Raw genomic sequence first — 60,948 nt, forward strand, 5'->3', positions numbered from 1 at the left:
TCTTTATATGTGATGAATCCTTCTCTCTTCCTAGTTTAAAAGATTATGTTTTTGGTTTTTGACATTTTGATTATGATATAACTAGATATGGATCTCTTTAAGTTTACCCTGTCTGAGGTTCATTAAACTTCTAAATGTGTAGAATAAATGCTTTTAATCAAATTTGGGAAGTTTCTGACCATTATTTTTTCAAATATTATTCTACTTCTTTCTCTCTGATACTTCTAGGATTCTCATTAAGTGAATATTGGTAAACTTGTGCTATTCCTATAGATTCCTGAGGCTCTGTTCATTTTTCTATACTCTTTTTTTTTAATGTTTTTATTTTTATTTTATTTTATTTTTTTTTCCATTTTTCTGAAGCTGGAAACAGGGAGAGACAGTCAGACAGACTCCCGCATGCGCCCGACCGGGATCCACCCGGCACGCCCACCATGGGGCGATGCTCTGCCCACCAGGGGGCGATGCTCTGCCCATCCTGGGCGTCGCCATGTTGCGACCAGAGCCACTCTAGCGCCTGAGGCAGAGGCCACAGAGCCATCCCCAGCGCCCGGGCCATCTTTGCTCCAATGGAGCCTTGGCTGCGGGAGGGGAAGAGAGAGACAGAGAGGAAAGTGCAGCGTAGGGGTGGAGAAGCAAATGTGCGCTTCTCCTGTGTGCCCTGGCCGGGAATCGAACCCGGGTCCTCCACACGCTAGGCCGACACTCTACCGCTGAGCCAACTGGCCAGGGCCATTTTTCTATACTCTTTTTCCTTTCTGTTCCCCAGACTGTGTAATCTCAGTTGTCCTGTCTTCAAGTTTGCTTATTGGTTGTTCAGTCTGCTCAAATATGCTATTGAACTCCTCCAGTGAATTTTTTATTTCAGTTTTTGTACTTTTAAACTTCAGAATTTCTATTTGGTTCTTTTCATAACTTCTGTACATTGATATTTTTAAGTTTGGTGATACTTTTTTTTTTTTACACATTAGTTACTTTAGCATGGTTTCTCTTAGTTCTTTAAACATATTCAAAATAGTTGATTTAAAATCCTTCTTTAATGAACTCAAGATCTAGGCCTCCTCATGAGACAGTTTCTATTGATATCTTTTTTTCTATGTATGGGCCACACTTTGTTTTCATGTCATATTTTTCTTTGTTGAAAACTGGACATAATATAATGTGGCAACTCTAAAAACAAGATTCTCTTTGCTCCCAAGGATTTATTATTGTTTGTTTTGTTACTTTTATGAGCTAATTCTGTAAAGTCTGTGTTCTTTATCTCGTGTCATGGGCTACTGACATCTCTGCTTAGTTAGCTTAGTAGCCAGACAATTATTAGATAAAGAATTTCTTAAACTTTTGGAACCAAAACATTTCCCTATCTTTGCTGAGAGACTCTGTGTGTATGTGGAGCATGCCTTCAACTCTTCAGGCAGTTGACTACTCTGCCTTAGCTCTTACTTCTTGATTATTCCTCAAGGTCAGTCTAAGGTGAGCACTTAGGACCTTTTCAGGTCTTTTCTGAGCATGCACACAGTCCTATATGTGCACCAGAGTTTTTCAAACTCTCAATAGACATCTCATTCCCCAGTTTTTTCTTTTAAGCTTTTGGGCAGTCTTATTGCTCATCTCAATTGTTATCCATGATTTCAGGAAGCTGTGAAGTTCATCCATTGCTTTTCATTGTTTTCAACATATATTCCTGGAGAAAAGGCTTTTTGTACAGGGCAAGGTCCATGTCAGGTCAAATAAAGATAGCTATGAAAGTGGGGTCTTCCAGGGAAATAACAGAAAGGTCAAGTGATGACAGTTATCTCTGCAATACTTTGATGTTAACACTACAGATTAAATATATAGCCTTAGTTAAGTCAACTCAGTGCATACATTCATAGTTTCTCCATTTATCTCTTAATTGGCCAAAGTTCATACTTCCATTATTTTTTCAGTAAAGAATCATAAAAACTATATTTCCTGAATTCTTGCATGTAAGAAGGTTTGTTACCCATGTATGAGAAAAAAAATTGGCTATATATATACAATATTCTTGGGTTACACTTTTTTATTCCCATTTGAGAACTTTGGGTAAAGATTGTTCCATTGTCCTCTGCCTTTGCCATTAAATAATGTTGTGAAAAGCCTCAGGTCATCAGGTCAGTCTGATATTTTTCCTTTATAGGAGATTTTATTTATCATTGAAGTAAAATATGCTTATTAGTATCTGTTTCTTTGTTGATCTTCTATATCAATTTTAACTAGCATATCATGTTGTGTTATCTTTCAATTTGTAGATTCATAGCTTATTATTATTTTTTTTGTATTTTTCTGAAGCTGGAAACGGGGAGGCAGTCAGACTCCTGCATGCATCTGACCGGGATCTACCCGGCACGCCCACCAGGGGGCAATGCTCTGCCCATCTGGGGTGTCGCTCTGTTGCGACCACAGCCACTCTAGCGCCTGGGGCAGAGGCCATAGAGCCATCCCCAGCGCCCCGGCCCTCTTTTGCTCCAATGGAGCCTCTGCTGTGGGAGGGGAAGAGAGAGACAGAGAAGAAGGAGAGGGGGTGGGGTGGAGAAGCAGATGGGTGCCTCTCCTATGTGCCCTGGCCAGGAATCGAACCCGGGACTTCCGCACGCCAGGCCGACGCTCTACCACTGAGCCAACCGGCCAGGGCCCATAGCTTATTTTTTTTAAAAAACTTTGTTTGCATTATATATTTAACTTTAAAAATTATTTATTGATTTTAGAAAGAGAGGAAGGGAGAGATAGAGACAGAGACATCAACTTGTTGTTCCACTTATTTATGCATTCATTGGTGGATTCTTGTATGTGCCCTGACTGGGGATCAAACCCACAACCTTGGCATATCAGGATGATGCTCTAACCAACTGAGCCACCAGGCCAGGGCACTTGCATATTTAGTTTTGATTTCTGTACATATATTCAATTTAGTTTTCAAAGACAGAAATTGATTGCATGTGTTGGTTTTTATTTGTTACACTTTATCATTTTTCTATAATCCTTTCAAAGTCTTTGCTAATTTTCATTTCAATTACTTAATTTTCTTATTCTGACTTCCTCGTCCCTAGATGTGGTTTTAGTAAAGTTTGGTCTACTTTTGCTGTATGCAATGTGGCCTCATTTCTATGGTCATTTTATTTTTATTTTTCACTTTTTTGAAGAGTTGTGCCAGCTTGTATCTGATTATTTTTATTATTATTATTATTGACTTTACAGAGAGAGGAGAGAAGGGTCAGGTGAAGCAAAAAGATATCAATTCATAGTTGCTTCATTTCAGTTGTTCATTGCTTGCTTGTCCAATGTGCCTTGAGCAGGCAAGCCCAGGGTTTCAAACCAGCGACTTCAGCGTTTCAGGTCAATGCCTTTTCCACTGTGCTACCACAGGTGAGTCTGTATCTGATTTTTTGATGCTGTCACATCATGTATTTAATGAACTCTTGAATCTCTTTTTGAGCTCTTTAGTTGTTTCATTAGGCACTTTGAATTTAATGACCATTAAATGCTACATTCAAACTATGGTGACTACACATTTTGTGTGACATGTATAAATCCCTTGAGAGTAGGAGCTATATCTTGTTTTTTTGATCTTCAGATAGTAGACAATTCAGTAAGGCTAATAAGAGAAACATCTTTAAAGCCAATATTCATTCATTCATAAATACAAATGTTGCCTCTCAGATAGGATGAGACTGTTCCAAATAACATGTGATGAAATGAGGACAAACCTGGGACTCTGACCCTTCCGGCGGTCTCTTTCCATGCTAGAATGCCACAGGAAAAGCAGGCCCATTTTCCAATATGTAGGTAGGTGGCTATATCAGAACTCACATTCTATAGTTCTGGTTTTATCAACCTCAGTATTATTGACATTGTGGGCTGGGAAATTCATTACTGGGGGGATGTGCTGTGCATTGTTGGATATTTCACAACATTTCTGGCTTTTACTGAGTATATGCCAGTAGTATCTCCAAATCCTCTACACATTGTGACAACCCAGTTTGGTGTTAGCCCTTTCTGATATCATTATTTTTAGGATCTCTTACCCAGTTCCTCCCACGCACCAACCATCAAAGTGATATTTCAGAAAAGTGAATCAGTTTATTTCCCTGTATTAATTGATCTAAGAACTCCACATTGCTCAGGGTAGAGAAATAGACCCTTACTCGTGGTTTAAGAGCCTTTATGAAACCTATGCCTGCTTTTCTCTTCGACTTCTCTCCTAATTCCAGCTCAGATGTACACTCTCAGATCAATCCACCAAAGTGGATTCTGTTCCCCAAACATGCTGTGCACTTTGACATTACCCAAAATTTGCCTGTGTCTAAGATTCTCATTCCTTTCCATGTGGAATATTTTATCATATGCTGAAAGCCTAATGTCAATGTCATTCCCTTGGGCAAACTTAGCTGCTACTTCTTCAGAGCTCTTGCATTTGGTGCAAACTTCATTAAATGCCCTAAAGATACTGGTTTGTGAGTGCTTATTTATGGGGAAAAATATTCCTTCTTGGTTCTAAATATTTTTTTTTTCCTCCAGCACAAGACCTGGCTGAGGGGAGAGGTGTGAAATAAATGTTGGAAGATAGAGAGTGGAGGTGCCCGAGGGAGCTGGTGTATGTTCAGACACAGACACCATGCAGTTGCATTAGGCTGGAGACTGAATCTGAACCCCTCCCAGGGATGAGCTTCATGGGGCCCTCACAGGTCACCCGGAAACCCCAAGAGCAGTGATGGAGAGTAAGGGTAGCAGAAGACAGAGAGGGTCAGTATTTGTGTCTGCTTTCTTTCTTTTTTTTTTTTTGTATTTTTCTGAAGCTGGAAACGGGGAGAGACAGTCAGACAGACTCCCGCATGTGCCCGACCGGGATCCACCCGGCACGCCCACCAGGGGGCGACGCTCTGCCCACCAGGGGGCGATGCTCTGCCCCTCCAGGGCGTCGCTCTGTTGCGACCAGAGCCACTCCAGCGCCTGGGGCAGAGGCCAAGGAGCCATCCCCAGTGCCCGGGCCATCTTTGCTCCAATGGAGCCTCGCTGTGGGAGGGGAAGAGAGAGACAGAGAGGAAGGAGAGGGGGAGGGGTGGAGAAGCAGATGGGCGCCTCTCCTGTGTGCCCTGGCCGGGAATCGAACCCGGGACTTCTGCACACCAGGCCGACGCTCTACCACTGAGCCAACCGGCCAGGGCCTGTGTCTTTCTTGAGGACAGTGAACTTGAAATTTGGGAGAGACTTGAAGACAGGAGGAAAGAGGATCTTCAGGTGGGGAGCATAGAAGGTGTAAAATTGGAAAGTTAATAACTTGACAGATAATTTACTATAAACCAGGCACAGTCCTACAAGATTTATACTTACTAACTCATTTTATCTTTACCAAGACCCTATTAAGCGGGCTTTATTTTACTCTCAAAACGCCTAGAGGCCCAGACAAGTGTTTGGGCCTGAGTCACACAGTTGGTAACGGTGTGAAACCAGCAGTCCAACCCGTGCAGTCTGACACGAATCCAGAGGAAACACGGAGTGTGGGAGGGCATGGACAAGCAGAGGACGGGCCTGACCTGAGCAAGGAGGGCCTTGGGGAGTGGCTGAGGCTCAGGCCGGAGGCTCAGGGGCTGGCTGCACACGGTCTTTAGTACTAGGTGTTGACGTTCAGGCCTGATGTTCAGACCTTAGGGAATTCTGAGGCACAGGGATTCCATTAGGAAGTCATCAGGTCTGTCGTCCTGGGCGGCAGGGCCCGCAGGCACAAAGCTTTAAAGGAGAGCTCTCCAAGCTCCTGGCCCATCCCTCACACAGAGCCCAGCAGCAGGTAGAGTGGCAGGGATGGAGGCAGGGGCCCTCTGCTGCCCTAGCTCTCTCGACTGTCCACAGATCCTCACAGCTGTCTGTCTGTCCCTTCATGCCTGCGCTCCTTGCTCTTTTCCTTCAATGCTCTGTTCTCTTCTTCCCTGTTTCTCTGACTTGCTTTTCTGTTTGCTTATTTCTGTCCAAATGCTCTTATTTTCCTCTCCGTCTTTATCTGACCTAGTATGCACATGTTCCTCAAGGCATCGGCCTCCAGTTCCCAGTGAAGACACCAAAGGAGGAGGGACTGTCACTGGAGAGACTGAGGCAGGTGGGCTCTCCCGTGTCTCCTTCCTAGTCAGTGGGACCCTTGGCAGTAGGCAAGACAGGGGTTGGCAGATGGAAGGTGGGGAAGGTTGATAGGACAGCATTAGGATATTAGGAGAGAGGGTTTCCAAGGAGACCTCAGGGAAAGCCGGGATTTGGGGAACCATCTTGAAACTGGGAGTTGCTCTAAGGATCTATTATTGAGGAGGGGGGAACAAGGCAGATGCACCCACCAAGATACCTGCAGTCCAGTGACGCTCCCTGTGCTCACCAGGGACGGTGGTGCTGAGTGTGCTTTTGGAGCCTGCTCACCTGTGCCTTGTTCCCACTCCCTCTGCTTCTTCCCCTGGAAGCACATATGTTCCCTCTTTGCCACATATGCTCTGCACCATGTTATGTCAACTTGAATAGACAGAGATTACAGTGAAAATGCTATCTTATGAGACTACTCCTAGCAAATGCTGTAGGACTGAGTGAGTGGTTAGGACTGGAGGATGGCAGTCACAGGTGAGAGGCATTAACATTGGGAACAAGTGAAGTTAGATAATAAAGAGGACAGAGGAGATTTAAAAAGTCCAGACTCTTCCAGGGGGAAAGGCCCCCAGCAGTTCTCCTGCTTTACCTCTCTCTAAGTCCAGCTGATCCCAGTGCATCCCTGACATACATGGTCAGCTAGATTCAGCCTAAAACTCATTGCATTGAAGCCCACAGCTTCTCAGCAGAGTCCTTTCTGTTTATGAACGTCTCTGAGTGCCAGGACATTTTCTCTAGTCAGTCTGAAGCTTATCACCCTGGTAATATTTACACTTAATTCTATATTTGAGGCTATATGGAGCAATTTTTACACATCTTCTTTTTTTTCTTTTAGTTTTTTTTTAAAGATTTTATTCATTTTAGAGAGAGAAGAGAGGGAAGTAGAGAGAGAGAGAGAGAGAGAGATAAAGATAAAGAGTGAGTGAGGAGCAGGAAGCGCCAAATCTCATATATGCCTTGACCTGGCAAGTCAGAGGTTTCAAACTGGCGACCTCAGCGTTCCAGGTCAAAGTTTTATCCACTGCGCCACCACAGGTCAGGTTACCCGCCTTCTTTAACACAACTCATTGGATATTTCTGTAGACAGATCTCAGCATCCTCTCTAGCTTAAATTTCTGGAGATAAAACATCACCAGTAGCTTAGATTTATTTCTTTACCATGTTGCTGTATGTCTTCCTGCACGCCAAAACTTGTCTATATACCCCTCTCTGAAAAAGATCACAGGTGAAAATTCTACATTATCACATTCTCTCGGGCTGATCTCGTCCCTTCTGATGGCTTCAGTTCCTACAGAAGTGGTGATGACACTCTGAATCTTATCTGTAGGGCTTGTTCTGCTGCTCTTGATCCACCAGCAGATACTAGGAATCCCACAAGCTCCCTGAGTCCAAAACTGGCCTCATCATCTGTCCTTACCTCCTTTCCCAAACTTCCCACTCCCACATTCCCCAGCTCAGTGAAGAGCACCATCGCCCATCCATTTGCTCAAAGCTGGAATTCATCCTTGACTTCTCTTTCTTTCTCACCATTCTCTAATGACTTACCTTGATCCATAGATCCCACCTCCTAAAAACTTCTCTCTAATACTTACCTTTCATATCAGTAATCACTGCTTTACTTCCCACCTTCATCCTTTCCTTCCTGAAGAGTTGCAGTAGTTGTCATCCTCCTCCTCCTCCAACTTGGTCTCCACACTACAGCCAGAGGGATCGTTTCCAGTTGTACATCTGCTGTCATGCCTATTTAATGGATCCCTATCTTCCTCTCCCAAAGCCCACACTCTTCAGCCTGTTTTGCAGGGCACAGTAGGTCCTCCAGGGTCTGTCACGCACCTCTCCAGATCCATCTCCTGTCACTCTCTGGCTTGGCTCATGCTTTGTGACTTCCCAACATGATGCTCCCTCTGCCGGCCATGTCCCTTTCCTGCACTTCCCCTGCAGTTGGCACCCACCCACTCTGCAAAGACCAGCTTGACTCTTACCCCCTGCAGAGGCCTTCTGTAACTCTTTAGATTGAGTTAGGTTTGCTATAGCTAGCTGCCTGCAGCAAAAAGGGGGAGGCATGATAGGTTTCTTTTTTTTTTTTAATAAAAATTATTTTTCTTTATTAATATTAATTTGTATACTAATAACAAAGGAAAATAGGCCCTGGCCGATTGGCTCAGCGGTAGAGCGTCGGCCTGGTGTGCGGGGGACTCAGGTTCGATTCCCGGCCAGGGCACATAGGAGAAGCGCCCATTTGCTTCTCCACCCCCACCCCCCTCCTTCCTCTCTGTCTCTCTCTTCCCCTCCCGCAGCAAAGGCTCCATTGGAGCAAAGATGGCCCGGGCGCTGGGGATGGCTCCTTGGCCTCTGCCCCAGGCGCTGGAGTGGCTCTGGTCCGGCAGAGCGACGCCCCGGAGGGGCAGAGCATCGCCCCCTGGTGGGCGTGCCGGGTGGATCCCGGTCGGGCGCATGCGGGAGTCTGTCTGACTGTCTCTCCCTGTTTCCAGCTTCAGAAAAATACAAAAAAAAAAAAAAAAAAAAAAAAAAAATAACAAAGGAAAATAAACATGCCCATGCAATTCCTGATTTAGAGTTTATCTAATTATTTTACAAAAGAAAAATGTAAATCAAGAAGATTCTTTTGTCATAAAAGTGACGTGTTTTATGTTTCTTCGTCCCTTAGTTTGTCATGTCCTCATCCCAGTTCCGAGCGGCTTCAGTCACTGCCAGGCCTGTGGTAAGAGAGAGATAAGGTTAGGGGGCAAGAAAGGCTACGTTGACTGGAAATTGTGCTTTCTGTTCTTCTCTGGTGTTTGAAGATGATTTCTTTGAGTGTGGAGTTCTCCCATTTTTACAAAGTTTTAAAAAATTCAGTCAGATAATCTTTGTCTTTCAATTGGCTTGCTTAGTACATTTACATGTAATGTAGTTACTGTTGTAATTAGGTCTGAGTCTGTTTTCTGTTTGTCCCAAGTGCTCTTTGTTTCTTTATTCTATTTTTCCTGCCTTTTGTTTGTTTATTTGTTTTCTGGATTATCTGAAACCTCTAATGATTTCCTTTACATTCTGTCTTGTATTTTGAGCTTTACTTTTTTTTTTTTAATTCCTTTGATATTCCAGAACAGGTATTGGTAAACCCTACATGGTCTAAAGCAGGGATAGTCAACCTTTTTATACCTACCGTCCACTTTTGTATCTCTGTTAGTAGTAAAATTTCTAACCGCCCACCGGTTCCACAGTAATAGTGATTTATAAAGTAGGAAAGTAACTTTATTTTATAAAATATATAAAGCAGAGTTACAGCAAGTTAAAGCATATAATAGTAATTACTTACCAAGTACTTTATGTCAGATTTTCGCTAAGTTTGGCAGAATAAATCTTTATAAAATAACTTCCTATAGTTAAATCTATCTTTTTATTTATACTTTGGTTGCTCTGCTACCACCCACCATGAAAGCTGGAACACCCACTAGTGAGCAGTAGGGACCAGGTTGACTACCACTGGTCTAAAGGTTTAAAAAAACAAATAAAGCCTGACCAGGCTGTGTCGCAATGAATAGAACATCGGACTGGGATGCGAAAGGACCCAGGTTCGAGACAACCCAAGGTTGCCAGCTTGAGTGTGGGCTCATCTGGTTTGAGCAAAGCTCACCAGCTTGGACCCAAGGTCACTGACTCGAGCAGGGGGTTACTCAGTCTGCTGAAGGCCCGCGGTCAAGGCACATATGAGAAAGCAATCAATGAACAACTAAGGAGCTGCAAAGAAGAATTGATGCTTCTCATCTCTCTCCCTTCCTGTCTGTCTGTTCCTATCTATCCCTCTATCTGACTCTCTCTCTGCCCCTGTAAAAAAAATTAAATAAAAAAACAAATAAAAATATGCTACAGTGATTGTATATTGCCTGCAAAGCTTTAAATATTTATTCTCTGACCCCTTACAGAAAAATGTGCTAACCCCTGATCTAGAGACTAAAATATGCATCTTTGACTTACTGTAGTCTCCCCTGTGTTACCATTCCCCAAACAACGCAAAAATCTCCCAATAGTTTAATTCCACTTCCTCCTCCTGCTCTTTGGGCTGTTTTTTGTCACTTATCCTACTTCAGTTTAAAGCTCCACATAAACATTGTTATTTTTGTTGCTTTAAACAAACAATAATTTCTCATATTTTCTCCCACATTTATTATTTCTGGTGTTCATTCTTTCTTTCAATTGCACACTTCCATCAGACATTGCTTACCTTCAGCCTAAGAGGGTTCTTTAATATTTTTTTACTGTGAGTCTTTTGAGTATTAATTATCTGTTCTTTATTTTCTTTTGAGAGCAAACAACTTTCATTTCTTAAGAACACATGTATCCATTGATCATAGTATCCTAGATGGTAGTTTTCTTCCTTCATTTCTTCCTCCCTCCCTCCTTTTTTCCCTCCCTCCATCTTTCCCTCCCTCCCCCTCCTTCCCCCTCTCTCTTTTCCTTCCCTTCCTTCCTTCCTTGCTTCCTTCCCTCCTTCTCCTACTTTTCACTTCATATATCCCACTCTCTGTCTCTCTTCATCTCTCCCTCTCTGTGGTGTATCACCCACCTCTGGTCTTAGTAATGACTTTGACTCTTTATATACTTTGTATTATATGACATATAAGTTATTACCAAATAATAGTTGTTTCCTGGCTTGAGTCAGATATGTAATAACTGTGTCTCTGCACTTCCAGAGTACTCAGCAAGCTATTCATGTGGTCTTACTGAAACCCTTTTTGGAAGAACTTCAAAGGGGGAGGGCAGACATCCCCATTTGTTATGAAACTCACAACAAATACTATATCTTCCCAATTCTTCCCTTGACCTTTTTGAAATCTTTTATAAGCATCATGAACTATTCATGAAGCACAAGACACAGTTTTTGGACCCTTCTTTTGCAAGTCCTACATTTTGAAATTTGGAATTTATTATCTGTGGTCTCAAAATAAACTTGTGTTAAACAGTATTAATATCACCATGCTGTTTCATAGTAAATAAAAGTTATTTTTAAAAATTTGGTCCTTGGCTTTGTGGGGTCCTCATATGCAGTTACTTTGCTACTAGTATCTGGCACTCCTAATAGATGAGTAGTGACAGGATTTGAATCTGCAGATTTCTCCTGATAGATGATGGCTCTGTCCTTTCTCTGCACCAGGAGAGGGGTGCAGGACTTCCTCTGGGGAAGCCACAGCTCTGTTACTGAGTGCATTCTTTATTCACTGAACACAAGAGATAAATGTTATTCTATTCGTGTCTTCCTCTTCTTCTACTTTATCACCCTTCTGGGCATTGGGCTTACTATCATCCTGATACGCATGAAGTCTCACTTCCACACACACATGTATTTTTTCCTCATTCCTATCCATTCTGAAAATGGGCTCTGTCACCAATACAGTGTTCCAGATGCTGGTACATCTGGTTTCCAAGAAGACCATCACCGACACTGGATGTGTGGTACAGACGTACATCTTCCTGATGCTGGGGATCACCGAGTCTTGACTTTTTGCAGTCATGGCTGAGGACAGACATGTGGGCACTTGCCATCCCCTGAGGTATAAAGTCATCATGAGCCTTTTGCCGTGTGGGAGAATGATGGCCTTCTGTGGATTCTAGGATATCACCTATGCCCTGATATATAATGTCTCTGTTATGATTCTTCTCTCTGTGGTTCCAATGAGATCACTCACTTTGTCTGTGAAGTACCTGCAGTCTTGAAGTTAGCCTGTGCACACACATCCCTCAGTGACTGGGTGAACTTCATCCTGAGCTTCATCCTTCTGTTGGCCCCACTTTCCTCATCATCATTGTATCTCATCAATATCTTTTCTGCCATCCTGATGATCTGCTCTGCCCAAGGGTGACTTTTCATCTGTTCCTCCCACATCACCATGGTCACTATGTTCTCTAGTCCGTGTATGACTATGTAACTAAGACCTGGATCTGAGACCTCCGCAGAAGAGGACAAGAAGTTGGCTGTATTCTACAGTGTCATCTCTGCCTTCCTCAACCTCATCACCTTTAGTATTAGGAACTGAGATGTGAAGAGGGCTTTCCTCAAAGTGACAGGCTGGGGGAAAGCACTAGAATGAAGTAACAGAAACATGGGTACTAGCACCAAATCTGAGACACAGCTTATATGACTTCTCTGTTCAAATTCTTTCCAACATCAGTGAACACACGTGACAAAATAATGGGTTCGATTCAGTGAGATTATGTATGTGAACCCCGGGAGCCTATGGCAAATCTCACATTTGATTCACTCTTTTTTTTTTTTCATTTTTCTGAAGCTGGAAATAGGGAGAGACAGTCAGACAGACTCCCGCATGCGCCCGACCGGGATCCACCCAGCACGCCCACCATGGGGCGACGCTCTGCCCACCAGGGGGCGATGCTCTGCCCATCCTGGGCGTCACCATGTTGCGACCAGAGCCACTCTAGCGCCTGAGGCAGAGGCCACAGAGCCATCCCCAGCGCCCGGGCCATATTTGCTCCAATGGAGCCTTGGCTGCGGGAGGGGAAGAGAGAGACAGAGGAAAGCGCGGCGGAGGGGTGGAGAAGCAAATGGGCGCTTCTCCTGTGTGCCCTGGCCGGGAATCGAACCCGGGTCCTCCGCACGCTAGGCCGATGCTCTACCGCTGTGATTCACTCTTGTATTATCAGTTTATAAGACCTGGCAAAGAATAGGCAGAATAATCATCTTTTCCATTACTACGTGAATATGAGGCTGAGTGATTGAGCTCTGGACTCATAAAATAAATTCAAAGTGATGAGCATAAGATGACTCCTACATCAGTGATCCCACTATCGTCCAATTTAAGAAAAACTTAAGAACAATTTAAGAAAAATCAAAAGTAGTCATATAAAACAGAGTTCAGGGAAGTGTAATACAGGTCAGTTCTCAACCAGTACAATCAGGAGAGTATGAATTTAAGGCACATAAGCCCTCATATCACTAAAAAAAAAAAAAGGAGCTTTGCTTTAGTGAAGTGATATTTGTACAAGGAAGTAAAAATTCCTGGTAATTGGGTGAAAATCTCCTTCCATCCAGATACTTTCATAATGCATTTTCAACTTTATTGACACCAACATACAATGAACAGTAGATATTGACTATATACAATTTGATGAGTTCTAAAATATATATACCAGTAAAACCATCACCATAATCAAGGTCATTATCATGGTCTTCCCCAAAAGTTTCCTTATGACTGTTTGCAATTCCTCTGTATTATTTATTTATTTATTTATTTATTTATTTATTGCTGAGTAACAAATTAACCCCCAAATTTGTGGCTTAAAACAACTATTTTTTTTTGCAGTTTCTGTGGATCAAGAATATGAGTGGTTAGCTGGGTCTTCTGGATTAGGGGCTCTCACAAGACTGCAATGAAGGTACCAGCCGGAGCTGCTGATATCTTAAGGCTCAACTGAAAAAGGCTCATTTCCAAGCATACTTGGTTGTTGCTAAGATTCAGTTCCTGGCAGGCTGTTGGATTTAGGGTCTCATTTCTTTCTTGACTATTGTAGAGCATCCATCAGTTCCTTCTATGTGAGCCTCTCCTTAGAGCAGCGACCACATGGCAGTTGGCTTCATGAGAGCAAGCAAGAGAGCAAGGAGGAGGTTGGGAGCAGTGCAGAACCAGGGTCTCTTGTAACCTAATATTGCAAGTTATTGCCCTTCACTTTTAGGGTATTGTGATTATGAGAAATGAAATACTAGATCTGGTCCAAACTCTAGGAAAAGTGGTTACACAAGGGTGTGAATACCAGGATGCCAGTGTCATTGGTTCACGCAGTTTCTCCCTTGTGACTTAAATTCCTGCTAATCAAGCAGTGGTCTGTAGATTACCATCAGCAGCATTATCTATCTGAGTTGTTAAGAAATACAGTCTTGGCTCTCGCTGGTTTACTCAGTGGTAGAGTGTCGGCCAGTGTGTGGAAGTCTTGGGTTTGATTCCTGGTCAAGGCACACAGGAGAAGTGACTGTCAGCTTTTTCACCCCTCCCCCTCCAACTTTTCTTTCTCTCTCTTTCCCTCCTGCAACCATGGCTCAGCTGGTTTGAGCACATTGGGCACTGAGGTTGGCTCCAAGAGCCTCCACCTCTGGTACTAAAAATAGCTTGTTGGTGAGCATGGCCCCAGATGGTCAAAGAGCATCGGCCCCAGACAGTATTGCCAGGTGGATCCGGTCAGAGCACATGGGGAGTCTATCTCACTATCTCTCCTCTTCTCACTTAAACCCCCTCCCCACACACACACAGTCTTAGCACCCTCCATTTATGGAATCAGAACTTGAATTTGAAGAGATTCTACAGGTACTCTTAAGTTGGAGAAGAATAATTTAGCCAAAACTGCAAGGACAATATCATACTCCTTGTTTCAGTAGACCTGTAGCATATTCTGTAGCCTTTTTCATTTAAATATATTAAATATTCAATATACAGGATGGACAAAAATAAGTTTACAGTTGTTAGTATGCAAACACTTTTTATATTATTATCTATTAATTACTGTATGATTTATTTGTATACAACTATAAGCCTACTTTTGCTCACCCTGTATTATGTATTTAAGTAATATATTTAAGTCATTCACTATTAAGGAAGTGTTTTTAACTGGTTCCAATTTTCCCATATCTTTAGTAACACAGTGAAAATCGTTGTATTGTTTTTCCTACACTTCTGTTGTCTATTCCCTAAAATGTCCTAAAACTGAAAGTATTAAGCCAAAATATTCAAGGTTATTGATACATAAAGCCAGATTCTCTTGCAAAAAGATCAGTTTATACTCCTCCCACCATGTGTGAAAGTCCCTGTTTCATTGTCTTCTGGTCACCCTTGATTTCATTGTTTAAAAACTCTTAGCCAGTTTTGAAGGTGAAGAAGTGGCATCTCATTGGTATTTTAATTTGCATTTCTTTGCTTACTGATGATTTGGATTTCTTTTATGAACTGTTCACATCTGTTCTAGTCTTCCGGGGTGTTTGTGTTTTCTTAACAATTAGTAAGAGCTGCCTCTGTGTTTATGACATTATTCGGATGTCTGTAAGCACATTGCAGTTATGAACCCTGTTTTGTTATTTGCCTTTTACTCTGCTTCATTATTTACACAGCACTACCGCTCCCGAACAGTAAGGTAGGGTAATATCTTTGAGAACATCGTGAATGTGTAGCCTTGGCCTCTCATGGAGCACAGACATTCGTGTTAAATGGTTCTGGCCAGCACAGCTTGCTTATTAGTTCATTAACTAATTAATTAATTTATTTATTGCAAGGAGTTTCATAGACACGTGCATCCCAGAAAGGGGTGGGGAAAGAAGAACCCAAGGGGGCTGCATGTTAGCGTGTGGGAGATGTTCCTAGAACATGGGGATTGCTTTGCTGGATGCTGGAGTTCCTGCGACAGCAACCAAAGGCAGAAGCCAGTAAATACGGGTGATGCCAGTAACATGACCCTGCAGATTGGTGAAGTTTAGGGTTAAACAGTTTACGTTTGTAAAGATTCTATGAGGAATCGGCAGAGTTTCGAGAAAGTTCCCTGCAAACAAGAGGAAACAGGGCAAACGACTCCCCATTGAGTTTTTAACCTCTCTTTGGATGACCTAAATTTTGCATTTGGGGACACTATAGGCCCACTCTCCCCTCTATAATTTTCCTCATCCTTAAGTGGACAAAGCCCTTTTTTCTTAAGAACACCTAAGACGGGAAGTAGTTTTCCAAAATGTATTTTATTAGAGACAAGAAGAAAAGGACAGCCTGACCAGGTGGTGGCGCAGTGGACAGAACATCGGACTGAGATGCGGAGGACCCAGGTTCAAGACCCCGAGGTCGCCAGCTTGAGTGTGAGCTCATCTGGTTTGAGCAAAGTTCACCAGCTTGGACCCAAGGTCGCTGGCTTGAGCAAGGGGTTACTTGCTCTGCTGTAGCCTCACGGTCAAGGCACATATGAGAGAGCAATCAATGAACAACTAAGGTGTTGCAATGAAAAACTAATGATTGATGCTTCTCATCTCTCTCTGTTCCTGTCTGTCTGTCCCTATCTATCCCTCTTTCTGACTCTCTCTCTCTGTCTCTGTAAAGAAAAAAGAAGAAGAAGAAGAAAAGGACAATCAAAAGGTATAAAAACATGGGGATGTATTTCTCCTTTTGGAACAGTGCTATGATGTTCTTAGGGTATATTCCTAAAAGTGGGATAGCAGGGTTAAAAGGCAGTCTGATTTTTAATTTTTTGAGGAATCTCCATACTGTTTTCCACAGTGGCTGCACCAGTCTGCATTCCCACCAGCAGTGCAGGAGGGTTCCCTTTTCTCCACATCCTCGCCAGCACTTATTCTGTGTTGTTTTGTTGATGAGCGCCATTCTGACTGGTGTGAGGTGATATCTCATTGTGGTTTTAATTTGCATTTCTCTAATGATTAGTGATGTTGAGCATTTTTTCATATGCCTATTGGCCATCTGAATGTCCTCTTTGGAGAAATGTCTATTCATTTCTTTTTCCCATTTTTTGATTGGATTGTTTGTCTTCCTGGTGTTGAGATTTACAAGTTCTTTATAAATGTTTATGGCAGCATTATTCATAATAGTAAAGATCTGGAAACAGTCCAAGTGTCTGTCAGTGGATGAGTGGATTAAAAAGCTTTGGTACATATATACTATGGAATACTACTCAGCCATAAGAAATGATGACATCGGATCATTTACAATAACACAGATGGACCTTGATATTATACGGAGTGAAATAAGTAAATCAGAAGAAACTGAGAACTATATGAATCCATACATAGATGGGACATAAAAATGAGACAGAGACATGGACAAGAATGTGATGGTAACAGGGGGTGGGTGGGGTGGGGGTGGGGAGGGGGAGAGGAAGAAGAGAGAGAGGGTGGGGGGAGGGGAGGGGCACAAAGAAAACCAGATAGAAGGTGACAGAAGACAATTTGACTTTGGGTGAGAAGTATGCAACATAATCAAATGTCAAAATAATCTGGAGATGTTTTCTCTGAACATATCAAAAACCCTGATTTATCAATATCACTGCATTAAAATTAATTTTTAAAAATGTAAAAAAAGGTATAAAAATACAAATAAAAAGAAACAAGTGCTCATAAAAGTACTTTCCCCCTTTCTAAGATAATTTCAGTTGACCTCAGAGGCTCTAACTGGCACAGTTTGTCAATGGGTAGGTATCGGTTCATTTCCTTCTTCTCAAGTCTCTTTCTCATCCTAAAATTCTCTAGTTTTCAGTTTTTAAGTTTTTACTTCCCCTCCCTCCCTCCCTTTTAAATTTACTCTCTAGGGTTCTTGTCACTTCCATAGCTCAGGAAGATCATAGCCTATTATAGGTTGATAGTTCATCCCCGAGTAATAAATTTTTAAAATTAAAACAAACATTTGTGGATAGATTATTATATGTGCCAGGCTCTGCACTGAGCACTCTTTTTTAGATTTTATTTATTCATTTTTAGAGAGACCGGAGAAAGAGAGAGACAGAGAGAGAGAGAGAGAGAGAGAAGGGGGAAGAGCAGGAAGCATCAACTCCCATATGTGCCTTGACCAGGCAAGCCCAGGGTTTCAAACCTGCGACCTCAGCATTCCAGGTCGAAGCTTTATCCTCTGCGCCACCACAGGTCAGGCTGAGCACTTTTTTTTTTAAATTTATTTTTCTGAAGCTGGAAACAGGGAGAGACAGTCAGACAGACTCCCACATGCGCCCCACCGGGATCCACCCGGCCCGCCCACCAGGGGGCGACGCTCTGCCCACCAGGGGGTGACGCTCTGCCCACCAGGGGGCGTCGCTCTGTTGTGACCAGAGCCACTCTAGCACCTGGGGTAGAGGCCAAGGAGCCATCGCCAGCGCCTGGGCCATCTTTGCTCCAATGGAGCCTCGGCTGCGGGAGGGGAAGAGAGAGACAAAGAGGAAGGAGAGGGGGAGGGGTGGAGAAGCAGATGGGTGCTTCTCCTGTGTGCCCTGGCCGGGAATTGAACCTGGGACTTCTGCACACCAGGCCGACACTCTACCACTGAGCAAACCGGCCAGGGCCCAGGCTGAGCACTTTTTGTATATTATTGAATCATTTTAAGTTTCCTGTGAGGAAGAGGTACAAACCTTAGAGTAATTAAATGACTTGCAAAAATCCACACATTTATTGTAGTAATTGGTAAAACCAAGTGTCTCATCCTGATCTATCTGGCACCAAACAAAGTCCAAGGCTCTTGACCACTGTGCTCCATCTACACAATCATCTCTGCCTCAGACTACATCACCATAGATACTGCCCATGTCTGAGCACCCTGCTCCCTCCCAGTGGTTCAGGGTGAAGAGTTAGCTTTACAGAGTCCAGCTCTTCCAGGTCTCACGGAAGAGTCGTCATGGTGAACATGGTCCTGCTTTGTTCAGCTCCCAGGTCTTCAGCTTTAAAGATTCACTCTGGGGCCCTGCTCTGTCCCATCAGTTTGAGAAAAGCCTTTTTCATGTCCTTGTTCCTTAGACTATAGATGACAGGGTTGAGAAAGGTGGTGGTAATGTTATAGAAAAGGTTTTTTGCCACTGTTGGACAAGGAGTCAGAGCCAGGGCTCACGTACATGATGATGCATGGAATGGCAAACATGGTGACCACAGTGATGTGGGCGCCGCAGGTCGAGAAGGCCTTGATCTGCCCTTGAGCTGAGCAGGTCTTCATGATGGTGGCAAAGATGTTGGCATAGACAATGACGACTAGGGAGAGTGGGACCACAATGACATTGAAGCCGGTGATGAAGTCCACCAGGTCATTGAGGGATGTGTCTGCACAGGCCAGCTTCAGAACGGCAGGAACTTTGCAGAAGTAGTGGTCAATTTCATTGGGGCCACAGTATGGCAGGTGCATGGTGAAGAAGGTATAGTACCGACCACCCACCACACCATAGGCCGCACAGATGCCCACCATGAGGAGACACACCCAGTAGCTCATTATGACCTTGTACCGGAGAGGGTGGCAGATGGCCATGTACCTGTCCATGGACATAATGGAAAAAAGCCAGGACCCAGTGACCCCAAAGAAGAGGAAGATGTACATCTGGGCCACACATCTGGCAAAGGAGATGGCCCTCTTCTTGCTGAGCATGTGCACGAGCATCTGGGGCACAGTCGTAGTGGTGTAGCACATGTCTAGTGGGGTGAGGACACTGATGAAAAAGTACATGGGTGTGTGGAGACCCGGGTCCTGGTGAGTGAGGGTGATGAGGAGGCTGTTGCTCACAAGGATCAACGGGTAGAAGAGTAGGAAGAAGGTGGAGAGTAGAGGACTGATGCTGGTGTGGGGAGCAAAGCCAACAGAATGAACTCAGTCATGGTGGACTGGCTGACTTTCTGCATCATGATCTGCCTGTGCGTTATGAGGATGATTCACTCCCAGGTGGGATCACAGCAGCTTGCAGAGGAAAAGAGTGTGATCACAAATATAAGAGAGAGAGAGGCTTGCATCAGGGCGGGGTGGATGACAAAGATGAGAGACAACGGCAGCACAGGGAAAAAACCATGCAACCTCACATTGCAAAATAGCATTGGAGTCATGTGCAGTTCATGTTTACAGTACCCTTTTGATTTTACCGACCCCTGCTTGGAAAGTGAAGGCCTTGATTGGAGAGCAGGAGAGGTTTGTGAGGGACCTTCAAAATCCTGATTTAGGGTGGAAAAAGATGGCAGTGGAGTAGGCAGATGCACAGATGCCCAGCTCTCACCACCAAACTGGAATACAAATCAATTTAGGAAAAATCAGCATGAAAAACCAACTCTGAACTACAAGAACAGCTCTCAAAAACCAAGGAGCAAAGAAGAAGCCACAAAAAACCTGGTAGGGAGCATCTGAATCTCCCCTGCTTACAGGAATGGAGGGGGTGGGGTGGGGGTGAGGCTGAGAGCCCAGAGGGGATCTCACACAAGGGAAAAGGGCAGGAACTACTGCTTACAGCCACTTGCCTGGCAACCAGAGAGCAAGGTGTGTTGAAAAGACCACCTTATCTCCCAAGTGGAAAGGACAGGGAGAGGGACAGACTGTGAGGGGCTAGGAATGCAGGAGACGAACTAAAAAAGCTGACTCATCCGTGCTGGAGGCGGCCATAGCTGGGGGAGGGACTGAACCTTTCACAAAATAGAGTTGAATTGCTTCTGGATCAGAGATCTCGGGACATCTATCCAGCTCCAATCAGCGCAACAAGACACAGCTGAAAACAAGAAGTGGGGAGGAGGGGCAGTAACTCAGGTCTCCATGGAGATCTGAGATACACCTCCCCCTACTGAAGCTGAGAAAACACCCTGCCCCCAGAGAGATTAATTGGCTATAGAGGCCTTCAGAGTCTCAGGTTACACCCACCGCATTCCTGGATACAGTTTCAAAGAAGCCCCCTGCTGAGATCAGTAAAAAGACTATCACCTGTTAAGAAAACAAACAAATCAAGACTTCAAAGCTGCCCAAATCCGAAAGTGGATTACAGATAACAGCTGATACCAACCCAAGAAGACCTAGAAATAACTGAAAACTGGAGGCAGACAACACCAAGCCTAGACTCAACCAACTCTACAAATAAAAAACCCAAAAACAGACAATGAGAAAACAAAGAAGTGCAATCCAAATGAAACCACAAGAGACACCTTCAAGAGATGAACTGAGTGATATGGAAATAATCAAACTTCCAGATGCGGAGTTCAAAATAATGATTGTAAGGATGCTTAGGGATCTTAGAACAACAGTGGATGGTCATTATAAACACCTAAATAAAGAAATAGCAAGTATAAAAAAGAATCAGTCAGAGATGACAAATACAATATCAGAAATAAAGACCACAATAGAAGGAATTAAAAACAGGATAGATAGAGCTGAGAATCGAATCAGCGAGTTAGAGGACAACTGGAATGAAGGCATGAAAACAGAGAAGAAAAGAGACTCAAAAAGTCAGAGGAAACCCTTAGAGAGCTCTGTGACAACATGAAGAGAAATAACATCCGCATCATAGGGGTTCCTGAAGAAGAAAAAGAACAAGGGATAGAGACTTTGTTCAATCATATCATAGCTGAAAACTTCCCTAAATTAATGCAAGAGAAACTCTCACAAGTCCAAGAAGCACAGAGGACTCCATTAAAGAGAAACCCAAAGAAACCTACACCAAGACACATCATAATTAAAATACCAAAGCTAAGCGATAAAGAGAAAATATTAAAAGCTGCAAGAGAAAAAAAAGTTATCACCTACAAAGGAGCCCCCATAAGGATGACATCCGACTTCTCAATAGAAACACTTGAGGCCAGAAGGGAATGGCAAGAAATATTCAAAGTAATGCAGAACAAGAACCTACAACCAAGACTACTTTATCCAGCAAAGCTATTGTTTAAAATCGAAGGAGAAATAAAAAGCTTCACAGACAAAAAACAACTCAAGGAATTCATTACAACCAAACCAATGCTGCAGGAAATGTTAAGGGGCCTGTTGTAAACAGATCAAAGTGGGAAAAGAATATAGCAAAAAAGGAATACACCTTTAAAGAAGAAAATGGCAATAAACAACTTCATATCAATAATAACCTTAAACATAAATGGATTAAATGATCCAATCAAAAGACATAGAGTAGCTGCGTGGATAAGAAAACAGGACCCATACATATGCTGTCTACAAGAGACACACCTTAGAACAAAATATACATATAGATTGAAGGTAAAAGGATGGAAAAAAACCATTTCATGCAAATGCAAATGAAAAAAAAGCTGGGGTAGCAATACTTATATCAGACAAATTGGACTTTAAAACAAAGAATATAGTAAGAGATAAAGAAGGCCACTACATAATGATAAAGGGAGTAATCCAACAGGAAGATATAATTATTATAAGTATCTATGCACCTAATATAGGAGCCCCCAAATATATAAAGCAGACTTTGATGGATTTAAAGGGCGAGATCAACAGCAATACTATAATAGTAGGGGATTTCAATACCCCACTAACATCACTAGATAGATCCTCAAGAAAGAAAATTAACAAAGAAACAGCAGACTTATTGGAAACACTAGATCAACTCGATTTAATAGATAGCTTCAGAACCTTTCACCCTAAAGCAGCAGAATATATATTCTTTTCAAGTGCTCATGGTACATTCTCTAGGATAGACCACATGTTAGGGCACAAAAGTGCTCTAACAAATTTAAGAAGACTGAAATCATATCAAGCACTTTCTCCGATCACAATGGCATGAAACTAGAAATGAACCACAACAGAAAAACTCAAAAATTCTCAAACACATGGAAACTAAATAGCAGGTTGTTAAATAATAAATGGATTAAGAATGAGATCAAAGAAGAAATAAAAAAATTCCTAGAAACAAATGACAATGAGCATACAACAACTCAAAATTTATGGGGCACAGCAAAAGCAGTACTGAGAGGGAAGTTTATAGCACTACAGGCACACTTTCAGAAGCTAGAAAAAGCTCAAATAAACAACTTAACCCTGCATCTAAAAGAATTAGAAAAAGAACAGCAAGTAAAGCCCACATGTAGTAGAAGGAAGGAAATAATAAAGGTCAGAGCAGAAATAAATGACATAGAGGCTAAAGAAACAATACAGAGGATCAATGAAACTAGGAGCTGGTTCTTTGAAAAGGTAAACAAGATTGATGAACCTTTAACTAGACTCACCAAGAAAAAGAGAGAGAGGACTCAAATAAATAAAATTAGAAATGAGAGAGGAGAAATAACAACTGACACAACAGAAATACAAAATATTGTAAGAAAATACTATGAAGAACTGTATGCCAAAAAACTAGACAACCTAGATGAAATGGACAAATTCCTTGAAACATACAATCTTCCAAAAATTAATCTGGAAGAATCATAAAACCTAAACAGACCGATTACAACAAATGAGATCGAAACAGTTATCAAAAAACTCCCAACAAAGAAAAGTCCGGGGCCCGATGGCTTCACAACGGAATTCTACCAAATATTCAAAGAAGAACTAACTCCTATCCTTCTCAAACTATTTCAAAAAATTCAAGAGGAAGGAAGACTTCCAAGCTCCTTTTATGAGGCGAGCATAATTCTGATTCCAAAACCAGGCAAAGACAACACAAAGAAAGAAAATTATAGGCCAATATCTCTGATGAATATAGATGCTAAAATCCTCAACAAAATATTAGCAAACCGGATCCAACAATATATGGAAAAAAATCATACACCATGATCAAGTGGGATTTATTCTGGGGAGGCAAGGATGGTACAATATTTATAAATCAATCAATGTGATTCATCACATAAACAAAAAGAAGAAGAAAAACCATATGATAATTTCAATAGATGCAGAAAAAGCATTTGATAAAATCCAGCACCCATTCATGATCAAAACTCTTAGCAAAGTGGGAATACAGGGAACATACCTCAACATGATAAAAGCCATCTATGAGAAACCCACAGCCAACATCATACTCAATGGGCAAAAATTAAAAGCAATACCCTTAAGATCAGGAACAAGGCAGAGGTGCCCCCTTTCACCACTCTTATTTAACATAGTCCTGGAAGTCCTAGCCACAGCAATCAGACAAGAAGAAGAAATACAAGGCATTCAAGTTGGAAAAGAAGAAGTAAAACTATCATTATTTGCAGATGATATGATATTGTATATAGAAAACCCTAAAGTCTCAGTCAAAAAGCTACTAGACCTGATAAATGAATTCAGCAAAGTGGCAGGATATAAAATCAATACTCAGAAATCAGAGGCATTTTTATACACCAACAATGAACAGCCAGAAAGAGAAATTAAGGAAACAATCCCCTTCACAATTACAACCAAAAAAAATAAAGTACCTAGGAGTAAACTTAACCAAGGAGACTAAAGACTTGTACTCGGAAAATTACAAAGTATTGATAAAAGAAATCAAGGAAGATACAAACAAGTGGAAGCATATACCGTGCTCATGGTTAGGAAGAATAAAAATCATTAAAATGTCTATTTTACCCAAAGCAATTTATAAATTCAATGCAATACCAATTAAAATACCAATGACATACTTCAAAGATATAGACCACATATTCCAAAAATTTATATGGAACCAAAAGAGAACACGAATAGCCTCAGCAATCTTAAAAAAGAAGAATAAAGAGGGAGGTATCACACTTCCTGATATCAAGTTATACTACAAGGCCATTGTATTCAAAACAGCCTGGTACTGGCATAAGAACAGGCATATAGATCAATGGAACAGAACAGAGAACCCAGAAATAAACCCACAGTTCTATGGACAACTGATATTTGACAAAGGAGGTAAGGAAATACAATGGAGTAAAGACAGCCTCTTTAACAAATAGCGTTGGGAAAATTGGACAGCTACCTGCAAAAAAATGAAACTAGATCACCAGCTTACACCACTCACAAAAATAAACTCAAAATGGATAAAAGACTTAAATGTAGGCCGTGAAACCATAAGCATCTTAGAAGAAAACATAGGCAGTAAGCTATCCGACATCTCTCGGAGCAATATATTTGCTGATTTATCTCCACAGGGAAGTGAAATAAAAAGACAGGATAAACAAATGGGACTATATCAAACTAAAAAGCTTTTGCACAGCTAAAGACAACAAGAACAGAATAAAAAGACAAACTACACAATGGGAGAACATATTTGACAGTACGTCTGATAAGGGGTTAATAACCAAAATTTATAAAGAACTTGTAAATCTCAACACCAGGAAGACAAACAATCCAATCCAAAAATGGGCAAAAGAGATGAATAGACACTTCTCCAAAGAGGACATACAGATGACCAATAGGCATATGAAAAAATGCTCAACATCACTAATTATTAGAGAAATGCAAATTAAAACCACAATAAGATATCACCTCACACCAGCCAGAATGGCGCTCATCAACAAAACAACACAGAATAAGTGCTGGCAAGGATGTAGAGAAAAGGGAACCCTCCTGCACTGCTGGTGGGAATGCAGACTGGTGCAGCCACTGTGGAAAACAGTATGGAGATTTCTCAAAAAACTGAAAATCGAACTGCCTTTTGACCCAGCTATCCCACTTTTAGGAATATACCTCAAGGACACCATAGAACGGCTCCAAAAGGAGAAATGCATTCCCATGTTTGTGGCAGCATTGTTCACAATAGCGAAGATCGGGAAACAGCCCAAGTGTCCGTCAGAGGACGAGTGGATTAAAAGCTTTGGTACATATATACTATGGAATACTACTCAGCCATAAGAAATGATGACATCGAATCATTTACAATAACATGGATGGACCTTCATAACATTATACGGAGTGAAATAAGTAAATCAGAAAAAAACTAAGAACTATATGAATCCATACATAGAAAGGACATAAAAATGAGACTCAGAGACATGAACAAGAATGGGATGACAACAGGGGTGGGGGGTGGGGGAGGGGGGATGGGGCGAAGAAGGAGATAGGGGTTGGGGGAGGGGAGGGGCACAAGAAAACCAGATAGAAGGTGACAGAAGACAATTTAACTTTGGGGGAGGGGTACACAGCACAATCAAATGTCAAAATAATCTAGAGATGTTTTCTTTCAACATATGTACCCTGATTTATCAATGTCACTGCATTAAATTTAATAAATAAATTAAAAAAAAAACAAATATAAGAGAGAGAAAAAATAAAGACAAAAAGAAGTGAACTTAGATTCTAGATTCCAGAGGCCAGTAGACCTCTGGGGCTGGCAAACCAAAGCCATCATAGCATCAGGCAGCATGAGAGGCAGAGAGGCCTGAATGTCGAGTCAAGCATATACGAGCTCCAGGAGCAGTGTTGCGGCTCTTGCTGGGTAACCTGTGCAAATTGCTTCAGCTCTCTGAAGTTTAGTGCATCTCCGGGCCCGGCCGTAGGAACTCTACAGGGTGGTTGCAGGGGGTGGGGTGGGGTGGGGGTTGGATGAAGATAGTCTTGAGTGTATGCCAGAGGACAAAGTAGGTGGTAAATAAACGCCAAAGCACAGGAGGAACAGTTGGTATCTCTGCCTGAGCCAGCACAGGTGGGAACATAAAGTGCAGGCACTTTGCTGCCTCTTAAACCCCTAGGAGAACCCAAGAAATACTGGGGCCAGTAGGGAGGAAGCCGATCAGTGGGAAGGGGGAGCCCAGGCAGAGAAGGGCCCAGGCCTGCTCTGAGCTCTGGCTGCTCACTTCTGGCTCTGGCCCCAGGATGTGCACACAGGCCCCCTCACAAGAGACTGCCCATATGGACAGAGGAACAGAATGAGACTGCCCACCAGAGGCGGATTAAGGTCGGCTGAGGCCCTGGGCACAGAAGAAAATATTGAGCCCCTTAAAAAAAGGAGAGAGACAGGGAAAATAAAAATACACGTTAACCATATTTTTAAATAAATAAAAACTATTATGTACTATTAATGTTCAAATTGCACATATGAAACCAAACTTGGTGTCATTATAAAAAAGTGTCAAGTTGGGGTTTTGCGGGACCCTTCAGAAGTCGGGGTTCAGGGCATGTGCCCAGTGCGCCCACCATTAAATCCGCCTCTGCTGCCCACGACTCCCACTTTTATCCCTGCCTGCCATCCAGCGAGGGCAAAAGGTCAGTCATGAAAGGGCAAAAGGTCAGTCATGATCATTAATTATAAAAGATCAGAATTCCGAACGTGCCCACGAGGCATTCACTTACTGGCCGTTCCCTGTGCGTGCTGTCAGAGCTGGGCTCTGGTGCTCACTGGAGCACGTTTGCTGTGTGACCTTGGGAACATCACCTGACCTCCGGGACTCTTGTGCTCTCATCTCTGAAAGGAGTGTGGTTGATCATCTGGAGCTGATCCTCTGGGACAAATACCCAACCCAACCCCTGTCTATTTATGCCTAGATTTGGAGGCAACGGGGAGGGGGGGGCAGGAGGTGGGGCTATAGCCCAGGGCAGCAGGGACCCACAATCCCACCCCTTCGCCAGGTACCTAGGTGAGACTGTGGTTAAATGTCCTCCAAGGAGGACTTTCAAGGCTGAACTTGGAGAGGAGGCATGTATGACTGAGGGGGTGCCATCCCCTAGACTGCTCTGAAAACAGGACTGGAAATGTTGGACTGCATGGGTTTTGGGAGCAGAACTTGGGAGTCTTCTAATTTTGGAGTTATACATTTTCAGGTTTTTAAAAATCCTTGAACCTTTCTGTCGAAGGCAGACTTCTGCAGGATCTCGGGACTGCTTCCTTCACACCCTCCGCACCCAGACCCACATGGCTCCCTGTGGCTCCGCTAAGTGAAGCCTCCTTGAAATTCACTTTGATAACCACTAGTACAATTCTCTCATTTTAGCAAAGCACAGAGAGGAAAGGCAACTGGTCTAAGGTCGCCCAGTAAGAAGAGTCTCTGAAGTAAAATGAGCTCCCAAATGGCTTGAGCCCCTGGCCCAGGCTCCTGCGCCACCTAGGGCTGCTCTCAAAGATGAGCTGTGAGCCAGAAAATGGGACTTAGGGACAGAGAGAACCTGAGGCTGCAAACTGCACTCTGCCCAGCTCCTGAGAGCCTGAAACAAGGGCGTGGTGATGAGAGGCTACCAGTCCTTCCCGCCAGCTCATGCCAGCCGGCTGAGGGCAGGGGCAGCAGAGAAGATGTGAGGGACAGGTATCTGGCACAGGACTTCTTGTCCTTCAATGAGTTTGTGACTTTGTCCAAAGCAGAGTCTGGGGACTGGTTTCCACTCCCACTTTCCTTGGCTGGCTTGCTGAGTGTCTTAGGGTCAGTTGCTTGGCCTCTCTGAGCCTTAGGTTTCAACTCTGTCACAGCCAGGCTTGTGGATGACCTGTTACCAATGAGAAGACACAAATGGACTGTGTGAACCCAAGGTCCCCTGGGTCCAGCTTTCTGTGGTGCGGGGTGAGCCCCTAGTCCTGAAGTTGGCCCTGCTGGGGCTGTGGGAGTCAGCCTTGGTCCCTTGTCGGTATGTAATGTAAGTCAGAGAAAAATCATTTGCTTTTTCATTACATTTTTCCCTTACATTTATCTTTTCCTCTCATTTCCACTCTTCTGCAGGCTGGGAGATGAAAGACTTAAGACAGTTTTGAATTTTCACTTTTATCTTCTACTGCCATGACCCTGGAAGAACATTGTTTCTTTTTTTGTAAAAAAATAAAGGAGGTTGCTTGCAATAATATTTGATTGTCGGGTTCTGAAAATATATGCTTTCTCCTCCCTTCCCATTTCTCCAGCCCTTTTCTTCTCTCTCTCTCTCTCTTTCTCTCTCTCTCTTCCTCTCTCTATTTCTTTTACACAACCCTCTCCCAGTGTCAGCACAGACCTGCAAGGGCTAAGAATGACTCAGAGAAACAGGTAAAATGAGAAAGCAACAAAAGCAGACAGTATGGTGAAACAAGACAGGCCCTAGAATGGAGAGACATACACAAACACAAGCCACACGGAGGCGGAGCGAGGCACCGAGAATCAGGATCTGAGGGGCACAGACAAGAGAGAAAGACAGATTCTAGAGCTCATTAAAAGACATTGAGGGAGAAGGGTGGGGAGTCAGAATGAGGAAGGTGAAATGACGTTTATTCCTTTCTTCATGGAAGAACAGGAAAGACACATGGAGCCGTGGAGACCCAATGGGAGAGAGCTAGGACAAAACAAGACAAAATCACAAAAGGAAAAAGAGGCCAGAGACAAAGAAGAAGGCAGGAAAGAATGTCTGAGGTGCTGGGAAGGTGGGGTGTGAGCCAGGGTCATGGGAAAGTGATACGGGGGCGGAGGGGGTGGGATGTGAAGGGTGATGGGACCAGCAAAGAGCCGGCAGAGACCAGATAGAGAAAGAGAGACAGAGGCCATAGGACAGGGAGTGTGGAGGTAGGTCAGGCAAGTGTAGTCTCCTGGAGAGAAAGAACAGGAAGAGAGGCCAAGAGCAACAGGACTGGTGATGGCAGACAGGTAGAGTGGACAGGGAGGTCTGGTGGAGGCTGAGGGGTGGGAGGGCGAGGAGGGGTGGGCAGAGAACAGGGCTCAAGGAAAGCCCCAGAGAAAGACAGCCGAGGGAAAGGCTGGGGAACCAGGCTGAGGAGGGGAGGAGAGAGTCTGGGGTGGATAGAGAGGGAGCCGCACAGATGAAGCCAGAGGCAGGACAAGCTACGAACTGTGGGAAAGGAAGGCGAAGAGCGAGCAAAGACCCAGTCAGACACAGAGGAGGGAAAGATGGGACAAACACTTTGGAGGTAGAGAAATGGAAGCCAAAAAAGACAGAAATGGAAGCCGAAAAAGCTAGGATACTCGGCACACCCAGGCCTACCTGTCCCGCCTTCCTTCATGGAAGCCCTCCAGGATGCTCCTCTGTTTCTCCCTGTGTGTGCCATGGTTCCACGAACTGGCTGATTGATTTGGCAAACGCTCAAAGGTGCCAATGGTGTATCAGTCATTATTACTCACTGGAGACAAAAAAGTGAACAACAGTTGGTCCTGCCGCTGCCCTTGCTGGCCGAGGCCTAGGAGGGGTGGAGATGGATGCAGGTGTGGTTAGTGCCTGGGGAAGGCTATACACACAGTTATATGGTGACACAGAGAAGGGTCCCCCTGACTCTTTCTCTGAGGGATGTGGAAAAGAGTTCGCAGAAGAGGCAGTATTTGAGGGCCTCTTGGAAGATGAATAGGGGTTTGACAGATGGAGAAAGCAGAGAATGGCCTTTAAGATAATATAAGAACTTCAAGATATTTTCCCATTTATCCCACTCCCAATACAAATGTTACTGTTCTAAAATTTTTAATTTACATTAAAAGATGGAGATGAATGGAAAGCAAGGCAAAGAAAGACAGAGAGACGACAGGCCCAGGGAAAGAGAAAGGAATGGATGGACACAGAGAAAGAGAGGCAGAGCCAGGCAGCCATGATCACATGCACACAGACACGGGGAAGGAGACAGAGGCAGAGAGGGACACAGGTGGCCGGGAGCGGGACTGCGGACCAGTCGGACCAGTCGGGGCTCCTACCCGGAACTCCTGCAAGACTGGACATGGAGGCAGCTGGTAGCCTCACTTTGTCCCCAGAATGGGGCACTGCTGTTCTGAGCTTATAACCCTGCAGGGAAGGGGGTTGTGGGCAGGGCTCCCTCACACTCAGGGGGCCACTCTCAGAGCCCTAGCCAGGACAGTTCCTGAAGCCACTTCTGGCCCTGGGGGGAAATACCAGGCTCCCACTGTGGCACCTCACTTCCCAAGGACGCTCAGGCCACGCCCTTCCAGAGGCCCAGCCTGAGCTGGGGTGTGGAAGGCTCAGCTCTGGAGGAGTGTGGATGCTTGACTGGGTGTTTGCTGGGGCTCCCACCAGACCCTGAGGGCAGGTCTTTTCTCAGCTGCTCCTCCTTCTCCAAAAAAAAAAAAAAAATGAAGTGTCCTAGGAGGTCTAGAGCAGTGGTCCCCAACCTTTTTTGGGCCACGGACCGGTTTAATGTCAGAAAATATTTTCACGGACCAGCCTTTAGGGTGGGATGGATAAATGTATCATGTGACCGAGACAAGCGTCAAGAGTGAGTCTTAGGCGGATGTAACAGAGGGAATCTGGTCATTTTTTAAAAATAAAACATCGTTCAGACTTAAATATAAATAAAACGGAAATAATGTAAGTTATTTATTCTTTCTCTGCGGACCGGTACCAAATGGCCCACGGACCGGTACTGGTCCGCGGCCCGGGGGTTGGGGACCGCTGGTCTAGAGCTATGAAGGCCATGCAATTGTCCTCTCCCCTGCCAGGTGGTGTCCCCAGGCAGTTTCATCCGTTAAGTACTCTAGACAAAGTGTCTAAGATCCTTGAGTTTCCGTGGTCCACAGACTTGTTGGAGGCCAGAAAGAAAAGATTATTGGTTCAAAAATAGAGATCCCACAAAAGAAAAATTAGGCAGTGTTTAAATGACTACTAATATAACATTTTATTCGTTAATGACAACTTATTACACTCATATATATAAGCTACAAAATTATAAATTATATTCAAGATTATATAATTATATAACCTACTATATAGTTACCGTATTTCCCTATGTATAAGACACTCCCATGTATAAGACGCACCTTAATTTTGGGGCCCAAAATTTGAAAAAAAAAAGTATTACATAAAGTTATTGAACTCAACTTTTATTCATCATAAAATTCATACAACTCCTGCCTAACCAGGCGGTGGCGCAGTGGATAGAATGTCTAACTGGGATGCGGAAAACCCAAGTTTGAAACCTCAAGTTCCCCTGCTTGAGCTCGGGCTCATCTGGTTTGAGCAAAGCTCACCAGCTTGAGCCCAAGGTCACTGGCTTGAGTAAAGGGTCATTAGCTCTGCTGTAGCCCCCCCGGTCAAGGCACATATGAGAAAGCAATCAATGAACAACTAAGGAGCTGCAACGAAGAATTGATGCTTCTCATCTCTCTCCCTTCCTGTCTACCTGTCCCTATTTGTCCCTCTCTCTGTCTCTCTCTGTCTGTCACACACACAAAAAATTCACACGACTCCTCATCACTGTCAAAACTCCCGTCGAGTTTGTCCTCGTCTGTGTCTGATGACGAATCACTGTTTTTAACAATGAGCACAAAAACAAGCGTGAGAAAGTGGGAAATACAAGTAAAAAAAAAAAACCTGACAACCACTATATAAGATGTATTCAGTTTTTAGACCCCAAATTTTTTGAAAAAGTGTGCATCTTATACATGGGGAATACAGTATATAGTGATGGATTGATTATATTGAATGTGGGATATGGGTACATTTTAATATGTCATTATATAGGACGGTGTTCGTGATGGTCTTTAACTGCCTAGGGGCCTCTCAGGCCTCGGCGCTTTGAGGGTGCGTTCTGTCTGGCATCTCAGATCACTTAGTGAAAAGCTTTTCTCAAGCAGGAGAGAAGGGGCCCGGCTCTGGGGTGGCAGCTCACTGCCCAAGGACGAGGCACCAAGAACGGGACAGGACCTGCACCCTGTGGTTCTGAGACAGCGCGGCGGCAGCAGACTTTGGAGTCCCCTCTTTTGATGTCTCTGGGCAAAAGGTAGGGGGGAGTCCAGTCTTGCTGGAGGGCAGAAGAAACTTCAGGCTCCATCCTTGCTGAGCGTGGGAAGGCCACACAGCCAGCCCAGGGGGAGGGTAGTGACATTTGGAACTTGGCCCAGTATGTCCCTTTAGGACCCAGACTGGGGCTTGGGCAGGAAGTCTAGAGCCACAGTGGGGAGAGGCCTAAAGGGCTGAGCCCAACAGCCTGGCTTCTGAGGCCGAGAGGGCTCCGTAGACTGGCCACCCTGGCTCATACTTGCCTGCCTCGTGTGCACAATAAGGGGACAGAAAGTCAGGCCCAGAGTCCTGGGGCCTCACTGTAACCTGCGCTCTCCAGATGAAGTCGCCTTCTTCTCCTCCTTACTGGTCACTCTTGTGGCTGCACTGTGGGCTTGGCACTTTCTCCTCGATGACAGGATCTCTCTCCTGTTTTCTTGCTCTCCCGTCCTGATCCTGGCCCCAGCCTGGAGTCTGCTGCAGCACTCACTGGGCCATGGAGTTCCCTCTGAGACGCTCAGAGCTGGAGGCTTTGCCTGCCCCACGAGGACCTCCTGCCCCAAGGGCTCCATCACCTCCATGCAGGGTGTTCCTTTTCAACATTGCCCCCGCCCTGCCTGGGACACTCTCTCCCTGGCTGCCTAGCCTGAGAACTCAGGGACTCTAGGTCTGTGGTCCACCTCCCTTCTCAGATGGCAGGGCCTGAATTCAACAACCAGGCTCTGTAGGCAACCAGTGTCCACACGGGGGGTGGGGGTTGAGTCATCTTTCTAACCTGCAGCGCCCACTTTGTTCCCCCCTGCTCTAGAACCTTCAGAGGTTCCCGTCTGTGGAATTGAGTCGCAGCTGCTCTGTCCAGCCATCAAGCCCTTCCTGAGCTGCCTCTGCCCACCTCTGCAGCCTCTGCTCCTGGCTCACACCCTGCACTCTCCTGCAGCCTGGACCACCTGTAGATCCAGAGACATACTGTCGGGAGCCAACCCACAACTGCTGGCTGACAAAATCACAGCAGGAGAAGACCCACAACTGCTGGCTGACAAGGTCACAGCAGGAGAAGACCCACAACTGCTGTCTGACAAGGTCACAGCAGAAGAAGACCAAAAACTGCTGACTGACAAAGTCACAGCAGAGAAGACCAATGGCTGCGGGGTGACAAAGTCACTGCAGTGAAGACCAATGGCTGTGGGGTGACAAAGTCACCACAAAGGATAGGCACAACGATACTTCCCCCTTTGACTTTTTGAATTAATCTGGCCTTATATCCCCCCTTTTCTGGGTGTGTGCTATTATTTGTGGCACAGGGATAATAGTACTGTGCTTTCCCTGTAGATTCGTAGTGATTTCTTTGGAAATGAGACAGAGGGTGTGAGTTCCACAGAAAAGCCTGCAAGCCCCTTGAACTGGGCTTATAGACATAAGAGGCTGGCTATGATATCCCTCGTAAAGGGTTAAGTTTGTAGGAGAATTCCTTCTTAATCATGTTAAAAAGAATTGTGACTTAGGAGGCAGTGGCTGTGCACAAAGCACCCTTCGGCCTTCACTTAACATTTTTTCCTCCCTAGTCTTTTCATGTGATAAGTAGAGAAACATTCCTTTCTTCCTGCTTATTTAATCTGCAAATAGTGGTATATTCTGAGAAGAATAGAGTCAGAACTTAACTAGTGTTTAAATAAAATGTAGGAAGTAATAACAGTTAATATCTTGTGTTGCTGCTGGGCTATCTTGCAAGTGCACTCTGCATATCTTTGGGTGAAAGCTATTCTTAATGTTATGTTAATTTCTTTAGAGGCAAGCCTTTCAGAATCTTGTAGGACACTGCATAAACTCAAGGCCATTTACCTGAGCAAGCTGTGGTCCATTGTTAGTCGTCTGCTAAATCTCTCTCTGCCCCTTAACTCACAACAGACTAATACTTTAAAAGCTTTTACTGATGTTATTTTGAATGATTTGCTACCATAGATGTAAATTAACTGTTATCTGGAAATATGCAAACATAGTGAAACAAAAGCAATAATTAACACCATGTGATTGTAACTCGGTGTGTGTGTATAAAAAGGGAGCTATACTAGCATTGAGCAGAGATGCCTGGCAGTAAATCCTAACCGGAGAATAAAGAGAAAGAAAAGAATTCGGCTCTCTCACTCCGTTTTCGCCGACGCCCGTCTCCTCCTGTGGGACCCCTGGATCCCCCCCGGGGCTGGACCCCGGCAACATACCTCACCTCACACAGCTAGGATACCCTGCACACCCAGGCCTACCTGTCCCGTCTCCCTTCATGGAAGCCCTCCAGGATGCTCCTCTGTTTCTCCCTGTGTGTGCCATGGTTCCACGAACTGGCTGATTGATTCGGCAAATGCTCAAAGGTGCCAATGGTGTATCAGTCATTACTACTCACTGGAGACAAAAAAGTGAACAGCAGTTGGTCCTGCCGCTGCCCTTGCTGGCCAGGCCTAGGAGGGGTGGAGATGGATGCAGGTGTGGTTAGTGCCTGGGGAAGGCTATACACACAGTTATATGGTGACACAGAGAAGGGTCCCCTGACTCTTTCTCTGAGGGATGTGGAAAAGAGTTCGCAGAAGAGGCAGTATGTGAGGGCCTCTTGGAAGATGAATAGGGGTTTGACAGATGGAGAAAGCAGAGAAGGGCCTCCAAGATAATATAAGAACTTCAAGATATTTTCCCATTTATCCCACTCCCAATACAAATGTTACTGTTTAAAAAATTTTAATTTACATCATTTAACCCCATAAGACATTACCAACTTTGGTTTACAGAGACAACGTTCATTTGGATTTACCCAGATACGTAGGGCTTTCTTTGCTCTTAATTCTTCTTGCGTTTCAGCCCTCCCATCTGTTTACTTTCCTTTCTCCAAAGTCTTTACTTCAGAATTTTCTTTGCTGGAGTCTTGCTGGTGGCAAATTTTCATAATTTTGGTTACTCTGTACATGTCTCTATTTTATCTTCATTTTTAAATGTTATTTCACTGAGTACAAACTCATGTGTGGGGCCATCTTTCTGGGGCGCAGTATACCAGGACCCCATTCCAGCCGTCCTGCTTCTGGAGGGAAGGGCTGGACGACTCAGAGGTTGGTCTGCTCAGCAGGTGGGACTCCAGGGCCTTCAGTATGTGCAGCAAACATACAGACCTTGCCCTGAGCAACCCAGAGGACGGCTTCATCTCCATTCCGGGTTCTGATGATGATGCCACCACTTGTCACATTGTAGTTCTAAGGCACACAGTCGTAGGGCTACCTGTTTGACATACTGTGATTGAACTGACACCAAAGCTGAGGTCACCTTGATTATAACCTCCGAAAAATCCTTTTCTGACCACATTCAATGTGGAAGGCTAGAAGTGCACCGTGTGGGCAGCTCCAGTGAAAATAGGCAGTTGTCAGAAAAACTTACTCATTAGCTTCTTAGTGAATCTGACAGGCAAGAAGATGACAGTCACTTAGTGACATTATGTGTAAATTACCTGGAAGGAAATGAAAACCACTTTCCAATAGTATCTGGCATTGCTGTCAACATTAAAAGTGAGGGGTTTACAGAGCCTCCTTTCAAAACCACAGTCTGGAGGAGGAGCTGCGTGGTATGTGGGCTTTCACAGAAAGACCAGTGGTGTGCATTCACGATGTGGAGACAGGACGACTTCGTACAGGGCCACATTCCTGGATGCACTTCTCTCTGTGGATTTCTGTGCAGCCACGTGATGAGCAGATGCTAGAGAACTGTCCCCCTTAACCTCTGGCTGCCCCCCCCCACACACACACTTGGTTAAAAATATTAGGTCTACTTTGATTTTTTTTTTTAATACTAATCTCCAACACACACTATTTCCTGGAACTAAAACTTTCCTCTTAAAAAAAAATAAAGTGGCTTATGGGAAAAGAGCTCTTCTTCAAAAATCTAAAAATAAGAATTACTAAAGCAATCAACTTTTTGGCATGACAGAGACCATTGGTGGGGGTTGGACAGAAAAGGAATTTGGAATCTACATCTGTTGAGTCTTTGTGTCTTTCAAATGACATTCAAAATATCTTATTTTGGCAAAAAAAAAATTACGTGTGGTAGTTTTCTTTTCTTTTTTTTTGTTGTATTTTTCTGAAGCTGGAAACGGGGAAAGACAGTCAGACAGACTCCCGCAGGCGCCCGACCGGGATCCACCTGGCACGCCCACCAGGGGCAACGCTCTCTGCCCACCAGGGGGCGATGCTCTGCCCCTCCGGGGCATTGCTCTGTGGGGACCAGAGCCACTCTAGCGCCTGGGGCAGAGGCCAAGGAACCATCCCCAGCGCCCGGGCCATCTTTGCTCCAATGGAGCCTTGGCTGCGGGAGGGGAAGAGAGAGACAGAGAGGAAGGGGGGCGGGTGGAGAAGCAAATGGGCGCTTCTCCTATGTGCCCTGGCCGGGAATCGAACCCGGGTCCCCCGCACGCCAGGCCAACGCTCTACCGCTGAGCCAACCGGCCAGGGCCTGTGGTAGTTTTCTTTTAGCACATTGCCCTTGTTCTTATTTAGAAGAATGTTGACTGTCATTAGCTCTTAACGAAAATCTGTCGTTTCCCTCTCCTTTGGCTATAGTTAGGGTAATCTCTTAAACTATAATATTCTGACGATACTCGATGGGCCATCCATCTATGGATTTCTTTTTCATTCATCCTGTTTGAAATTTGTTTGCAAAGACTAGTTTTGTTCTGTGATTAGAAATAAATTTGGAAGATTATTTAAGACCACAAGGGTGGATATTGTCAGAAAAACATCATGTAAGCCTTGCAAAAAGACAAAAGAGATTTCTTGGTGCCCTCTTAGCATTGTCTCGCAGATCCTTTGAGGATTACCTGACTTCCTAGGGGCAGACTCCTTTATTGATTGTTTCTGGATGAGGGTATCTTACAACTCTGCAGGTGTAGCTGTGAAGCTATAGAAAACTGATGGCAATGCAAATGATTGCTGCCCATAGTAATGCAAATGATTCATATTCCTAACAATGCAAATGCTCAGTAGAAAACATAAATTTCTGTAAATCATGCCTCTTTGAACCAGTCCTAACATCTTACTCGTTCATTCATGAATTGATGAGCTCTATAAAAATTTTAACATATGTTCACATAAAAACACTTGAAAAATTTATAAGTTCATTAAGAAGTCCATTTAAATTATTATTCTGTTCATTGAAAGAAAGTGAAAGAATACTCTTCAGCAGTAAAAATGAATCAGCGTAGATATATGTCATAACCTATTGTAGAGTTATTAAATCAAGTTACAGAAGAATACATACTGTATAACTCAGTTTTAAAAATCATGAATACAAATAATAAATTGTGTAAGAATTATAATATACAGCTTCAAAAATATTAATAAAAGCAATTTAAAAAGTTTTTAAACCCTGAAATATACACACTACAATGTTTAACAGTAGTTATCTCCAGGTCTAAGGTAATGCATGATTTTCATTTATTCTTTTGTTTGCCTCTGACTTTTGCAATGTAGAAACAAATAATAAACTTAAAGAAAATATAGTCAATGCATGTAATAGACAAAGAATTAATACCCCAAATATATAACAAGCTATAAATCAAGAAAAGGCAAACAATATATTGAACACTTACCATTTGCTACTCACTATGATCAATGCTTTACATGTTATTATCTTATTTAATCCTTCCAACAACCCTCTGAAGTGTGTGCTATTTTCCAACTACTACTAGATGAAACTAGAAAAAACTGAAACTTAGAGAAATAAGGTACATGCTCATCATCACTGGGTTAGTAAAAGGTAGGTAGAACTGGGATGAAAATACAGAAGTCTGACTTCAGAACCTACTACACTCACTTCACGAACTGGGATGAAAATACAGAAGTCTGACTTCAGAACCTACTACACTCACTTCACGAACTGGAATGAAAATACAGAAGTCTGACTTCAGAACCTACTACACTCACTTCACGAACTGGGATGAAAATACAGAAGTCTGACTTCAGAACCTACTACACTCACTTCACGAACTGGGATGAAAATACAGAAGTCTGACTTCAGAACCTACTACACTCACTTCACGAACTGGGATGAAAATACAGAAGTCTGACTTCAGAACCTACTACACTCACTTCACAATACCTCCGATCTTATGAAAAGGTGTTCAATTCACTAGCAATTTGGGAATTACAAATGAAACAAAAATTATGTTGCCACTTTCCATCTATATGGTAGATAAGAACATTAGGATGTTTAGATATACAAACAATATCAAGTATTGATGGGAATGAAAAGTATAGATTGGTATAACTACTTGGAAGAATAATTTAGGAATATCTAGTAAATTCAAAATTTCTTTGATTCTATAATCTGCAAAGTCAACATGTACATAAGTCTTAGAAAAAAATACTTATAGATGGAGAAATGTCCAAAGACATTAGTTTCTGAATTATTTAAGTAGTATAAACAATTAGAAATAAACATGTTCAAAAGTAGATGAATAAAATGTGGTACATTCAAATTCTTGTCAAAGGCCTATAATTATCAGAAACATGATACTGAGTTAAAACTTTTGAGTGATACTGACATCTTGCTATCATTTAAAAAATTTAAACATATACAGGAGCAATTCTATATAGTGTTCATTGATACAATTGTGTATAGCAAAAACTTACAAACACACTGATAAATTTCAGTTTAATCATAGTGATTGATTCAAGGGAGTTGAGAATATTCAAAGAACACTTCACTTTTCTCTTTAATTATTTAATCCTTTAAATAAAAGAGACTAAATATAGGAAAATATTAACAAGTGTTTATTTTGGGTGTGAAAAGATGAAGTCTTTGCTATATTATTTTCTGTAATCTCTATGTGTCTCTGTCTCTTCTGTTTTTGTCTTTCTTTATATCTATACCTATATATATGTATGTGTATATATATACCCATCTGATTTTATATATTTATAGGGTCTACCAGAAAGTTCTGTCCGTTTTTGGAATAAAACAAAATACAAATTTTTCTTACCGTCAATAAACTTTATTAAATAATATAATTGCCATTATTATTAATGATTTCTTGCCAGATAAGGTCTACCGGAAAGTTCTGTCCGTTTCTATCACAACAAGTTTCGACATGTAAGCACATGTTTATTTGGTGCATGTGTGCTTCTCTATTTTTATCACTTAATGTATACATACTGATGTAGCAAATTAACTAAAAAAAGTTGATTCACTTTAGTCTTATGTGTGAAGTGATAGTGTACCCATGGCTACTGATAGAGTTCATTTACACCATTGTATTGTAATTTTTATGAACTTCAACAAGGAAGAAATGCTACAGAAGCATGTCTGTCGCATCCACCATATTACCCGACTTAGCACCCTCCGACTATCACTTGTTTTTGTCCTTACAAAATTTTTTGAAGGGCAAAATATTCAAAAATGAAGAAGATATCAAACAAGCACTGGTTCAATTTTTTGCATCAAAAGATAAAACATTTTTCAAAAATGGGATATACAAATTACCCTCACGCTGGCAAGAAATCATTAATAATAATGGCAATTATATTATTTAATAAAGTTTATTGATGGTAAGAAAAATTTGTATTTTGTTTTATTCCAAAAACAAACAGAACTTTCCGGTAGACCTTATATATATGGAGAGTAAGAGATGGAGAAATAGATACATGCATACGGCTACACATAGCAATATATAGCTATACATATAATCACATATATTTTTCCTTTATGAAATATAGATTTATTTATTTTCTCAAAATCAAAGTGAGATTTAATATGTAAAATCAGGTCAGAATTAGTTTCAGAAATTGAGTCCAGACCAGATCAATTATTAACTGTACTCTCAAACAGCTATGTCTAAAATAATTGTAGCTTAGATTTTATAGCATCTAGTGCAAAGAACAATGTTAAATATTACTTGTCAGTGCACAGCAGGCAGTGATGCAAGACTGCCTTCCTGCCTAATCTGGCCACTTTTTATGTCATTTTTGTCCCCAAGTCCTTTACATTGTAAAAAAGCATGTGCACATTTTAAACACTTGGCTGTGACCATTTTGCACTGACATAAACTTACAAAGGCGACGAAAGACCCAGGAAAAACAATAAAATGATGACCTTGAGCCATAGGATATAGTCTTTGTAGAAGAAACATTTTGCTTTCCATACTTAACTGAGTCATTGGGTGGTGGCTGCTGACAATTTTCCAGCCAAAGGGGAGACCTTCAGTTTATGGGTGGCCACACCCTCTTTCAGCTGCCCACAAGCCCAGGAAGGCTCAGGTTGATCAAAACTGATGTGCTTTTATAAAACCACATGAGTCCCATCAAGTCTGCTTATGACTCTGGACAACTCTGAAACATCCTGGGTCACCGAGCTGTCTTTCTACCACCAAGTAATTTCAGAAAGGCCCCCTTTACATCCTTGTTTCGGAGGCTGTAGATGAGGGGGTTGAGGAAGGCGGAGACAACATTGTAGAACAGGGATAGCTTCTTGTCCCGCTCGGGGTTATACCAAGAGCCAGGCCTCATGTACATCATCATGGCTGGCCCATAAAACATGATGACTACAGTGACATGGGAAGCACATGTCGAGAAGGACTTGAGCCTCCCCTGGGATGAACGGATTCTCAAGATGGAGGCAAAGATGCGGACATAAGAGGCCAGGATGAGGGAGAGTGGGACCAAAAGCAGGATGAAACCCAAGATGAAATCCAACCGGTCATTGAAGGATGTGTCTGCACAGGCCAACTTCAGAACAGCAGGGACCTCACAAAAGAAGTGGTTTATCTTGTGGGGACCACAATAAGGCAGACACATGGTGAAGACAGTATAAATAAGGGCCCCAACTATGCTAATTGAACAACAGACTGTGACCATCTTGATACAAGTAAGACTGCTCATGAGTAGGGTATAGTGAAGGGGGAAACAAATGGCCACATACCTGTCATAGGCCATAATAGCATAGAGGACACACTCAGCAATACCCAGGAACAAGAAGATAAACATTTGGGCCACACAAGCTCCCCAGGAGATAGAACATCTTGGACACACCATATTAACCAACATCTGAGGCACAGTGGTGGTGATATAACTCATGTCCACCAACGAGAGGATACTGAGAAAGAAGTACATGGGTGTGTGGAGGTGTGAATCCAGGTAGATCAGGGTGATGATGAGTCCATTGCCCAGAAGGGTGATGATGTAGAGGAGGAGGAAGAAAGTGAACAGGTCCATTCTGACCTGTGACTCACTGGAGAAGCCAAGAAGAATGAACTCAGACACAGAGCTGTGGTTCTTTTTGTCAAGGCTCTGCATGGTGATCTATTTATTAAAGACAAACAGGACTTTCCTGTTCTGTGCTTGGCTTTGTGGGAGGGAGGACATAGCTGACAAAAGTTGAGTCACACACACAGTGCCTTGCACAGAAAGTTGCAGAGATTTGGTCAAATCTTTGTTGAGTTGGATGAAAAGGGAAAGGAAGTTAGGGCACCTCTGACACCAGGAAATACCTGTAAGTCAGAAGATTTAGATTCATACCTGTAACAGAATATAGACTATCTGGCTTCCCATAGGCTCTTCTCTGGAAACCACCCTTACCTACCTACAAAAGACAAGGGAGCAGGTAGCCATGTTTGTAGCAGGAGACCCAGCCAGCCCCTGCCAGATTCTACCAGGGGTGTACACTTGTCTCAAACTAAAAGACAATTCTCTACTCAGAATTTAAAATGATGACACTGAAAGTCTGTGTCAGTGGTCTGTGGGTTCCTGAAATACTGTCAGCCCAAAGCTGGTGTGGTAGTAACTTAAAATCACAGGGATGCCACCTGACCAGGTGGTGGCACAGTGGATAGAGCATTGGACTGGGATGCGGAGGACCCAGGTTTGAGACCCTGAGGTCGCCAGTTTGAGCGTGGGCTCATCTGGTTTGAGCAAAGCTCACCAGCTTGGACCCAAGGCTTAAGCAAGGGGTTACTCCAGGGGTAGTCAACTTTTTTATACCTACCGCCCACTTTTGTGTCTCTGTTAGTAGTAAAGTTTTCTAACCACCCACCGGTTCCACAGTAATGGTGATTTATAAAGTACGGAAGTAACTTTACTTTATAAAATTTATAAAGCAGAGTTACAGTGAGTTAAAGCATATAATAATAATTAGTTACCAAGTACTTTATGTCGGATTTTTGCTAAGTTTGGCAGAATAAATCTTTATAAAATAACTTACTATAGTTAAATCTATCTTTTAATTTATACTTTGGTTGCTCTGCTACCGCCCACCATGAAAGCTGGAACGCCCACTAGTGGGTGGTAGGGACCAGGTTGACTACCACTGGGTTACTTGGTCTGCTGAAGGCCCACGGTCAAGGCACATATGAGAAAGCAATCAATGAACAACTAAGATGTCTCAACAAAAAACTGATGATTCTCAGCTTCTCATCTCTCTTCGTTCCTGTCTGTCTGTCCCTATCTATCCCTCTCTCTGACTCTGAAAAAAAAATCACAGGGAAGCTGAAGCTAGAGAGAAGGAAAGGGGAGGTCTTACACTGATAGCAAAAGAGCAGATGTGCTGGGGAGCAGAGAAGGGAGACCTCACAGTCCTGAGCAGCTGAGAGAGTGACTCTGCTGCTCAAAAGGCTTCGTCCAGTCCTTCTGAGCCCTGTCTGAACTTTGTTTCTTGTGCTTGGATATCTGTGGGACTTATGATCAAATCCTTACAATTACCATCCCATGACCACATTTTAAATCTAGCTCTTCCTGAATGTCCCACAGTTGTCACTTACCAAGCTATGTGGTCTTAGGCAAGTCCCTTCACCTCCATTGGCCCCAGTCTCTCCATCTGTTAGATAGAGTTGAAGCATCTAGGAGCATATGAGATACTGTATGTCAAGACATTTTCACACACACACACACACACACACACTCTCTCTCTCTCTCTCTCTCTGGACAAGTAAGAGGAATGAGTATAAGTGGAAATCATCTTGGGTAACTCCATACCTCTCTATGAACTTCAAAGCTCCATTTTTAAGTGAAACTGTTGGACTTGACCACTCCAAAGGATACTTCTGGCTCTGCTATTCTTTGATACCAGGAATGGTGGCTGGAGTCCTATAATTGCATCAGTGCTGTGAGCACCAACGGAAGCTGAGCAGTCAGCTGAACAGGATTGTGTTGGCAGGAGATTCCTTCTGGGAGCCGGAGATGTAAGACAAAGCATCGGAGAGTACATAGAGCCGAGACTCAGGTGTCAACACACCTGAGTCTTGTAGTCTTTTTACCTACTCCCAAGTCACTTAGCCTCTCAGAGTCTCATGTTTGCCATCTGTAATACCTCCACCATAGTGAAGAGTGCATGAAATATACCTGTTTATTGAAAGTACTCAATAAATGATAGCAATTTGGGTGATGGCAAGCTGAGTTAAAGAAAGAGTGGAGGGAAGGGAGAGGAACCATTGAGGCATTTACAAGCTTCTGGTTTCAGGGACTTCTGAAGTCTTCCAGGGTTAAATATATGATTGTGAGGACTGATTGCTACAGGATGGTGGTGAAGTTTTGGAAGGTGGAAAAGTTGCCTCAGGCTCTATGGGCAAAAGAAGATGGTGTAATATTTTTGTGCTGAGCTTTAGGGGAACGTCAATAATTGGATGAAGAAGAATAATGTCCCAGGTCAGAAATATTTGTGATGGGAAGAGGAGAACTAGAGGAGTTCAGAGTCTTAGAAATTGAGAGGAGGGACTTTCAAGAAATAAGGATTAGGGTTGCCGGGTGGATCCTAGCCGGGGTGCATGCAGCAGTCTGTCTCACTATCTCCCCTTTTTAAAAAATAATAATAATAAGGATTCGTCAGTAGTGCAAATGGCAAACCCTGAACCCAGGATGATAAGGGCTGCTCACACCCTCATACCCACCAGTTCATACCCCGGGCCTGAATTTTTTCAATAGATTCTTACTGACCTCCCTTCCTGGTACACCCATCAGCAGAGAGCCCCGTCTCTCATAGGCTTGCTCATGCTTCCTTAGACTAGAACTTAAGGTCTTTCCCATCTGGTTCTAATCAATTTTCAAGACTATGTGCTTCACTAGTACCTCTGGAACTTCTGATGCATGATGCTAACAGCACAACCACCAAAAGGATCCTAGTCTAGGCAGCGGGGTTGGCCTCCTCTCTGAGCCAAAGATCGTCCAAGCGACTTGACTTTCTTAGTATTGGCCATATATGCCATGCAGATCTCCACCCTTTCTTCAAGAAATTATCTGCTTGAGTGTTATGCTTCTTCACAGCCCACCAGTCTTCAAGGCTCAGCTCTGGGTTACCGCCTCCTCACCAGCCAGCTTAGTCTTGTAGATTTTGTGCAGTATCTTCCCAGCCAGGTTGTAGGCAGAGGCTGGCTCGTTCAGATCTCTCCACAGGATCTAGCAAGGATAAGCAGACCATTTTTGCAGCCCTGTTCCAGCGCTAGCTTTTTCTGTTTTAACATCAAATTCTGCTCTGCCTTCCATCAAGCTAGTAAGTGGCAGCACCAGGCCTAAATCCTGGGTCTCTGGCTGCAGAGCCTACCAGCCTCTTAACCACTGCACTCTACTGCCTCTCTGAAAGGCTCTTGTAAAGAAGCAATTACATCAAAACCTCACACCAGGAAAATGCCATATTCACACCACTCCCCTCTCTCTAGCTACCATTGCTTCCCTGCCCCTTCCCACCCTCTGCTATTCTGGTAGAGAAGGAGAAGGGCTGATGCCTCATCAGGGGCCCACCAGGGGTGGGAGGGCGCTCCTGAGAAGTACGTGTGCAAGTCTGGAAAGTGTGCCAGAGATCCCACTCCTGCTCGGTGGGGGAAGTTGCACCCTTTCCTCCTCCTCAGTGAGTGACTAGGGTGGAGATCCTTTGTCCATTCTTGGTGATGCTCAGGGAAGAAATTTCTTGAGCAGCCCCCTCAGTCCCACCTACAAATGACCAGCACTCTCTCTGTTTTTCTGCTTGAGTCACCGCCTTCACTCCGGGGGCACCAGCCTGGTTTCTCTTGGTCCTGTGCAATGCCGTAGGAAGCAGTTCGCCCCTGCTCCCGAGCACACGGCCCTGCAGGGGAGACGTGCGCCTCTCCTAAGTGTGTTGGATGTAGAGCAGTCCTGAAGGGAGGGGCTTCCAGTTGGCACACCGGGAGTCCTCTTCTATCAGAATGGGGTTGGAGAGTGGATTTCCAATCCCTAGAAAGCCCTGAGGATTTCTCAGACTGCTAATGCAGCACAAAGCCTCTGGGCAGATGAAAGACCCAGCCAAAATGTTAAAGCCCCCAAGGCATTTTAGCCATGGCCCCTGGAGCACAGGAGCTGGGCATCCTATTGAAGTTTCCATTTGGGGACTGAAAGTTCGTCCCACTGAGACGTAAGGTGGGAAGAGTTCTATGGCTGACTGCCACATCTCTGTGTGACATAGTGATAATACTCAGATGTGCTCTGTTTCCTTTCAAAGCCGTTACAGTTTTTTCTTAATTGAATATATTGTGATGACATTGGCTAATAAAATTATATGGTTTCGGGTATACAATTCTACATTACATCATCTGTATGCTGTGTTGTGAAGCACTTTTGTGTGTTTTTCATGTTCTCAAGCATTATATAAGGCCTCATACCTACTAGAGGTAAAACTAAGGCTTGACTATAGATGTTATAAATGCAGCCAATACTTATTAGTGTCCTCATAACTACCATTTATTGAAACCTACTACCTAAGGCCACACACCTCACTGTGGTATAAATGTTACTAAACCTAATACTACAACAAGAACTGCTTACTATTAAACATTGACTTTTATCAGATGCTATACCAGGCACTGCACATAATGTCATTAATCCTCACAACAAGGTCACTAAGCCATTTGGTAGCTCAGGAGCACTGAGAGTTTCAGAGAATGAAGCGGCTTGTTCATACCACATGGCAGATACCTTGCGTAGTCTGGATTTGAACTATATTTGTCAGATCCCCAATCACTCTACTTCAGTATCTCTATGGCCCAGGTGCAGTACTTGCACGGTTCACAGGGGGTGTGGAATCAGGCTGGAGAGTGTCTATAAAGGCTGGGTGTAGCAGCCAGTTGGTCAAATGTATAGTCGCCCTCAGATCCATTTGGAGGACACTCTTCCCAACCAAGTACTCTCTTGGGTCCTTCTGGAATTCCAAGAGACAAAGGCAAGAGACTGGTTCAGCCTCACTAACTGCTGCTGGGTAGCACTCACTGGGTAGAGCCTGCCTCATGGGTGGGAGGCACTGACCAGCTATGAGAGATGGTCCAACCCAGCAAGGTAGAATTTATCTTCTGAAGGGTGTAATGACAAAAGTCAAGTTCAAACAAAGTTCAGTTCAGTTTGGGCACTGGGGGACTTAAGGCCACTGGAGGATACTTTAATGGGTAGAGGTCAGTAATGAGGAATCCAGGTCAAGTGATACTTAAGGGTCAAAGGGTGTCTGTGTGCAGGAGTAAGGCCTGGGCCACTAGTTGGGACCTGAGGGGAGAACTGGATGAGTCTTGGTACCTGGGAGGGTCCTGGAAACAACAAGTCATCTTAGAGGACTTGTTCATCTTAGAGGTTCTCAAGGCAAAGCCCAAAGAAGTCCTGTTAGGATTGCTGGAGCATGAAGTTGAACAAGCCAGCAGCTGAGCAGGACTGGATGCCGTCCCATAGGACGCGACTGTGACTGTGTGGTCCCCAGAGACAAAGCGCATTCACTCAGGCAATCCAGATTTTTAGGTCTAACAAGTATCAGCCACAGTAGTCGGCCCAAACTGTGGGGAGACAGCGGGACAGCCGAGGATGGGACTGAGTAGGGTGATCGTATCTCCTAACTTTCATAGAACAGTTAGATTTATTCCTGTTGTAGATTAATTAACTCCAGTAATTATTTTAAATATTCTCCTTTACTCTCAAAATGTGTCTGAGTTTACACATGACATGATTTCCTAGACACGAGGGCCGCGAGCCGCGTAGCTTCCTGATCCGGGGCAACCCTTCCCAGGGCACAGGCAGTGGATGTTGCACAGGATAGTCATAGATGTTGGTGTATTTTTCCCTTGACTTGTCTGTTCTCTATCATTGCCTTCCCAAGACCTAGGTTCTGAAACCCCCAAGACACAGAGCCAGTGCAACTCAGAAAGAAAAAAAAGGCCAGACAATTGCTGGTTGAATGCTGACTGTACCACTTTCTCGCCGTATGACCTTGGGCAAATCACTTTCACTCTCTGGGCCTAATTTTCATCATGTTTAGAACAGAAAATAATACTGTGAGGCTTAAAAAGGTATATATATGGCCCTGGTAGTCAGAAGGGGCTCAGTCAATGGCAGTATTAGGTCGGTTGCTGTCTTATACTGACAGCAATAAGTGAACAGTATTAAGTGTCAGTCTAGTTCTTCTCTGGGTTGGTGGGGAATGGGGGGGGGGCGCGAAGAACAGTCTTTAGCAGGGCAGGAGCCCAGGTGCCTGATCCACAGTGGAGGCTCCTGCCCAGGCCACACACGTCTCAAGCAAGTGAGAAGGAACAGTGCCCTGTGGCTGCTAATTTTCTTCCTCCCTAAAAAAGGATGAATCTCTTAAATCTGCCATCTTTGGGATCTGAAGCGGAGATTCCATGTTCAAGAGGAGACTTCACATCTATCAATAAACAAGCAGAGAGGGGAGTTTGAGAGTGCAGAACCAACTTCTAAGTAGTTGTCTCATTCAATCCTGATCTGAGTTCAAATCCCAGTCTGGTCTCTACTAGAAAGTCAAGCAACTTACATAAACTTCCGAAGTGTCAGCTTCTTGAACTGTAAAATTTGGATAATAATACGAACTTCACATGATTGTTCTGAGAATTAAGTGAGGTGAAATATTTAAGCACATGACACTATGAACACAGGATGTGCTCAAGAAATGGGAGAAATCATCACCTTGATCACCATCATCACCATCCTCTGAGGTCACACAGCGGGAAGTGGTCCAGAAGGGCTGGAGCCCAGACCTGTGCGCCTCTGAAGTCTGTTTTCATTGCAGCATGCTCCTCTGCCTCTCAGCCATGGTGTATTAACCTTTCATATATAGTCGAGTTCAACTTGTTAAAATTTTGTGGAGAAATTTTGCGCTTGTGTTCATGAGAGATATGGGTCTGCAATTTCTTTTTCTTGTCATCATTTTGGTTTTTATATCAGTGTGGTTCTGGCCTCCCAGAATGAGCTGGGAACTATTCCCTGCTCCTAAATTTTCTAGAAGAGTTAGTGCAGACTTGCAAGCATGTCTTCCTCAAGGGACGGTTAGAACTTTTAAGCGAACCTATCCAGGTCTGGAGTTTTCTTAGTGAAAAGGTTGTAACTCTACATTCAGTTAGGAAAATAAATACATGGCTAATCAGGTTAACTATTTTCAGTAGTTAATGTCTTTTATGAATTTGAATGTTTTATCTAAGTTACCTGATTTATTAGAATAATGTTGACTTATAACGTTTTCCCTTATTACCCTTCTAATATCTCCTTATCCTCTGATGGTTTGCTCACGCATGCGCACTGATCAGTACTCATCTGAGGACTTGAGTGGGCCTGCTGCAGACCACCGGGGCTCTTTGTCTGTGTGTGTGCGATGCTTTTTTTTTTTTTTTTTTTTTTTGGTGACAGAGACTGAAAGACAGGGACAGACAGGAAGACAGAGAGATGAGTGGCACCTTAGTTGTTCATTAATTGCTTTTCATATGTGCCTGGACCAGGGGGCTACAGCAGACCGAGTGACCCCTTGCTCAAGCCAGCAACTTTGGGCTCAAGCTGGTGAGCCTTACTCAAACCAGATGAGCCTGAGACTGAGCTCAAGCCGGTGACCTTGGGGTTTCCAATCTGGGTCCTCTGCGTCCCAGTCCGATGCTCTATCCACTGCACCACCGCCTGGTCAGGCTGTGTGCAATGCTTTTTTTCTAGTGCTTTGCTCTGTGAACTGCAGCCACTTTGGCCCCTGTCAGCATGGGCTGCTATTACAATACCATAGACTGGGTGGTTTAAGCAGCAAACATTCATTTCTGACAGTTCTGGAGGCTGAAAGTCTAAGATCATGGTAAAATGCTTATTGTATGCTATTAAGTTTTTAAAAGGCTGAACACTTAATCCATTAGAATTTTCCTGCAGAAAGCAGAAAACCCAACTAACAATGGTTTTGATATGCAGAAATTAATCTTTTTCATGTAACAGGTAGTCTTGAAGTAAGCAGCTACGTATATTAGTTCCTAACTAGATGATGTCAGTGAGAGAATCTCTGTGATTCTCTGAGCCTTGTGGTCTTAAGATGGCTGGCCCCATTCCAGACATGACATCTGTATTCATGGTAAGAGAAATGGGACTCGGGGAAGGGCTTGTATCACAGTCGCTCTATCTCTTTTGTTAGGAAAATAAATATTTCCACAGAATCTCTTCAGCTGAGTCCCCATTTTGTCTTGCTGAACAGGACCTTGTTCTACGGCTGCCCTCGCTGAAAAGAATTCTGGGTAAGGGAGAGATGGAAGTCTCATTTTGGGCTTGGACTGTTCAGGATGTATTGACAGCCCCAAACAAATATTATCAGTAAGAACATGGTTTTAACAGCAAAGAGGGGAGAATGAATAGTCAACCAACTATTAGTATCTGTCACACTAAAATAGTACGTAAAGTATAATATCAGTGAGATGAGGGGAAAAGCCACTTTCATTTAGGTATAGAAAAAAATTAGAGAAAAATATAGTTGAACTTTTCTTTGTTGTATGGAAAGAATTACAGGGTAGTTACAGTCTATTCTTCTTTCTACCTTTCTATCTTCATGAATTTTCTTTGATGAACATAGATTACTGTACTCAGAAGGCTGGGAGGACTCTATCAGGCATCATTCTGGATATCAGAGAATCCCCAGTGGAAGGGTCTCCAGAACTGAGAATCAGGATTCTCTACTCTCAGAGTCTACCACCTTGAAGCTTCTCATGAACAACTTGGACTCCCAGAAAGGCTGCACTCCAACTTGAGAGGGTCAGAAAAGCCGAGGGAGGGGCCCCATCCCCAGGCAGAGCATGTTGGAGACACTCAGCTACTTTGAACAGCAGTTTGAATGAGGACAAGTCTTTTTACTTCTGAACATTGGTGTCCTCATCTATAAAGTGAAAATAACAGACTTCTTTCACAGGAATGATGCCTGTGCTGGGCACATAGGAGATGAACAAAAAATGCTTGTCCTTCCCCTTTTTCTTCCCAATCCTATCTCACAGAAGCCCCAGAAGATGCCACTGCCCTCAAAAGTTGCTGCTGTTGGGTCTAGATGTGTTTGTTAGGCAACGACTCTCCCTCCATATGTGACTCTGTTCTTCCCACCCGAGAGGCCTCGCTGTTTCTGGTCTGGCTTGTGCCAGATCAGGACACTGGGTCTGGCATTGGTTAGAAGCATAGACTATGTGGCCGACAAAACCACGTTCAGGGTCCCAGCACTGCACAGCCTAGGGCTCCAAGCTTCCATTGCTGTACCTGCAAATTAGGGATAATAAGGCTTCAAGGACTTAGTACATATCAAATATCTGGCCCATACTGACTACTCAAAATAAATAAAAACAGAGAAACTCTGTTGGGGACTGAAAGCCAACAGGGTCTTTGCAGGTTAGATTTTTGGGGGACAGAGGTGTGGGGAACTGGCAGTCTGCCTAACTCCCCACCTCACTTGCTCTGTGAAGTTGCTAAAGGCTATTTTGCTATGGTGCTAGATTGTTTACTAGCAACCCCCCCATGTCCCTTGGAAAGACTGGAGGCAGTTTCTTTTTATCCTTTATTTTGTGAAGTTAAGATGTTATGTATGGTGGGGGTTTTCTGCACTTGGTAGAATTCTTCTGTTGCCTTGGAAAAGTGATCAGAGATCTGTTTGATTTGCTAATGGCCTCACTTTGCCCTATAAATAAAGCAAGAAGCGGGTGTGAAGCACACTCTGTTCTTGCCATCAGCATTGCAGAGGCTTCTCGATGGATCCCATTCTTTTTTCTCTAAGCCTATTTTCGTAATTCTTCACAGTTCCCACTCAGAACCTGGAATTACTAGCTGTGCTGGTTCAGTGCTGGTTCGCGGCAAAACCCAATGGCAAATGTTATTAAGATATAGGGAACACAGCTCCGTTGTACAGTGAGGAAGCTGAGGCTCTGGGAAGCCAAGTGACTTGGCCAGGTTGCAGAGTTAAGCTCATCTGATGACACATCGCTGAGTCTCCTGTGTACAGTTGCTTCCCCTGAGGTTGTTCTTGCTGAGCTGAAGGGCAGGGCCATCCCTGCGCTGTCGGTGGAAGTGTCTGCTGGGACTGTAGCCTGGCATTAAAGATATTGTGTGAAGGTGAAGATCCAGCTTGAGGAAGATGGGCGGGATCAGGGCAAGAGGTGCTTATCACGAGGAGACACAGCGACTCAGCCCCTCGTTCCCTCACAGGAAAGGTAACGCAGGTAAGGGCTACTGCATTGTAACAGACAGGATTCTGGAGGAGAGAGGAGAGTGTGGTTAGAGACGGGAAGATGGAGGGGCAGATATGAGGCAGAGGGGTGATTTAGAGAGCACAACATTGATGTCAGAAGGGACCAGTACTTGCTTTTAGCTCAGCACAAAAGAGGTCGGGAGGGGAAGACCAGGATTGGGGGTGCCATGGGCTGGGGCAGGGTCTAACTCTGAAGGCAGAGGGAGGTTACATGTGTCAGATGTCCTATAAAGTGTTCTCCGGCAGGAGTGGGTGAGGTCAAGTGGCAGCTTCCCCAGCCCAACCACTAGGGGTCTCTGAGGGACAATACCTCTTCCCTGGGGCCAGGCTCCAGGCTCCTTTCAGACCCCCGAATTCTATCTTCAGTTTCCATCCCTTTCCAGTCTAGTGGTACTCTTTCCTGCCTCTCTGTGTCTCCTTGTCTGTCTGTCTGTCTGTGTACGTTGACCCTTCCTGGCTTACCTCTGTGTCTTTATTCTGCCCAGTCTAGTCCGTCTTCGCTGCCCATAGATGGGGATCTGCCGCCTCAGACCCCCTCACACCTGCTCTATCTTTAGTTTCCCAGGATCTCCACCAGGCTTCACAGTTCAGCTCATCTAGCTCCTGGCCCAGCAGCAGACCGCTGGCCCTCAGAGGAGGACACACCTGGTTAACTTGTGCCCCAGAGTCAGCGCTCTCTCCTCTTCCCAGGCAGCACTGAGGATTCCAGGGGCTGCCAGACATGGCAGGAGGAAGAGCCAGCTCTGGCATCACCTCCTGGCCTCCGACCTTACCCCCACATAGCTCATTGGAAGAAGGAGACCACGGTACGGAGGGCAGAGGGAGACATGCAGCTGCCTCACTGCACAGGGTGGGAACCAGCAGTCTGGCGTCATTGCCTCTTTGCATCTGCTTGGCCTGGTCAGCTGCTTGTCTCAGCTTCATTCACTTTGCTTTTTGGCCACAATTTCTGCCCCTCTTGCCCACTTTCACTTCAGCTTCTACCCTGGAGGAGGTAGGAAGTGAGAAAGCAAGTGAGCAAGTCAGTGGTGGAGGAAGAGGGAGGACCTATGATCAGGCAGGTCAGTCCAACCACATTCTCATCATGGATGCTCAAAGAGTCTGTCACCTGGTGGTTGTGAGCACAGGTTCCGCAGTGGTTATAGCAGTGTCCTCGGGCAAGCTGTGTCACTTCTTTTCCTTATCTGTAAAATGGGGTATAGCAAAAATGCCCAGCTCCTGGGGTGACTCTGTGCAAGGCTCGTGTTCAGTTTGTCAGCATTCTGGTTCACCTTTTGCTGTTTTCCATGATAGGTGTCTTTATTATAGGGTGCCTATAACTATTGTTAAGTCTTTCAACCCTGGCTGGATAGCCAGGTTGGTTAGATCATCATCCTGATGTGCAAAGGCTGCCAGTTCAATTCCTGCTGAAGGCACATGCAGAAACAGATCAATGTTTCTGTCTGTCTGTCTCTCTCCCTTTCTCTCTCTGGATCAATAAAATAATTAAAAAATAATATAATAATTTACAAAAATCTTTCAACCATCACCCCAGTTATGGAATAAAATAAAATAATGCTTGTAAAATGATGCACTCATAGTTCCTGGCACAGAGAAAGCTGTTACAACAACAACAATAATGTAATATACTGAATTGTTAAAACAATCAGTATTTTATATAATCATACCATATTTTTATTAAGTTGTTGAATTACTATATTATACATATTTAAAATAATATTTTGTGTTATTATGTGCCTCACTCATGGAGTTCCAAAGGAGAACAAGAGCCTGCAGAGCTGGTCGGCTGGGCCAGATGGATTCGTGCAGGAGAAGGAATTTACTGGTCGCATCAAGACTGCTCTCATTTTCTAAGTCCCGATGATGCCCATGGCAGCTCTTCAGGAAGGCATTTCTCCCCTATTCCTCAGGAGGGAAGAGGGCTTGGGGAGTTTAAGTTTGAAAAGGATAAGAGTCAGTAAAAGGCTTACAGAGTGAATGAGATACTGGGAGAAACAACAGAACGTAGGCATCTGGGAGAGTGAACACTGGGGCATCAGACGTGATGGGGTGTTTCTCAGGACGTTTGCTTGCATAAGTATTGATAGAACCTAAATCTTGGTCCTGTATGTGGAGGACTGTCCAGAAATGCAGTTAACATTTATTGGGCATCTACATGTTAGGTTTTCTGTGTGATGTTTTTCATGGCAAAATGTCACCCAAGCCTTGCAGCAAACTGGGTACAAAGCAACACTTATTTTCATTTTGTACTCGAGGAAGTAGGCTCAGAGGGGTAGAAGGCCAGGTAGAGGGCTTGCTCAAGGTAATTTACTTAGTAAATTATAAAGCTAAGATTAAGAACTCAGCATTTCTTCTAACACATTATGGCCTGTGATGGGGTGAGTGGGTAGTCTCAGAGCTGTCCTGATCTGGGGCACACCGAGAGTAAAGTTAGAGTGGAAAAATAAATTTGTAGGGATATGCTATGAAAACTTGCAGAGTTAGGGTAAACAATCAGAGACAAAGAGGCGAGGCGCCCTGGGATGAAAGCACTGAGTGGACGAGAGTCCAGGGCCTCTCTGATCCCATGTTGGAAACAGTGCATGCTGGAAACAGCAAAACAGCAGGATAAGATTCAGCAACAAAAAATGTTTAGGGCCCTGGCCTGTTGGCTCAGTGGTAGAACGTTGGCCTAGCGTGCGGAGGACCCGGGTTTGATTCCCGGCCAGGGCACATAGGAGAAGTGCCCATTTGCTTCTCCACCCTCTGCCACGCTTTCCTCTCTGTCTCTCTCTTCTCCTCCCGCAGCCAAGGCTCCATTGGAGCAAAGATGGCCCTGGCGCTGGGGATGGCTCCTCGGCCTCTGCCTCAGGCGCTAGAGTGGCTCTGGTCGCAACATGGCGATGCCCAGGATGGCCAGAGCATCGCCCCCTGGGGGGCAGAGCATCGCCCCTGGTGGGCGTGCCGGGTGGATCCCGGTCGGGCGCATGCGGGAGTCTGTCTGACTGTCTCTCCCTGTTTCCAGCTTCAGAAAAATGAAAAAAAAAAAGTTTAGGCTCTCAGAACAAAGATTAGGAGTCGACATGTTCCTTGTCCTTTACTTCACCCCTGAAAACTTCTGCTGTCTGCTTCCTTGAGTTATTTGTACTGGCTAATAAATATCTGAGTAAGGCTGGGGACGGGGCTTCAGTCCTTCGGTCTGCTGACCTGGCTGTTTTCTCCCCTCAGCCTCTTGGAGCATTTCATCTGGACTCCGAGTATTTCATTGTCACAGTGACAAGTGGTATCCCGTGTGAGGAGCGGGAACCAAATGACAGATTTGCTACTCCTAGTAGTTCATTGTTGCTGCAACAAAAATTGATGTCTTCAGCAGGATCAAGTAGTTTCTCTCACTAAAATGTGCCAAATTTCATAGAGTACACACACCAAAAAATACCCAGTTGCCTAATTAAGGAGAAAAGAATGCTAAGGGGAAATAGAGATCAGCTACTTGACGCTTTTATTTCACAACTGAGGAAACTGAGGCTGCGATGGCTGTTTACTGGTGGGTCAGAAGCAGAACCTGGATCACATTGAAAATCTTTTCCTCTTCATAAATTTTCTAGGAGTGGTGGCAGTAGACAAGAGCAGGTGAAACAGTCTGTCATGTTGAGGGAGATCATGGTGTTTCATCATAACTAGACACTAACCACTACCCAAGCCCTGGCAATAATCCTCACCTGTTTAGCTAGTCCTTTGTCTGAATTGGTGCCTTTCTTTTTCATTTAGAAGTAGAACACAATGCAAGAGCCTAACCAGTCTTATGTGACTGAGTTCATCCTTCTGGGCTTCTCCTTTAGCCCCAGGACCATGCCCCTGCTCTTCTCAGCCTTCCTGATGACCTACCTCTTGATTATTCTGGGCAACAGCTTCATCACCATCCTCATCTGCCTGGACTCACACCTCCACACACCTATGTACTTCTTTATCAGTGTCCTTTCCATGTTGGATCTGGGCTATACCACTACAACTGTGCCCCAGATGTTGGCACACATGACCAGACAGAAGAAGACCATCTCTTTTGACAGCTGTGTGGCTCAAATGTACATTTTCTTGGTGCTAGGCATCACTGAATCCTGGCTTTTTGCCATGATGTCTATAGACAGGTATGTGGCCATCTGCCACCCACTCAGGTACAAGGTCATCATGCGCCCATGATCATTTTCTGTGGACTCTGGGGTGTCATCTCTGCTCTTGTCTACACTATATTTGCCATGCGTCTGCCCTACTGTGGCCCCAACAAGATCATCCATTTCTTCTGTGAAGTCCCAGCAGTCTTAAAGCTGGCTTGTGCAGACACTTCACTCAATGATCAGATAGACTTCATCCTTGGCTTCAGTGTCATCTTGGTTCCACTTTCCCTTATTCTTGTCATTTATGTCAACATCTTTGTTGCCGTCTTGAGGATCCATTCAGCCCAGGGACGGCTCAAAGCCTTCTCCACCTGTGCCTCCCATATCACTGTGGTCACCCTGTTTTGTGTGCCGGCCATGGTCATGTATATGAAGCCTGGCTCCGAGGCCTCCCCAGAGGAAGACAAAAAGTTGACACTGTGCTACAACATCATCTCTGCTTTCCTCAACCCCATCATCTATAGCCTCCGAAACAAGGATGTGAAGAGGGCTTTCTTCAAGGTGACAGGCTGGAGCAGAGTCCAAGAATGAGGCCCTGGGAGAATAGCCAGGGGACAGAGAAACAAGACTCATAACGCACAGCCAATGCCCTAAATACTCACTCACATGACTCAGTAGCAGCAGTACACACCCTCTCACCCAGTCTCAATTCTACATTAATCTTTGGGGAACAGCCCATGATTTGACTGACAGATAGACACCATGAAACGTCTTCCAGGCACATCTGTCTTTTAGTTCCCTTTTGTTCCAGAGTTCGTAGTTAACAAAAGAAGGGGTATCTGAGCCATTAAAATATTTTACTGAGACAAAAGGAATGGGTTTGGGGGTATGCTCTGTGGCTGAAAGTTTCATTATCTTTTAGAAACAGCACACATAACATTGGGTTAGTTGCGGTGAAGGACAAGGACACTAACATCAGAGGATTCCTGGTCCAGTGAGGAGGAACGAGTAAATGACATTTCAGTGACTCTGGGTGTTTGCTTCAGATATGCTGATGGCGGACAAGTTGGGATGGCTTAAGGCCAAGTGCGATCTGGCCCCACTGACCTTCCCAGACTCAGCTCAGGTCCTCTGTTCTTCCTCTTACTTCAAGTAAACTGAACAATGTCTTTGCCTTGAATGTGCCATATTCTTTCCTGTTTCAGGGCTTCCACATATGCTGTTTCTTCTCTCCTCACCCTTAACCCCATCCCACTTCCATCCTACCCCATTATATCATTACCTCCTATTCATTGTCAGGTCTTGGCTTAAATTGCAGCTCCTCAAAGAAGCCTTTCTTTGAATCCTCAGAATGAGTTAACCTTCCAAAGCCCCAGTACCTCTCTCTCATAATAATTTAAGACATATCATACAATAGCTGAGTTCTCTGCTTGATAGCAAGTTTCACGAGGCAGGAACCATGATTGTCCAGGTGACTGTTGTGAGAGGGAGAGTTGATAAATTAGGACTAGCAAAATGTAGAAAATGGTAGCGGGTAGTAAAAGGGGAGGAGATAAAAAGGATTAAATATTGTTCAGCTATAATTATATGAAAAAAATTTCTTTTGTTATTTTTAAAATAGATTTTTAGAGAGGAAGAGAGAGAAAGAAAGAGAGAGAGAGGAACACCAATTTGTTATTAAACTTACTTATGCATTCATTGGTTGCTTCTTGTATGTGCCCTGAACAGGGATCAAACCCACAACCTTGACTTTTGAGACAACACTCTAACCAACTGAACTATCTGGCCAGTGATTTCTTTGTTATTAATAAACATGAATTGAATCAGTGGAATATCATTTTTCACCTATCAAATTAACAAAGTTTAGAAAAATGGTAATACTTAATGCTAGGAAGGATGCAGTGAGACTGACACATGCATTCATTGCTGAAAAGACTGTCATTGGTTTTACCTTTCCAGAAAAACGTCTTCCACATAGAAAACACTCAATATATCTGTCAAATGAAGAGTAATAATACTAATAATTATGGCTTTACTGAGCCATATTTTTTTTATTTTCTTGAAAGAGGGAGAGTGAGAGAGACACGAAGAAAGAGAGAGGGAAGAGAGGGAGATGAGACATCAACTCATAGTTGCTTCACTTTTTTTAGTTGTTCACTGAGCTTCTTATGTGTGCCTTGACCAGGAGGCTCAAGCCAAGCCAGTGACCCTTTGCTCAAGCCAGCGACCTTTGGGTTCAAGCCAGCAATCCTGGGCTTTAAGCCAGTAACCTTTGGGCTCAAGCCAGTGACCTTGAGATCAAGTCAATGATCCTGTACTCAAGCTGGTGACCTCGGAGTGTCAAACCGGGATTTCAGCATTCCTGGTGGATGCTGTATGCACTGTGCCACAACCAGTCACGTTATGTCGTACTTTTCAATGTAATTAAATATTGTTTCAAAATATGATATATATAATATAGGTTGCATAATATTTAATAAAGTTAACATATCTTATTTACAGCTGTTTCCAATAATTCTTTATTTCAATTAATTAATTTTAATTTAATTTGTTATGGTGACACTAGTTAACATGATCATACAGGTTTCTATTTCTCAACACATCTCTGTACACTGCACTGTGTCCACAACCGCCATGTCCATAAGTTGGGTTTTTTTCTCTATCCCTCTACCTCCCTCCCCCAGGACCCCCACCCCAACAGCTGTCAGTCTGCTCTCTATATATGAGGTTGTCTCTATTTTGCTTGTTAGTTCATTTTGTTCATTTGATTCCACATATGAGTGAAATTATACGGTACTTGTTTTTCTCTGACTGGCTTATTTCACTTAGCATAATATTCTCTATGTCCATCATCCATGTTGTTTCAAAAAGTAAAATTTCCCTTTTTTATGGCTGCATAGTATTCTATTATGTAAATATACTGTAGCTTTTGTGTGTGTGTGTGCGTGTGTGTGTGTGTGAGTGAAAGAGACAGAGAGAAACAAAGAGATGGACAGATAAGGACAGACAGACAGGAAGGGAGAGAAATGAGAAGCATCAATTCTTCCTTGTGGCTCTTTCATTGTTCATTGATTGCTTTCTCATATGTGCCTTGACTTGGGGTGAGGGGGGTACAGCAGAGCAACTGACTCCTTGCTCAAGCCAGTGACCTTGGTCTTAAGGCAGTGACCTTGAACTTCAAGCCAGTGGCCTTTGGGTTCAAGTCAGTGACTATAAGGTCATGTCTATGATCCAACACTCAAGCCAGTGACCCTGCACTCAAGCCAGATGAGCCCGTGCTCAAGCTGGGGACCTTGGGTTTTCGAACCTGGATTCTCTACATCCCAGTCCAAAGCGCTATCCACTGCACCACTACCTGGTCAGGTGATACTGTAGCTTTATTATCCACTCATCTACTGATGGGCAAGTGGGCTGTTTCCGGATCTTAGCTATTGTAAATAAAGCTGCAATGAACATCAGGGTTTGTATTTCTTTTTGAATTAGTGTTACAGGATTCTTAGGATATATTCCCAGACATGAGATTACTGGTTAAAGGCAGTTTCATTTTTAACTTTTTGTGATGACTCCATACTGCCTTCTACAGTGGCTGTACCATTCTGCATTCCCACTAACAGTGCACAAGGCTTTCCTTTTCTCCACATCCTCGCCAACACTGTTGTTTGTTGATTTATTGATAATGGCCATTCTGACAAGTGTGAGGTTATATTTCATTGTGGTGTTAATTTGCATTACTCTGATAATTATTGATGTGAGCATCTTTTCTTATGTCCATTGGTAATTGTATCTCCTCTTTAGAAAAGTGTTTATTCTGGTCCTTTGCCCATTCTTTAGTTGGACTACTTTTTTTGGTGTTGAGTTCTATAAATTCTTTATAAATTTTAGATATTAATCTTTTATCAGATGTATTGGCAAATATGTTCTCCCATTTAGTGGGTTGTCTTTTCATTTTGTTGACGATTTCCTTTGTTGTGCAAAAGCTTTTTAATTTGATGTAATCCCATTTGTTTATCTTTTTTCTCATTTCCCTTTCTCGGGGAGATACATCTGGAGAAATATTGCTACAAGAAATGTCCAAGATTTTACTGCCCATTTTTTTTTCTCCTGGGATTTGTGTGTGTGTGTGTGTGAAAGAGACAGAGAGAGACAGAGAGAGGGACAGACAGGCAGGAAGGGAGAGAGATGAGAAGCAAATTCTTTGTTGTGGCACCTTAATTGTTCAATGATTGCTTTCTCATATGTGCCTTGACCAGGAGGCTATAGCAGACCGAGTGACCCCTTGCTCAAACCAATGACCTTGGGCTCAAGCTGGTGAGCTGTGCTCAAACCAGATGAGCTCATGCTCAGGCTGGCGACCTCGCGGTTTCGAACCTGGTCCTTCACTTCCCAGTTCGACACTCTATCCACTGCACCATCGCTTGGTCAGGCCTCCTAGGATTTTTGTAGTTTCATATCTAATATTTAAGTCTTTAGTCCATTTTGAGTATATTCTTGTGAATAGTCTATGAAGGTATTCTGGTTTTATTATTTCTTTTTTTTTTTCACATGTATCTGTCCAATTTTCCCAACATCACTTATTGAATAGACAGTTTTTACCCCATTGTATGTTTTTGCTTCCTTTGTCAAATATTAATTAAGTATATAAGCATGGGTTGATTGCTGGGCTTTCTATTCTGTTCCATCGGTGTACACATCTGTTTTTATTGCAGAGCCATGGCGTTTTGGTTACTATGGCCATGTAGTACAGTTTGATAGTAGATAGCATGATTCCTCCAACTTTGTTTTTCTTTCTCAAGATTGTTGTGGCTATTCGAGGTCTTTTGTGGTTCCATATAAAATTTTGAAATATTTATTCTAGTTCTGTGAAATACACCATTGGTATCTTGGTAAAAAATGCATTGAATCTATACGTTGTTTTGGGTAATATGAAGGTTTTAATGATGTTAATTCTTCCTATCCATGAACATGGTATATGCTTCCACTTATTTATATAACTTTTTCAATGTCTTTCTTCAGTGTCTTATAATTTTCTGAGTACAGGTCTTTTACATCCTTGATTAAATTTTTTCTTAAGTATTTTATTCTTTTAAAAAACTTTTTATTGATTGATTTTATCAAGGAAGGAAAAGAAAGATAGAGAGAGAGAGAGAGAGAAAATGGGGAGGTAGATTGCTAGAGAAGCAGATGGTTGCTCTTTCTGTGTGCCCTGACTGGGAATCAAACCTGGGACTTCCACATGCCAGGCTGACATTCTACTG

General features: G+C 43.6%; 2 protein-coding genes and 3 pseudogenes across 3 annotated transcripts; 3 read left to right on the top strand and 2 right to left on the bottom strand.

Moving 5' to 3' along the window:
• Window positions 1-11,453: 11,453 nt before the first annotated feature.
• Window positions 11,454-12,173, top strand: LOC136330045 (putative olfactory receptor 2B3; annotated as a pseudogene).
• Window positions 12,174-18,562: 6,389 nt separating this feature from the next.
• LOC136329090 (olfactory receptor 2G3-like) lies at window positions 18,563-19,495 on the bottom strand (annotated as a pseudogene).
• Window positions 19,496-34,600: 15,105 nt separating this feature from the next.
• LOC136330046 (protein N-terminal asparagine amidohydrolase pseudogene) lies at window positions 34,601-36,051 on the top strand (annotated as a pseudogene).
• Window positions 36,052-39,895: 3,844 nt separating this feature from the next.
• On the bottom strand, window positions 39,896-45,241 carry LOC136329091 (olfactory receptor 2A12-like). 2 transcript variants are annotated; one of them, XM_066265038.1, is made up of 4 exons: window positions 45,114-45,241; window positions 43,124-44,539; window positions 42,910-42,987; window positions 39,896-41,643 (listed from the first exon to the last, which is right to left on the bottom strand). In XM_066265038.1, the coding sequence occupies exon 4, from the start codon at window positions 41,447-41,449 to the stop codon at window positions 40,502-40,504; it is 948 nt and encodes a 315-aa protein (XP_066121135.1). In that variant the 5' UTR covers window positions 41,450-41,643; window positions 42,910-42,987; window positions 43,124-44,539; window positions 45,114-45,241; the 3' UTR covers window positions 39,896-40,501. The 2 variants fall into 2 exon arrangements, with proteins under 2 accessions (XP_066121135.1, XP_066121134.1); XM_066265037.1 differs by having other exon boundaries at window positions 45,075-45,241.
• Window positions 45,242-55,357: 10,116 nt separating this feature from the next.
• Window positions 55,358-56,665, top strand: LOC136329092 (olfactory receptor 2A12-like). Its single transcript, XM_066265039.1, is given in 2 exon segments — window positions 55,358-55,767; window positions 55,770-56,665. Coding segments are annotated over 2 exon segments (921 nt in total). The 5' UTR covers window positions 55,358-55,361; the 3' UTR covers window positions 56,285-56,665.
• Window positions 56,666-60,948: the final 4,283 nt, after the last annotated feature.

Source organism: Saccopteryx bilineata, chromosome 3 (genome assembly GCF_036850765.1).
Source record: "Saccopteryx bilineata isolate mSacBil1 chromosome 3, mSacBil1_pri_phased_curated, whole genome shotgun sequence".
NCBI lineage: Eukaryota > Metazoa > Chordata > Mammalia > Chiroptera > Emballonuridae > Saccopteryx > Saccopteryx bilineata.

Bases quoted from the DNA above. Each gene is read 5' to 3' on its own strand.
- LOC136329091 (XM_066265038.1), bottom strand. From the start codon at position 41,449: ATGCAGAGCCTTGACAAAAAGAACCACAGCTCTGTGTCTGAGTTCATT.